The sequence below is a fragment of the Artibeus jamaicensis genome, unplaced genomic scaffold (genome assembly GCF_021234435.1).
Source record: "Artibeus jamaicensis isolate MK-2021 breed Jamaican fruit bat unplaced genomic scaffold, CSHL_Jam_final contig_548, whole genome shotgun sequence".
Classification (NCBI taxonomy): Eukaryota; Metazoa; Chordata; class Mammalia; order Chiroptera; family Phyllostomidae; genus Artibeus; species Artibeus jamaicensis.
The window spans coordinates 1,943,425-2,015,287 of NW_026521883.1; the positions used below are offsets into that span (position 1 = coordinate 1,943,425).

Genomic DNA, 71,863 nt, shown 5'->3' on the forward strand with positions numbered 1-71,863 from the left:
TCATAACTACCAGATGAGTTTACCCTCTGTTTGAAAAGCACCGAGTCAGCAGCTCCGTGGGAGGAGGGGCTGTTTTGGGCGCAGAGCAGCATCATACGTTCGTGTGGAGTGAACAGCCCCATAGCTAAATCTCATGTGCATCCATGCTGACTGCGTGCGCAGCGTCTTTGTCAGGGCTCTGCAGAGAAACGGAACTGATAAGAGATTATATTAGAGTGTAATATAGTATGTTGTATTTTATACAGTATGTATAGTATGTAATAGTTTGTAATATGTGTAACATAATCTCTTATTGGCATTATGTATATACAAGGGGAGACACCCCCCAAAATGGGCTTTATTTGTTAAAAATTTGTGTGTCCTTACATGTTTAAACTTCAGTCACCTCCCAAGTACTCTTGATTCGATACAATATACTTTTCGGGACTTTTTTTCCACTGCTCAAAAGTTTTTGAAAGTGTCCATTTTGATACCTTTTAGTGCTTCTGCCATTTTTGTTTCACCTCTTCCACTTTGGCAAAATGTTTTTCTTTCAGGACTTTTTTCATCTGGGGGAAACAAAAACCAAAGTTGTTCTGGACAAGATCAGGTGACTAGGAAGGGTTGGACATGAGGGTCATGCTGTTTTTGGTCAAAACCTGCTGAACACTCAGCACAGTATATATATATACATTTATATACATAAATGTATATATATATATGCACACATATATATATATAGAGAGAGAGAGAAAGAGAGAGAGAGATTTAGTATGAGGAAGTGGCTCACACAACTATGGAGGCTGAGAAGTTCCACAGTCTACCATCGGCAAGCTGGAGACTCAGGAAAGCCAGTGGTCTCTGAAGACTGGAGAACCAGGGGAGCTGATGGCATAAGTCTCATTTCAAGGGCAACAGAAGATGAGAAGTGATGTTCCAACTTAATTAGTGAGACAGAAGAAACATGGGGTGGGCGTGCGGGTAGAGGGGACAGAGTTCTTCCTCCGCCTTTTGTTCCATTCTGGCCCTCAGCAGACTGGATGACGCCCACCCACACTGAGGAGGACCCACTACTTTACTGAGACCACCACTTCAAATGCTAATGTCGTCCAGAAACACCCTCATGGACACACCCAAAAGCTGTTTAATCTGGGCACCTCATGACCAGTCAAGTTGGCACATAAAATTAACCATCAGAGGCAGTACAGTGTATAGTTAACTCCAAGGACGCTAGAGTCAGACAGTGTGATATGAAATGCTGGCTATGCTACAGGCAAGTTACTTAATCTCTCTGTGTCTCATTTTTCTCACCTGTAAAGTAATAGTGCCTCTTTCATGAGATTGTTACGAAAATTAAAATTTTAAGCAGTTAGAACATTGCCCGCTATATAGTAAACAATGTATGGTTTGATTAAATCAATAAATAAGAAGTTCCTGGGAATTGCATGGTAGGATCAAAGGTCGTATAAAAATCCAAGACTTTGAAACAGGTTGGTAAATAGCCACCCGACCCTGTGTGCCCAACCCCTGCAAACTCTCAGCCAACATTAATTCCCACAGCCGTATCGGACTTGTAGAAGTGATTTACCAAGGTGGTGTTCCCTGCTCTTTGCTTCTCTGAGGACGTGTTGAGCTGGGTACAAGTTAGAGGGGTGGTAGCTCTTTCAAGTGGTAACAGAAGGAAGGCAGCAGTCAGTTGCTTAGGGCAAGGGGACTTCTAGGGACACACACTTGGCAGAGCTCTGGCAGAACCGGGGTTGGCAAAACCCGAAGGATACTTTACAGGGTGGGCAGGAGGGGCTAGCAGATGTTTGGGCAGTGAGTAGAAGGTAGGACTCCCAAGCAAACATCACTCCCTGGCACACTTATTTTCCATCACTGCCCTTGCCACTCTGCCACTTCTAGCTCTAAAACCCTGTCTCAAATCTACAGGCACCTAAATCCTCTTGAGTCTGTGTCGGGTGTGTTTTCCCAACAGATGGATTGTTTTGTGAAAACTAGCCCCCACCACACACACAGAGCCTGTATCTTTCTGTTTTAGAATGTGGGGAAATCCATATCCAACTCAAGCCCCAACTTATCTATAAAGTGTCCCCTAACAATTGCAGGCCAGTGTCTTTCCTTTGAGCAACCACAGCAATTCTAGGCAGTGTCTTGGTATTTGGTGCTTAATTATATGCTGCCTGGTTGTAGAACTGTCTTAGGGTGTTTGTTTCCCCCAACTATAGGGTCACTTCTTTGAAATCAACCACCTTGTCTTACATTTCTTTTGGGTCCTCATTGCCTTGGCTCATAGTAGGTATTTAATAGTCAGTTATTAATTGGTGTGAACTGCACAGAATTTGCATTGAAACAAAATTACATTAAGAAAGATAAGTTTTCCAACTTTACAAACTAAATTAAAAATGGGTGAAATATTTAAAAGTTAAACAATATAATCAAATATTTATAAAAATTATTTATAATCATGGAATAAATGAAATAAACCCAACCTCTCTAAACAGGACATAGCCTGGAAGCCATAAAGGAAGAAAAGATGGATACATTTGATAACGTGAAAAATATTTAAAGTTCTCTAAGGCCAAGACTATTTTAATTTATGAGGAACATGTGCAAGTCAAGAAGATGATGAGCAACCCTCCCCCACTCTCTCCTCCAAGTTATAAGAGGGTAGAATATGGCCAAATTTTCCCCTTCGGACCTTTGTTCCTCACTTACCTACAAAAGCTTTTACCTCAACTGAGGATTTTAATTTTGCTCCTTCTTTGAATTCTGTGTTTCTAGGTAGGTATGTCTCCCTTCTTTCTTCTCCTCCCTCTATTTCCTTTTATACTGTGATTCTTGATTATGCAAGAAGTGAGGGGCTTTGTGGTGGTGCTACAGAAAAAGGAGAGCTTTCTTTGAACTTGCTGCAGTTGGTGGAACTATTGGACCCACGAGTCTCAGTGGGAACAGCAGTTATGGCTTGGATGTATCCGAGCAGCAAACACTGCATAGTTGTCAGTGGTTAATATCATTGGCTGAGACATGGTGACTAGCATCTCCCGAGTGGCCTACTTTACCCCAACGTCAGCTTATTAGGTGCCCCATTGAGAAAGAATCTGATTAAAACATCATAGAATGCAATTTTGGAAAATTTGGAACATCAGAAATTTCATGCAACACCTCATTTTAGGGTGAGAACTGAAACATGTGCAGGAAGGGAAAAAATCATGCATCGGTTTTTAAATGTTTGTTTGCTTTCTAGTTCTGATTTTATTCAGAGCAACAGGATAAAGCAGTAATGTATTTTTTTCCTATTGTGAAGAGAAAACTCAAGTCTCACTAATGTTGCCAAGTAATTGAAAAGGGGCTGCTGTTCAGAGAGAAGATGCTCAAGACAGAAGAGGAGGTGGAGGTGAACAGATGAGCTCTGTTGGGTGGTGTTTTGGGGGATATCGTTAATGAGGATGCCATGTAAATAAGGGAGTCACTGAACTTGATCTGAGTTCATTTTAGCTTCTGTGGGAACACGTTAAAAACTATCCTTGTTTATCAGGCGGAAAAGAAAAATTGATAGTGGAAAGGGAAGCTTATCTTTTATAGAGTATAAACTATTACAAAGAATAAAGTGGAATTAAAACGACCTGGTTAGAGTACCTGAGAATGTTCCCTTGGAAAAGCCAAAGTCCTGACATTCTGTTCTTTTTTCAAAGAGCACTGAAAAAGACACAATAGGATGAAAGGAAATGCTTTTTTCCCCTTTGGGGTTCCTTTAACATATTCTAGGAAATGAAGTTTTCTCAAAACATTTTTGTTTAGGAAATTTGGAAAAGAGGTGTTTTTTTTCTCATCATGAACATCACTTGTTTGGTTTCCATGCACCTGTATGAAAGATTAAAGGTAGTATTTATATGGTACATTTTGTCCAAGGATGCGGAAGCTTTAGAAATCATAGAATTCCAATTTGCTAAGAGACACAAGCATGAATAGTCCCATGATGAGTATCAGGTAGAATCTGGACTCTGCTGAATGCAAGGCAGTTTCTCAGGCACCAGAGTGGACTTCCGGGCCACACATCAACCAGCCCCTAAATGATTCTTTCCACAGCGTTCCATTCAATCTAGTTAATGTAAACATCTCGTTATTTTCCCTAATGGGGAAGTCAACAGATTAATAAATATTTTAAAATATGATTCATCACCTTTTAATTGAAAGCATTTAAAAAGACTTCTTTATGACATTATGTCAATGAGGAGGACAATGGGATTCCTTTGCCAATGACATAAATATCTTGAAGATATATGGGTTTTACTGAGACAAATACACAAAAGGAAAAAGTGAAATACAAGACAATGGGAAGTGCATTTCTAAAGAAACGAGTAAAGTCGATGGTGTTACCTGTTTATAGAAGTATTATTATGGACAGGAGTCAAATAACTGGGCTCCGATTGATTCAGGAGGGTACTGCAATTGGAAGGAGATTTCAGAACCTGGCCAAAGAATAAGAGAGGTGTCATTGGTCAATTTGGAGGGATTTATTGTCATTGATTGCTGTGTGAGTACCTGACTTTTTGAAATATAAATTGGAGACTTAAAAAATATGTATATAAACAAGTATTGTTTGAAACTTATCTCTCTTTGTCCAAAGATAGTTTTTTATTTTAGAGTGAAAATTCACTCATAAATAAGGTTGTCTTGGTGTTGGTAGGCACAATTTTACCCTTTAGCATAAAAGGAGACAAACACATTCTAGGCAACGCCGGCCATTGAGAATAGCCAGCTGGTTCTCACTGAGCTTCCTTTGCCATTGTAAGGGCTGCATTGCTGTCACACTAAGGTGCAGAACTGAGCAGATGACAAAACTAAGAGCTAGACCTAGGTTTGACCTGGACATAGTGCTATTTAAACAATAAGCGGAGGACAAGAGTTTCCATTGCCCTGCTCATGGAACTCAAGTCAAACCTGATACTTCTGCTATTTGGCCTACATACCAAGATATATGGTTACATCAGCATACTTGTTGACAGTGTTCACTACTTATTCTAGGGCAGGTGTTCCTAAAAAGGATGTCAAGATTCTTAAGGAGTCAGTGAATTACTGAAATTATATGCAAAATTTGGTGTGTAGATGAGTGTGTGTGTTTTCCTGGAATATGGTTCTTCAGCTTCTCAGAGGGGCTGTGGTTCTACAACAAAAACATGAACGGCTTTTTTAAGAGACAAAAAATTCTCTAGGATTTTCTTAGTGAGTAAAATTTAGTAATTTCTGGCTACATTTTTTTTCAGAAGAGTTAAGCGGAACAATTTAAAGCTTCACTACATTTTTCTGTTTGCACAATTTTTATTGCATAAAAATAAAGAATAGTATATTTGTTCATCTAGATTTAATCTTCCTATGTTAAAAAAATGTGTATGAGTTCATCGGTAACAAATGAAATGCATATTGAAAAATTTTATTCAAATGCAAATGCTATTCTATACTTCAACATTCTGTTTATATTCAAGCTATTTTACCCAAAATATCTCAAAGTTTATCTCAGAAGAGAATAAAACTATAGCCCTCTGCCAGCCCATCCCTGGGAAATACAAAATTATCAAAGTTTTTATCACTGAAATGTACATTAGAACTCTAGTCAGTCACTGAACACATCTTTAAAAAAGAATTATAAATAATTAGCTAATAAAAGAGATAAAATTAAATTATAAAATGCTCAATTAAACCCAGAGAAGGCAAAAAGGAGGGCAGAGGGACCAAAAACTTGTACATTGGAGAGAAAACATCTAGTAAGCTGGTAGAATTCAATCCAGCGATACCAACAAAAACTCAAAATGTGATGATCTAAACATACCAGTTGAAAGACAGAGGTTGTTAGATCGAATACATGCTGTGTATAGCCAACCCACTTTAAATAGAAGATATAACATGAAAATGCTAACTAAAGGAAAGCTTGATTAACTTCACTAATTTCAAAGAAAGCAGACTTCAGAATAAGAAATGATCAGAGATAAAGAGGAACATTACATAATGATAAAGGAGTCGATTTTCCGAGAAGTCATAATAATACATATATAAGCATGCATCTAATAGAGTTTCAAAATGCAGGAGGCAAAAACCGACGAAAGTAAATAAACAGATAAGTACACAACAATAATTTGAGACTTCAACACTCCTCTCTCAATAAATTACAAATCAAATAAGTAGAAAATAAGTGAGAATTTATATGATCTAAACAGCATATTCAGCAACTTGATCTCTCTGACTTTTATAGTCCACCGCATTCAACAGCAGTGGAATACTTATTCTTCTCAAGTGCACAAGGAACATTCAACAACATATACTATATCCTAAGCCATAAAGCAAACCTTAACAAAGTTAAAAGAATAGAAATCACACGAAATATGTTCTTAGACCATAATGGGTTGGACTAGCAATCTACAACAAAAAGATATCTGGAAAATTCCCAGATGTTTGGAAATTGCACTGCACACTTCTAAATAACCCCTGGGGCAAAGATAAGATCTCAAGGGTAATCGGAAGCACATTTGTGTGAAGCTGGCACTGAGTGTGGGGTAGGGAAAGTTGGCCTGGCCCACCAGTGAAATGCAAGTAGAAGCCAGGCTCTTGGGCCCCTCAGAGAAGGACAGACACGCCATGAGATGTGGGGATGAAGGTGTAGGGGTTGGTTGGGCACTGGGGTGAGAACGCCGCATGTGGAGTACATTAGGGTCCCTTTAGTATTGTTCGCAGCACTACTAAATGTTCCACTTTAATAAATGCAGTCATTACTAGAAATTACTGATGTGGAAACCCAGGCAAAGGGGATGGCAGTCTGCAGTAGAGCTCTTGGTTCTGAACGCTTCCCTCCAGCCTTCGGAACATCCCGTACTGTGCTTTCCCCATCACAATCAAACTGTAAAAATTATAACTAGGGTTTCCTTACAATGTGGCAGGCACTGCATATACTAAGTATTTTATGAACATGACTTTATTCAATCTTCACAAAACAAAACCCTGTCAATGAATTCTTATCTCCATTCACAGCAGTGTAAATAGAGGGGCAGAGAGACTGAACAGGCACACGGCTGGCAAGGGGCAAAGCCAGATTTGACTCCTATTTTGTTGGATTCCTAAGCCTCTCAATGCCCATGATGACCTGCTTCCCACTGTAGGTGCTTACTACCTGGTTGTTAACTCTGTACTTTTTTCAAAAAAAAAATTTATTTATTCATTAATGGGGGGGAGGGAGGGGAAGAAACATTGATGTGAGAGAGAAACATTGACTGGTTGCTTCCCATATACGCCCTGACTGGGAACTGAACCCACAACCCAGGCATGTGCTCTGATCGGGAATCCAACAGTGACCTTTCGCTGCACAGAATGACACCCAACCAACCGAGGCACACTGACAACTTTGTATTTCTGAGTGTGTAACACAAAGGTGTGAGAGGATCTGACTGAGAAAATTTGCTTTCCTTGGGCAGAAATTGATACCGTGAAGAGCGCCCAAGGAGAGTGTAGGAGGAGTTGGGGCAGCAATCATATTTACACAGAATCATGCAGGCACACACACAGCATTTTCACTAACGTAGGTCTAGATTTCCAAATTCATAGCATGCCGTCTTCAGTGGGCCTTATCATTGGACTCTTCCTCAGTGGGTCTCTGGGACAATCATGTAGAAGCAGAGAGAAAAAACTCATTTAGGACATGCATACTTCAAGTTGGGCCTTCTGTGATTATTCATAAAATATTGAGATTAAAAGCAAAATGGGACATTTAAAAATTCATAGTCATTCTTCTCACCCAGCAATAGAAATGTTGCAGAAAAATGAGAAGGATGCTAAGCTGAACAGAAAAATATTTATGTGGCAGCAAAAGTAAAATATAAAGCAGGTTGTTGGTAGCGTAAAACGCAAAACGTGTGCTCGTGCAGTGCGGTGTTTAAGCTGTCCAGCTCTGGAGTGAGACCGCACGGGACCAAAAACTGGTTCTGCTTGGTTACTGGCTGTGTGACCTTGGGGGTCTGTTACTTTATCTCTCTTTGCCTCAATTTCCTCATCTCAGAAATGGGGATAATGATAGTGTTTTTTATTACTCAAGGCTCTCGTGAAGGCTGAATGGATATACATGTAATAGTCAGTGTTCAGTTCCCTTTTAGTTATTCTAAGTCCAGCACTATCACAGAATTAAAGACATGTATGGCATAGTTCAGGACCCAAGGAAATGAGGCTCAAATGTTTACCCTCTTGATCAAGTGTACTTCTCTGGACTTCTTAAGACAATAATCCGCCCCCCTTTCTAAACTTTGGATAAACTACTGGTTCAGCACTCCTTACATTTTGAGTAGAGTGTAGTTATTTGTGTGGCTTCCTGTGGACTGTCTGTGGCTGGAACTCTGAAGGCAGGAGTAGGTGTTTGCCCATCTGTCTCCCTGAACACCAGCCCCCCTGCCCAACCCCACAAACATGAATAGCCCCTAGGCTGTGCCTGCAGCTTAGCTGGTACTGAATAAACTTTGTTAAATTGGACTGAACTCAGGTGAAATGCAAAGACTGGGCCTACCCAGGAAAAGGAGACTGGGGGCTAGCACAGAGTTTGCTACCATTTGTCAGGCAGTCTCAGAACTATTTCTTTCATATGTATTTGAATGAAGGACATTCAACACCATAAGCAAGCATGTTATTGTGGTTGAAAGGAGCCTGCTGAGGTCCAATCGGGGCGAATAATCCTTTACAAAACATGGACTGGGCAGCCTGCTGCCTTGTAGAAATTCTGGCCACCAATTTTAGTATGTACTGAGCTCAGAGGTCCCTGAGAAGCCAGTGCAGCTTACCTGGGTAAATGAGTGTGAGCTAAAGGAAGCTTCAACAGACTACTGTGGGTCCTCAGTCCAAAGTTCATTAAAGTCACGAGGGTCAAATTTGGCAAAAGTGTGCCTAGTTTTGTCTATGGAGGTCTGAGCAAAGTCGTGGAGACCAGCTGCAGTTAGTGGTATTGCCAAGAATCCAGAAGGATTGGCCCAAGGGTCATGCTTCTCCTGCAGTGTAAACACACCCATGCTTGCACACACACTCCCAAACACCCAGACACACACAGAGTTTTCTCACTCACATGTGCTCTTACACATGTACACACATACAATCTCTCTCTGACACACATGCTCTCAGACACGCAACTCATATACACATGTGCACACATACGCTTTTCTAGTAATTACTTCAGAAACTGCATCGATCACTTCTGTTTTGTTTACAACATCATGGGCACTGAGTGGTTTTCAGAGTTTGGTCCCTAAATTAGTGAGTGGTTTTTACCTTTACAGTGGTCTATCAGAACTGTCTGTGGAGTTTTTATGTGGCCTCTGCACCTTTAGATATTCTGACTCAGAACATCTGGGGCAAAGTCAAAGAATCTGCATTTAGAGGACAAATCAGTAAGAGGCCGCCCATAATGAATCCCACTTCGAGTAATGATTTTCTGAAGACTTGTGGATATTTTTTAAGGCTGGATAGGTTGGCCCAATATCTTAGCATTGAATCAATGAGACCAGTGAGACAATGAGACCTCCGTGGCTTTGGGGACTCAAACATGGAAGTAGTTGCAGCCTGGCTGTCCTCATCTGGGTTGCTCACGTCATAAGAAGGGCTGTGTTTTAGAATGGGTCCTCTTACCTAGTTACACCTGAAATGAGCAGGCAGCTTATTCTTTGGCTCTTTGGCCTACACATCTAGCATCTCATTTTACCGCAGCAGAGCTGCCCCTTGAATCCATATCTTTTGATGATGCCAAACCCAATGCATTTCACGGAACCACAGCTGTCTTCCCTGGGAGGCTAGGAGTCTCAAAATAAAGTCTTTGTATCAGGTGATATAAAAAATACTTTGCAACCAGGAAAACAGTTGCAGGCTCCCACAGACAAGTGGCCCCCACTGCACTGGCCCCACCCACTGATAATGGTAAAGCACCCTTCCAGATGTTATCACAGGGGACTCGGGCCCTTGATTAGGGGTGGGCGAGAGAAACAGGTAATCACCTGCTTTCATCCACTTTCCAGGAAAATGACAGGAAACAAACTGATGGCTAAAAAACACAAGTTCACTTTTTCCTGGAGATAGAGAAGTGCTAGCTCAGAAGGCTGGTTCCCACAGGGATGGTGACACCTTTTTTCCAACATCTCTGACTCAGGGTCTCACAAGTGTTCCTGTGTTTAGGAAGATTAGGGCTCAGAGTATTTTAAATCACGACTTTCTTACAGATTTGTGACAAGTGCTTGCCAACTCTCGGGCATCTTTCGGTGGTCACTGTAATGCTTCACCCCCAAATCTGTCCCATGGAAGTTAAAAAGTCACCAGAAGGGGTTTGTTTCCTTACGGTGAAGAATTACCTTCCTTCTGGCCTCAGATGCAAACACCTGGGATGAAATTGCTGGGAGGTCTAACAAGGTGACTCATTAAGTCCCAGCTAACCTCACAGTTTTGCCTGGACCCAGTCCAGGTCAGCTGTCCCTGACCCTCTGTCAAGGCCTGTAAGGGGCCCCTCGGGAGTACAGGCTGATTTTCTTTGCAGACTGCAGTTTAGAAAGGGCTCTGGTCCACTGGAGGCTTCCTTCTCTTTGTTTTTTCCTTCCATCCTCACAGTTCCCCAGGGGTGGTCATCTCACCTATTCTATACTCAGTTTCATACTCAATATTAATCCTTTTAAATGTCACAACTTAGAATTCTCTCTTTTTTTATTAAGTTGAACTTTAAAAAAAATCCTAACTGAGGATATTTTCGATTTTAGAGAGAGAGAGGAAGAAGGGCTGGAGAGAGAGCGAGAGAGAGAAGGAGGGAGAAACATGGACCGGTTGCCTCCTGTGTGTGTGCCCCGACCATCCGGGAATTGAACCCACAAGATTTTGGTGTACGGGACCACCCTCCAACCACCTGAGCCGCCTGGCCAGGGCGAGTTGAAGCTTCATTTTTGATAGCAGTTTCTAGTCTTCCTCTTTTTTCTTTGGTACAACCATTTAAATGTGGAGCACTGTTGTCCTATGTGTTCTGTTTGTGACTTAACATGATTTCTAATGTAAAATTATGGCGTTCTCATGGAAAGTCCAACACAATACAGTGCTGCCTAATAACCAGCCCACAAGGTGTTTAACTTAATTGGAAAATATTTTATTCTGGCTTCATTTCCCTAAAAGCATTCCAACACCACCCATTCAAGGAGCTAAAATAGAAGCTTAGCCTTGGAATTAATTGGAGATTAACACGGAATCTTAATTTTAAAAGTATCAAAGGGGAAAAAAATTTAGACCCCAAGGTACATCAAAGGCTAAGTCTATCTGGCAAGGTACAATGGCTTTGCGGCAGCCTAATCTCTCACCACACCCTAATGCTTCCATAGCTACCGCACCACAGTAGCCACAACAACTGCTGTAGTGCTGTTCCATCATGCAAGGCACTCTCCCCGAGCACCATGGTTGGGAATTTAATTAATTACAGCTATTTACAAACTCACAGAAGCTAGTTACATACCAACAGAAAATCTCCACCAGCTCAGCAAGTGACCTCTTTGGAAGTCATTGATGAACTGCCTTCTGATGGCTGCCATTGAACACTGATTGATCCCTGGCAAGGATGCCAGCTCGGTCTCTGCCTTGCTTTTAATCTCCCCCTTGGGAGCTGCCCTTAAGGCACTGAGGCTGTTGGCCAGAGGGATGAGTGAGAAGCCAAGAACAAGGTGGGAGAGAATTCAGTCCAACACCAGCTGCACGCAGGGTTCAAAGTTTGTGTTAAATGTCAGCACTTTGCAGCCGGGAGATTCCTATGCACATGCATTCTCTTAGGCAAGGTCTCATGTGCATTTTTCTTTTTTTCACTTATTTGAAAATCTTGCACTGCAGAGGAAGAGATTATGCACTGGGAGTGTTTCATTTTCAAATGTTTTTGCACGGAGCTTTTTGCTGTCCACCAACATTCCAATCACCAGTAGTGAAGTTCACTAGAAAAAAAAAGTTCTTCATTTAAAAATTTGAGTAAACACCACAAAATCAAAAAGAAGTCAGAATTCTTAATTAGGAAAGAGAGAGAATTCTGGGTAAAGTAACCATCTTTCATTTAGAGAACAAGTTCTACCAAAACTCCCTCGTTTGAACCTTGACTCAGCCACTTTCTAATTGCAGACTTTGGTGGGGAGAGGAATTTAGGACTTTCAAGAGCTAACTTCTATTTCATTAGGATGTAAGTATTTTAACTGTACCTTACTTTGTGGCCACACTTACTAGAAAGGGTATTTCTTCTTCTACCTCCTCTCCCCTGGCCCCTCTTTTCCATCCGTTTCTAAGAAGTGTAACTAGAACAATATTTTTAAATGATGATCAGAACGTCAGCGGGATCACCTTTCTCCAGTGCTCTTTGAGCGTCCGAATCCTCAAGAGGCTTCCTCTGACGTACAGATTGGGATTCCTCCTGGCAGCAGAGCGGATATTGTGGAAATCTTTTTGCTTTTATTTTAAAACACCTATCTGGGGCAATTTTCCCCCTGCCCCTTGTAGGAACAGTGACTAGGAATGCAAATGAGGCTAAAGCTTCCAGACAGCCAGTTCCATGGGATTCCCCTCACTCTGCAAATGGTTTTTAATCTCAAAGAGGAGTTTTTTTTTAGGCTTGAACTGATAAAGAAAAATATGTTAGTGACCGTTTTCCTGGGTATAGTGTATCCCTCAAAACATTTTTCCGAAGAGGGAAATGTTAAGCTCTTGATAAATGAAAAATAAACTCTTGTTCTCGAAGATAAATGATTACAATGAGAACTTTCTCCAGCCTCAAAAACTTAATACTAATCTTTGGCTTTGCACAGTAGAGTTTCCCTGAACTGTTGAACGCATTCCATGTTTCTCAGACCTTGTTTTGGTAAAGGACAAGGGGAGCATCCCCAGTGGGTGATTTCTTATCATCCTTTTACCGCAGCCACGGAGATCTTTAACTCTCTAAACAGTGGCATTTAAGTCTTGAGAACACCCAGAAGCTTGCCGCAGGCTTTAACCATTCTCAGTTAAAAAAAAAAAAGAGGCCAGCTTGGGTATCAACAAAGGAGAAATAGAATAAGCCAGGTAGTTCAACTCTGATAAGATTGGAGACCTGCAAATCAGGTAAGCTGACCTGCAAACAAACGCCCTGGCTTCGGCCAAAGCAGCCTCTCCTCTCCCGGGCTTTGTATCTGGGGCATTCATTCTCTGAGGATACTTAATGGCAAGAAAATTTAGAGATAGGCTCTTTCCCAGCTTCTCTCAGCAATAAGGTCATTCTTTCACTTTTACAAACATTTTAAATCACATCTTCTTACCTTTCTTTGTGCATCAGAAAGAGGTTATCTAAAACCTAATTGTAACCGTCTCTAGTCTAGGTCTCAAAAACTGGTAGAATCATCAGTTTTAAGAGGATTTTATCACCAACTGTGTATAGCTCTTGACTGAAATGAAATAATAGACATAAGGAATGCTTGACCTCTGAAACGACACTCCAACCCCTGCCAAAGAAAAACCCACTTAAAAAAAAAAGAAAAAAAGATCATAGGAAAATGCTCTTAAGACCTAAAAGTCAGAATGCAGAAAGTTACTCCTTTATTAAGAATCTGCAACTTAGTCTTATTTTAAACTCTTTCATAATAAAGCCCATATGTCACAGTAAATGATGTCAAAACCCTTAAATTGCACTGGGAAATTGAAGAGGTAATGGAAAATGAAAGGCTTTATTCAACTTTTTATTTTGTTTGGTTTTGCATTTTGCTGGAAGTGCTGCCTATGGAAATAAACAAATAAATAAATCAAACAAAAATATGCCAGTATATCTAGTTCTAACTTAATTAGACAGTTCTGTATATTTTACCAGATCAGGGTTTTTTATGTTGTTGTTTTCAAATTTGCCACGAGGTTTTTATATAATATCAACTATAAAAAGAATGCAAAAAAAAAATTAGTAAGACTGTATGCCTAGCGTTAGGCAGTCCTTGACGTTAAGTGGTACAATTACAGTTGATTTTTTTCTTTTTAGTTTTCAGAATTTTTCAATTTTCTATAATTGATATTTACGACTTCTAAGCTTTATTTAAAGGACAAAAGAATTCCAATTGTGTGATTTCATTCTTGGGTGTTTTAAATGAGAAATTTTTTGCCCTGGTCAGGTAGTCAGTCGGTTAGTTAGAATGTCGTCCCACTGTGCCAAGGTTGCAGGTTTAATCCCCAGCTAGGGCACATACAAGAATCAACCAGTGAATGCATATATAAATGGAACAGCAAATTAGTGCTTCACTGCCTCTCTCTCCTTTCCTCTCTCTCTCTCTCTCTCTAAAAATCAATAAAAAAAATTTAACTGAGAAATTTTGGACCCTCCTTTACATTCCCATCTTTCTAACTCCTCTCTGGGTTGAGTTCTTCCATGAATTGCTTTTTTTCTTCTTATTTCCCATTCTTCTCCTGTTTTCTCCTTCTTCAGCCAGAGTCATCTGCTTGAAACTGAATTTCCTATCCCCAGGAGGCTTCTATGAAAAAGAGGCAGAAGGGAGAATGGTTCCACTTGGACCACCAAGCTCATTAGAGGTCCTAGAATTTCCGAGCTGAAGGATTGAGAAAAGCAACTTCACTTTACAAAGAAGGGATCTAAGGTCGACTGTGGAAGGACTTGCTCAAGGTCACAGCACCAGTTTGGGGCAGAGTGGAAATTAGAAGCCAGAACTTGTCTTACCACTGGAACCCAAGGAGGGGATGGAGGCTGGTGAAAGCAGCAACCACAGAAACAAACAAGGAACCTTGCAGGCACCTAATGCCTGAAGCTGGCTGGATTTTTCTAGAGAAATACTGTTTACTGTAGGCAATGCAGTTGTGCTAAAGCGAGGAGGAAACAGGAACTAACCTATGGCCTCCATGTTACTGGGGACAGAGGAGAGCTATGGCCATGTCTCAAGGGAGCTGCCACTCCAGTTGGTTTTTGCCATGTAAAAATTCACCCCCTATACTGCCAGATCTTCTGATGTGATCAGATAAATATTAAAAAAAAAAAAGATTTCTGTGTAAAATTTCCCAGTTTTAAAATGTTGGTGCAACATTTAAAAATATTCCTGTGAAGCCAGGCAAAACATCTAGTAGTTTTCAGTACTTGATGTAGAATGTCAGAAGAGGGCAGTTGCCTCAGAACATTAGAGTGAAGGTAAATGTCCTGAGGTCCTCTATGAAGGAGGGGAGGGTGACTGTCTCCCATTGCTGGTGCTGATCCCAGAATTAAATAGCATCGGTATATATGATCAGCGCAGGGGTGTCCTGGGGCACGGGGCATTCTGGACAGCCTCTCTTGTTGTGCTTTTCATATCTTGCCTGGCTTCCCCCGCCCCCCTCCGCCTTTTATGTTGAAACAAGATGAAAATTGCTTGCATCCTTGGCTTCTAACTAAGACATAAACTCTAACCACAGCTAGAAAGCTGTGGCGGTGGATTGAGATCTGTTTGTGGAAAATAAAATGTAACCCCCAAGGGTCCCTAGAGTATGTTCTATTTTCTGTTCTCTTTTATCAGGGGCATCCTGTCTTCTCCACCTCTTGAGCTCATTTAGGGAAAGACAAGAAAAGGAAGAAAAAAAGAAAAAACAAAAATGTCTCCCCACCACAGCATTTATTTATTCCTTCTATAAACCCCCAAAACTGGCAGACAAAGAGCATATCATCACCTTTCCCTTTTAATCAACTTGTAACAAAAGATACTGCTTTTTAAAGGAGGGCAGTGAAGTTTCAGTTTGGCGACTAACCTAGAAATGATTACCATAATTATAGATAAAACACTTCCTTATTTGTTTCTATTTTCTTAAGTTTTCTGCAATAAGTTTGTTATTTTTATAATTCAGAAGAGAGAAGGTTAAGAAAAATATTTCAGAAGGAAAAGCAAACTATATGTATTTGAAGAAGCCAGATCAGCTAACAGGTAGGGTGAGAAGCTACCAGTGAAATGGAAAGAGCTTCGGAAACTCAGGAGCCAACACACCTGAGCTTGAATCCCAGTTCTGCTGCTCAATCTTAATCTCTGACACTCAAATCCTTTCTTCTGTTAAATGGAAATAATAATGCCACTATTTCAAGGTAATTGTAAAGACTAACGATAGGTTATGTGAGACATGGTAGGTTCTGAATAAGAGGGGATCGTGGTTTATATGCTCATTTTGTTTAAGGTACCACTCAATATCACATTAAGTGAATTTTGGAAAGCCCTCATGACATTTGAGTTGACAACCATCCTGAAGTGAACAGACAGCTCCATAGTTTGTCTTTGTTTATCCTGCCAGAACATCTCGGCTGGGCCCCACAGAACCATATTGGATGGTTTGGGGCCCTGTAAGATAATTTGAGTTGTTTCTTTGTTTTGGGTACTGTACCATTTTTAAAGAATCAGTTTAATATACAAATTCGGCTGGTTTTACATCTTCAAATAAAAATATATGTACCTCATTTTGGTCTTTTCCAGGGTGCTTTAGAACAAGAACAATTTGTTTGAATAAACTTGGATCTCGTACTAAACGTTATGACACTTTTAATAATGCTTCCCACATAGTAAATACTTGACAAATACTTGTTACGTGTGATTAAATGCCCAGATTCCTTGAAAAATGGCCACAATATGATAGAATCCAATGAGAAAATTGCACCCAGTGAAACTTCCCCATCCTCCAGAATTAAGGGAGACCCCCAAACACCTTCAGGGCTAATTCCATAAACTAGTCAAGCCTTTTCACAGCCTACTGTTTGCTACCGTCATTTTATAGCATTTAATTTACAGGTTACTGTGCCAGCCTAACAGGAGAGTTTATCTTCTTTGTTGGAGAAGCACTATTTAGACTGACTGAAGATTTAGGTACCATCTCCCTCCAGCCCACCGCCACGATCTGCCCTAGGCTTCACTGCCTCTGGCCCAGACAATTGCCATTGGCTCCCACCTGGACTCCCTGTCTCATACAATCTACTTGTGCACACTACCACAGTGTTTGTGGAACTCCAATCCTGACCTTCGAGCTACCAGATAACAAGAGCTATTTGGATGCTTCCTGTGCCAGGCATTGTTTAAGCACTTTACACTCATTATCTCATTTAATCCTCCTAACAATCCCATGAGATAATCTTCATTTTACGGAGAAGCCTAGGGAGGTTCAGAGAGGTTAAGTAAATGGTGCAAGTAAATGGTATCTTACATTTTGGATTTCATTCATCCACTTACTTATACTCACACTCCTGTCTGATTGCAGCCACAGCAGCATGTTGGCCCAATGCATACGTGTGGTGACACCTCTGTCACACCTTTGTCTCTCTATTCTGCAACTCTCTCCCTGACCTGACACCCCGGTGGGGGTCCTGTCCACTGTGAAGCCTTCCCAGATAGCCCTCCAACCCCCACCTAGTAGTCCTGACATTCCCTCAACACACTTCTGTCACCCATTGCTTTGCCATTGTTAGTTTATCTGTCTTTCTCTTTTATCAAACTTAATTAGGGCTGGAACTTATTGTATTGTATTTAGTTACACAAAGCCTGGGTAGAAGTAGACAGTAAATGTTTGCAAAATGGATGAACTCTGAGACCCTTAAGAGTGTTTTACTGATATTTGTGTCCTCCAGACCAAGCTGCAATACCAGGAGCTGAGCCTGGAAAGAACAGATTAACTGAGAGGCAGTGTGGGTGGACTACATAAGTGTCATAAGTCAGGAGGCAGAGAGTCAGTAAACAGAGGTGCCAAAGCTGGAGACAGAGGAACCCACCTGGGAGCCAGCTGGACAAAGAGGGTTTGGATGTGGGCCAAGTAGAGACGGGGTGGTGTATTAGTCAGGTTTTTCCAGAGAAAGAGAACCAAATACAAAAAGGAATGTATGTAAGAGATTATGGCCCACACGATTATGGTAGCTACAAGTTGCAACATCTGCAGGCAGCAGGCTGGAGACTTGAGAGAGCCCATGATGTAGTTTAGTCCGAATGTCAGCAGGCTTGAGACCCAGAAAGAGCTAATGTTTCAGTTCAAGCTCAAAGGCCAGGAAAAAGCCAATGTCCCAACTCAAAGACATTCAATTAGAAGGAATTCTCTCTTACTAGTGGGAGGGTCAGCTTTTTTGCTGTACTTAGACCTTCAACTGATTGGGTGGGACCCACCCAGGTGGAGAGGGCAATGTCTTTCCTAGGTCTACCGATTCAAATGTTAATCTCATTTGAAATATCTGGAAATACCCTCACGGACACCCAGAATAATGTTTGACCAAATGTCTGGACACCCAACCACCATAGGTAGGGGATAGGATGGAATAGAGTTGATCCAGGAAGACCTTCAGGAGCACTAGGTTTTAGTTAGAGCCCTTTGACTCGCAGGTTGGTGTGGTCCCATCTGATGTGGACAGCTCTTCAAGTGCCTGTTCCTGGTGGTCAATGGTCTGAGGAACCCACTCTGTCTTATCACAGTCCTCACACCTGCTCCTGCTGCACACTTCTCTCCTTCCAGCATCGTGGACCTTATCCTGGAGCCACCCCTCATTCATTTGGCTCCTTGGTCCCAACATCTAAACAGTTGCCACACCCTGACCAGTGTGGCTCGGTTGGTTGGGTATTGTCCCAAAAAACAAAAGGTCAACAGTTTGATTCCCTGGTCAGGGTGAGCATGAGAGACAACTGATTGATGTTTCTCTTTCACATCAATGTTACTCTCCCTCTATTCTTCCCTTCCTTCCCCTCTCTCTAAAAATAAAGAAATAAAATCTTGAACTGTTGCCAAGACTTGTCAATTCTTCCTGTAAAATGCTTCTCATATTGTGCACCCTGCTTCACTGTCTACTCCTACTCTCCTTCTATAGAGTAGTAGGCTCTTTAATTTTTAAATGGAAAGAACTGAGTGGTGGGGTGGGTCACAATCTGGTTGCAAAGGAGGTTTAGGGAGCCAGTTTTGAAGCTGCCTTCATAGAGCAAAATGAAATTTTCTTCAGACTCTATGTTATAAATTAATAATAGAGCAAAGTTTCACATAAATACATAAATTTTGGAAAGTGTCCTTGCATACATCAAATTATACATACATATTTTTTAAGTTTGTGATAGACATTATGATAGGGAGATCCTACTTGGTCTGGCAATCAATAGAATTGTTCCTTAAACAGTTTCTTTGATTATAAGCACTTTCTCTTTTGCCACTGTATAAGTCTTCCTAAAGCACAGCTTCAATACTATTACTACTCACCAACCTTCACTGGTTCTTCAGTGCCCACAAATAAGAAACAAGCAGTTGGTAAGTGGACTCCGTGGCCCTTCAAAATGTGGATCTCACTTTTCTGAAAAAATTTTTTTTTGGCTTTACATTCCATGAATCACTAGTGCCCCCTGTATCAATCAGGAATGCCTTTGGCTGCAAGTAACAGAACATTCACTGTGTGCAACTTAAATAAATAGAGGATTATTTTTCTCACATGATAAGGAATTCATAGGTGGGCAGTTCAGGGCTGATGCAATTACTCAGTGATGGATGCACGCTCCTTTCTTCTCCCCATAATCCCATCATATGGCTTGCAAGCTTTTGCTTACTACCTCATGACCACAAGATGCACTTCCAGACATCTACCCACATTCCCAGTAGGAGAAAGAAGAGACAGCAAAGGGCAAAAGTTGAGAGAAAGTGCATGCTCATTGAGCCTGTCCGTTTTTTATGTGGAAAGTGAGTACTCACCCAGAATCCTAACCCAGCTTAAGGGTATTGTCATGTGGTGGAAGGTAACTGGGGGAAGTGGGCTTGTGGATGGAGGTGGTCCAGCCAATTAGGATTATTTGCCGCACACACACCCACTCTAATTAAGGGGCTCACTCACCTTCTCCCACATCTGCCTTCACATCATTTCCTTCACTTTGAGTTTTCTTTGCCTTGCCCCATCTCTGTTTATCAAAGGACTTTTATTTTGTTTAAGTCCTGTTAAAATACTACTGCTTCCAAAAAGTCTTCCTGGTCTCCCTCCAAACATCTCTGATAAAATTTCTACTGAGATCAACCACTGTTTGTATTTTTGCTAAACCTAGAACCTCACACTGTGCTATGGTGAATTGTATGTGTCCCATCTCCCCATCTATATATTTTTTAATTCTTAAAAATATGTTTATTGACTTTTAGAAAGAGAGGAAGTGAGAGAGAGGGGGAGAAACAATGATGTGAAAGAGAAATGTCAATTGGTTGCCTCCCATACATTCCCTAACCAGGGATTGAACCCACGACCTAGGCATGTGACCCAACTGGAAATTGAACCTGCAAACTTTTGGTGCATGTGATGAAGCTTCAACCAACTGAGCCACCCAACCAGTGTTCCTCTTTTATATTTTGAGGTCAAGAGGATAGGGAGCATGTCCCATTCATCTTTCTATTTTCAAGGCAACTCAGGACAGAATAAGTATTTAATAAGTGTCGGATGAATCAGGCATATTCTGCAATATTCTGTGCTGAACAGAAAAGTCTTCAATCCTCACACTGTGTCTATAATGGCCCCTCTGATATGAATGGAAGGAGAGCATCTGCAGTCCTCTTTGAATATTGGCTGCTGTCCTCTGTCCTCAGCCAAAGCAGGGACATCTGTGGTGGCAACGTGACTGTCTACCAATGCTTTTCATGTCCCTCTGCCCAAATATGCAGCTGTTTCCTGGGTGGAAAAATAAGAGAACAGTAAAAATCCAACAAAATAATAGCACTTTCAGCAGGAGACTTATGAGGGTGTTAGGCTCAAGTTAAGAACCTTGAAGTTGTGCTACAATATAAGCAATAATATTTATATCGATTAATACCATTTGTGAAACCCCTTATGCCAGACAGTGCACTACCCCATGGACTTTTTATAAGGACATGCTCGTTTATTAAACAAGGAAACCAAGACTCAGAAAGATGAGGCAATTTCCCCAGGGTCACATAGCTTGTAAGTGGCAAAGTTGGGCCAACACTCATTTCTCAGTGCAAGCCTGTGAAGGAAAGGACGTTAGTTCTATTTTATGTGGGAAAACACTGCAATGCAGAGAAGTCAAGTGACTTGCTCATGGCAGGCGGTAAGGCAGTCAAGAGACTGGGCTCAGGAGTTGGACTTCTTGGGTCTGAATGCCTGTGTGACCTGGGGCAAACTGTTGAAGTTTCTGTGCCTCAGTTTCCTCATCTGCAGAACAGGGGCAGCAGTTGCTTCATAGGATCTAAGGAAAACAAAATGAGTAAGTACGCTGTCAAGACTGGCCTAGCACCTGGTCCCACCAAGTATTTGGTAGCACTTAGCCAGGACTGCCACTAGCCTATATGAGAGAGTAGCCAAGACAACACGCCTGGTGTACTGAGCAAAGGAAACTTGGGCATCTGACTGTGCTTTAGGCCTTCTGGAGAAAAGTCATGTACTAGATGTCATTTCAGTCAATGATGGACCTCATATACGATGGTAATCCCACAAGATTATAATGGAGCTGAAAAATTCCCATCACCAAGTGACATTGTAGTGCAATGCATTACTCATGGTGTGTTTGTGGTGAAGCTGGTATAAACAAACCTACTGCGCTCCCAGTCATATAAAAGTATAGCATGTATAATTATGTATAGTACCTACTTACCATTGCGTTGTTTACAACTGCCTACAGTATTCAGTACAGTAACATGCTGTATAGGCCTGTAGCCTAGGAGCAACAGGAGCAGCATACAGCCTAGGTGTGTAGCAGGCTGTACCATCTGGGGTTGTGTAAGTGCACTCTGTGATGATCACACAATGATGAAATTGCCTAATGACACATTTCTCAGAAAGTATCCCCATCATTAAGTGGTGCCTGATTGTAGTCCTTTCTGGCTCCCAGTAGGGGTCCTGTTCCCCCCCGGAAAGGGGCCCCCAGGCGTATCAACCTCATGCATCAGAGGACCACACCTGTTGAACAAAAATGGCTCTGCCTTTCTGTTCACCGCCAGTATTGATCATCCCAGAGAATTAGCAGCCTTGGGTTTTCGGATTGTTTGGGGGAAGGAGCTTCATTTGGTGTGTTTTGAGCTTTGTGGAGTAATCTTTGGTATTTTCATCGTACTATGTAATTTTGTTTTCTTGAAGCTACTTTCCTCATCTTGGTAGCTAGTCTCCAAAATGCTCCCACAATGAGCCGTGCCTTTTGGTATTCACACCCTAATGTAGACCTCTCCTCATAGAATCTAGGTGGGCTTTCTGGAACCAATGGAATATGGTAGAAGTGGCATTGTGTGATTTCTGGGACTAGGTCATATAAGCCTAGTAATGTCTCCTTTCATTCTTTGAAATTTCGATCTGGGGGAAGCCAGCTGCCATATAAGTTCGACTACTATGACAGCACCACACTGTGATAAAGCCCAAGCTATCTGTGTTGAAAGGCTGCATGAAGACCAAGTGACACCTGAGTACCCCCAGCAATTCCAGTCACATAGGTGAGGTGCCAAACACGGAGGGAAGACGCCATCTTGGACAGCCAGTCCAGCTGAGGCTTCAGATGTCTGTAGCTCCAGCTGCCATCTGGCTGCAGCTGCTGAAGACCCTGAGAAGTGCCCAGCTGAGTCCAGTCAACCTACAGAACCATAAGAAATGACAGTAAAATATTTTAAGCCCCTCTGTTGTGGGTTGTTTACTAAGAAGCACTAGGTAACTGAAACGCTCATGATTCCCCAAAACTGCTGATGCAGTTACAACACACTCAAATCTAAACCGTAGATGAAGATTGCAAGCTGTTTCTTTTTATTAAATTAGATTTTTGTGGTAAATATATAAAACAGAACCAATTGAAGTCTGTACGCTAAAGCTTATAACTTTCCCCATTTTTTATAAACGAGAGGAGAAATACTATTCCAATGCTTTTGTTTGTTTCATTCTCTTTTTATCCCCAGTGCTGGCAACAGTACTTGACATACAGTAGGTCTGCAATAAATATTTGATGAATGGTATTAGAGACGAAGTTACTCTGTTATAAAATGTTCATGTAGTAAATATAGTCACCCTGGAGAAAACTCACATTGGCTTCCAGAACAAAATCTGACATATGAAAGTATTCATGGTCCCTGGCTGGTGTGGCTCAGTAGATTGAGTGCCAGCCTGTGAATCAAAGGGTCACCAGTTCAAATCCCACTTGGGGCACATGCCTGGGTTGTGGGCCAGGTCCCCAGTAAAGGGTGTGTGAGAGGCAACCACACATTGATGTTTCTCTCACTCTCTTTCTCCTTCCTTTCCCCTTTCTCTAAGAACAAATAAATAAAATCTTAACAATATATGTCCATGGTATATTAAGTAAAAAGGCTAGTATTAAAGAAATCAGTTTGCAAATCAGTAAGTGTACCATAATTCCATTTTTAAAAAGTCTTTGAAATTATGTTTACAATAAAAGAGTCCAAAAACATTTTCATCAAACTACTTAACAATAGTTTTTCTGGGTGAAAAGTTCACAGGAAATTTTGGGTTGTTTTTTTTTTAGTGCCTTTCACACACTTTCCAAATGTTTAAATAAAATTATATTAGTTTTTTTAATCAAGGAGAATATCATTTAATAAAACCAAATTTGAGCATTGATATACCCATTTCTTATGTATGTGCCATCTGAGGCCACAAAAATTAGTCTTTCAATTTCTTCTCATCCAACTTAATATGCTTCATGTGTATTTGTTCCCTGAGAAGTCAAAACTTCCAGTAGAGTCATAGCACGGCACATCTGCGCACACAAAGAACAAAGTGAAAAGAAGTAATTTGTTGCTGGTTCAAGTCAATTCCTCAAGCAGTTTCTGCAGGTCAGCCTGTGAGGGATGGGCTGTAGAGCCCTGGACATTGATGAAAATGGAGCATTGCTTGGCTATCGTCTAAGCTACTATGTTTATTAACTTTCTTGCCCTTTGTGAAAGTGACCCACTGTAGAAATAACATGCTCATGGTAGCAGTTTCTCATTTGCTTGTATCTCTGAGGTCCGCATGAAGTTATGCTGCAACTCAGCAAAGAAAGGACGACAGCTGCTTGCCTCTTCCCTGGGACAAGGGAGACTGTGAGAGAGGAAGCACACACGGGAAGGAAGGAGCAGGCCTCTGCCACTGCCCAATCCTGAATGTTCACTTAGCAAAATGATGGCAAGTCCACATGTTCTGCCTGCCCTGCTAGGATTTACTGTGATGAACGGATGCAACAAGTCTATCCAAAACTGCACCATGTATTACAATTGGTACTGAAGACCAGATTTGCTTATGGTACTGGTGGTAGAAATTCTGGTTCCTTGCATAGATAGAAGTACCTCTTAAGGTGACCCCTGCTAGTTCTCTAAATGCTCCATCATTTGGAATTGAGCATTATTTAATGGTGAAAACGCTTTCAAAAACACAGATTAGCCTCAGTGATGACCAGACACTGAATTTATGTGCCATGAAGGCACCCCAAACCTGGCTTTCCTCCTGATTTCATATCTGCCTTAGTGGCTAAAAACAGCAGAATCCTCCTTACCTCCTCTTTTTGCATATCCCTCACCTGGACATTCTTGTCAACTGATCCTCAGAAAAGTCCTCAGAGTCTAGTTTCTCTCCTATTCCAATGTCATGCCCAGGGTGCAGGATCTCACCATCTCTCACCGTGACTGGTACAACCAGCCTCCTAACTCCACTCCTGATGGATGCTTTCTGAATATCTTTCCCACCAGGTTAGGGAGTGTCCTCTGAATATAAAGAGTCAGTTTTATAGACCTTTAAATTCCGCAAAGGGCATTGCTCCTAATAGATGCTCAATAAATAATTCTTGCTCACTTGTTTACTTGCTTGACTGAGCAGTAATATAAGGGTGGAAAAACCACGGGGGTTGAGAAAATGAAGACCTGGGTTATGGCCCTTTGTATCAATTATCAGTGGCTGCAGAGCAAATCATCCCAACTTAGTGGCCTATAACAACAACCACAATTTTATTCTTCCTCACATTTTCTGTGGATCAGGGCCATGAACAGGACATGATAGGGTACTTAAGTTTCCTCTGTATTGTTTGGAGTCTCAGCTGGGAAGACTTGAAGGGTAGAGGTCATGCAACAGTTAGGGACTAGAGTCATCTGGAAGCATATTCATTCACATGCATGGTGGCTGTCAGCAAAGGCCACAGCTGGCTGCCAGCCAGAACACCTACACATGGCCTCTCCATGTAGCCCCTCTGCTTGGGTTAGTTTGGACCCCTCAGAGCATGACAGTGGCAATCAGGGTCTAAAATGAAGCGATCCAAGGCAACCAGTTGGAAGCAGTGTTGCCTCCACGGACTTGTCTAGGAAGCTACATAGTCATGAACCTACCCAGTGTGGCAGACAGACTAATAACCCCCTAAATATGTCTATGTCCTAATCCCCAAACCTGTGACTATGTTACCTTACCTGGCCAAAGGGACTCTGCGGATGTGATTAAGTTAAGAGCCTTGAGATGGGAGATTATCCTGGATGATGTGGGTGGGCCTAGTGTAATCACAAGTGTCTTTATAAGAAGAAGGCAGAAGGGCCAGAGTCAGGGAAGGAGATGTGATGCAGAAGCACAGGACGGAGTGCTGCTGGCCAGGAACCAAGGAATGTGGGCAGCCTCTCGAAGCTGGAAAAGGCAAGGAGACTGACGCTCCCAAGAGCCTCCAGAAGGCACACAGCCCCACCAACACCTTGCTTTTAGTCTAGAAAGACCCATTTTGGAATTCTTCAGAACAGCTTCAGACCTGTAAGAGAGTGTATTTGTGCTGCTTTAAGGCGTTGAGTTTATTTGTGATCATTAGTTACAGCAGTAATAGAAAACAGATATGTCCAGATTTGAGGGGAGAAAACACAGACCCCCATTTTTCAATGGCAAGAGTGTCAACATCACATTGAAGAGCATGTGGATTGGAAGACATTGTGCAGCCAGCTTTAAAAAATATAATCTACCATACTCTACCATTAAGTAGATGTGTAATTGTAGTTTGCTCTCTCTGGGTCTCAGTCTCCTCATTTATAAAATGAGGTGGTTGAATGGGAGGATCTCACACTTTCTGGACCTAAAAGTTCATGGTCCTATGATTGGAGGAGAGATATAGTATTACACGAGAAATCAAAATAAATCATGGCCGATTTCCTAAGTCCTTCCTTGATGCTCACTCCCACTTATATTGTACTCTGAACGGAATGCAAATGTAGTGCCCAGATCAGAAAACCTCAGTAAAGTATGTGTGATGAATTCCCTGCAAGATAAACTTTGAGGTAGGGCTTTTATTTTTATATTAAATTTCAAAATATTTAAAGAAGGAAGGATGGAGGGAAGGAAAGTAGAAGGAAGGAAGGAACGAAGGAAGGAAATAACTATTGATTCTTTGAGGCAGTGACCATTTCTTGCTCATTGTTGGAATCTCAGCACCTAACATACAATCTAGTGTGTAGGTGACCCCTAAAGAATTTTGAGTGAGAACAAAAAGAAAAGACAATCCAACACCCACTAGTTACATGCCTGATAACTGCCTGGGGGTGCTGAAACTTGACAGGTTACCAGCTAAAAACCTTTTCACCATTTTACCCTGCAAGTTATTTCAATAGTCTTCTAATTGGTATTTTGTCATTCTATCCTTTCCCTAAACACAGTAACCAAACTGATCATGATAAAACATAAGGTTGATCATGCCACTCTTCTGCTCAGAACCCTCAGGAAGTAGAGTGAGGCAAGGGAGGTACGTAGAGCACACAATTTAAGGAGGCACTCACTTTCAGGGGCCCACCCTGTACTTGCATGACCCTGAGAGTGAGTGTTTCTTTAAATCATGCTCCCCAGGTGCCTCACTGACCTCACTCCAGTACAGACATTGGCTCTTACAATGGTGCACAAGATCATACACCGTCTAACCTCTCACCTGCCCCACCTCTCTGACCTCATCTCCAAATATTCTCCCCAGCTTGGCTCACTGCACTCAAGCACGCTTGTCTCCTTGCTGTTTCTGAACACATCAGGCCCACTGCCACTTCAGAAGTCACACTCCTCTTCCTTTTGACAAAACCACAATTTCTCTAGATACCCATGTGACTGGCTCCCTCCATCGCCTTCAGGTCTCCACTCAAACGTCACCTTTTCTGTGAAGCATTCTGTGACCAGCCTATTAAAATTCAACCCCATTGCCATCTCTCTTTCCCACTTTATTTTTAGTACCTATTGCCATACTATAGATTGTTTATACTTATTTTGTTGGTAGTTTGCCTTTCCTACTAAACTATAAGACCCAGGAAGACAATAATGATTTCTATCAGTTTTTCGCTCCTGTGTTTTAGATTCTTAAACAGTGCCTAGCATATGTAGATGCTCAGTAGACATTTATTAAATGAATGAAGATCTTATGAGAGAATTTGCTACATAGTCATGGATAATAGAGAATTTTAGAACAAACAGGGGCTTTACTAAAAAAAATCAGCAAACGATGGACCACAGTCTATTTCTGTGTGGTCTACAAGCTAAGAATGATCCGATGAATTGAATTGTGTCTCCCACAAAGTTTATACGTTGGAGTCCTAATCCCTGGCATCTCAGAATGTGACCTCATTTGGAAATAGGGTCATTGCAGATGTAATTAAGAGGAGGTCATACTGGCAAAGGGTGGGCCACTGGTTAACCCAACATGGCTGGTGTCTGTACAAAAGAAGTTTGGACACAGACACACAGGGAGAGCACCCTGTGAACACGGATGCAGAGATCAGGGGAAAGCTTCCCAAAGCCAAACATTGCCAACAAACCACCCTAAGCTGGGAGAGAAAAAGAAAACAGTTTCTTCTTCATAGTCCTCAGAAGGAACCAGCACTGCAACAGACCCCTTGCTCTTTGACTTCTAGCCTCCGGGACAGCAAGACAGTCAATTTCTGTTGTTTAAGCCACACAGTGTGTGGTACTTACAGAAGCCCTAACAAACTAGTGCAAATGATTTGCACATCTATAAACAATTGAAAGAGGAGGAGTAGGAGAAAGGGAGAAGGAAGAAGAAGGTATTAAGGCAAGAGAAGTGGCAAAGGGAGAAAACAAGAAAGAGAAAATAGCAGAAACCGTATATGGCCTAAGAAGCCTAAAGTATTTGCTGTCTGGTACTTTACATTAAAATCTTATTCACCCTAATTTTCAGAGATCTTACAGCCCATATAACTTATGAATAAATGGCAGCCTCCAGACATAAAATATCCAAGTTCATACATCGAGTATGAATTGGTTTGAGCTATACCTGTAACAAAACCATCTGATTTCAAGTCTGTTTTAAAAAATCCACACCATTCTGACTACTGAACTTTTAAAAATAATTTCACCAATCCCCTTTTGTTTAAGTTCAAGTACCAAAATATTACTAAGAAGATGTTTTCATTTATTATCACAGTCTAGTAACCTGAGTCCTGTTGAAAAACATAATTCACAATTTTTTGGAGTGAAGTGCCTACTATGATCCATAATTTGTTTTTGTTTTTGCTTTCGGGCCTTGCTCTCCAGCAGCTCATTTTCTGTGATACTGGTTCTTAAGCCATAATTAAAATATAATTAAAGATCAAGAACAGATGTCTGCCTGCTCTCCAGAGCCCCACAAACCATGGAGCATACACTTTGGTATTATGGATTTTATGTTAAAGAGAAACAAAACAGGAGAACTGTGTGCTGAACAAACCCTCAAGCCAATGCTAAAGGCGTAAAAAAGTATTTAAGAGAAAGTGGACCAGAGTTGTGGTAATTCTTTTAATGGACCCATAACCTAGGAACAGAAAAATATCTGTTTTGTGTTCATCTGCACTGTTATTTGACAGTACAGACAAAAAATTAAAAAATATTTAAAAAGCTATGTTCTTGCTAACTCCCCTTGGGTGAGACATTTAACCATTTTGTTGGCTGGAGCTCAGTTTGGCCAACTGTTGGCTGCTGAAGATGATCGTTCTTACTGCAGGGGTTACCGGAAGGGCCTGCAGGAGTGTGGGGCAAGCTGTTCTTTCCTGTCTAAGGCTGCCTAATAGTTGAAGCATAGACGTTGCTAATACAACACTATATGCATAAACTTCTATTAAGATTCTGGTGAACCTGAAGTGTGGAAGAAATGGAAGGGAGGTGAATGGGTTAAAGACAGTTTTCCAGCCAAGAGTATATGAGAAGACCAATTATCCCAAGTGTGGCTGCTCTGTTTCAAGCTCTTATGCTTTTGCACAGAATGCCCAAATACCATAGGAGTTCAATTTATCTAACTCTGAACAAAATTTGTTCTTTTTCTAATACCTGCTCTCTAAAGTAGGGACCTCATCTGGAATTGAAATTTGGTGTTTGTTAGCCTGGGACAATTTACTTAACCTCTCTATGCTTTTCTTTCTCCAAGTGTTAAAAGAAAAGTGGGGTATAGGGTGAGATAACTGTAGTGTATATAAGCCATAAATTGTTTCAAGGATTAAATGAGATAATGAACAGGAGTGTGCCTCACAATGGTTAGGAATCCTAAGTATGTTGATTTTTTTCTATACTATACAGGTGAAGAAAATACGCAAATATTCACATAATTTAAATTATTTACATAGTTGTTCATCTAATTATAACTAGTATGTGAAAACCCATCAGCATTTATATTCATAAATGACACTAGCCATGTGTTTTGTCATCCGTAAATCAGTTTCACATACACTGCAGGACCTGATCTACAAATTAAGAACCTCAAGGGTCTAAGGTGGGTAGGCAGTGGTAAGCAGGGACCTGGGTCCCCAGTCACTCTTCTCCTTTCCTGCCCTTCTGCCAGAGTCCTTTCCCCTGTGTGGGCTGGACTAAAGACATGTCTGTTGTCTTTGTGAAAAGTTAAGAACATTTTGCTTTTGGGTGTCTGAAAGCTGTGTGCCACTGATTCAAGGTTTGTGCGTGGGCAACTTGGAGATGTTACCCCAATAAGGAGATTTAACCCACGTACCATATTTGAGAGGTTTTCAACCTTTCCTGGGTCCCCAATTTTCTCGAAAATTTGATAAAATTATGTCCCACTCCATGCACTTTTATACTCATCCCAAAAGAATATGTATAAATTTTGCAGTTTTCACGGGTCCCCCGAAATCCATGTAAGGATCCTGAATGAGGCCACATAGAAAGTTTAAGAATCTCTAATTTAAAGAGATTAGCGTTCAATTTAAATACAACGAAGAAAGCCAGCACTCACTTTTATATTCCCTTTAAGACGTTTAGTTTTTACTGCTCTAGTTTCTAGCCCCATTTTTTTTTCCTGGACTTTATCTACAGGTGAGAAAATAAACTCAGTGTATCCAAACTCCTTGGGTTCTAGCTAAAGAACTATTAGACACAGGAGAGGCACAAAACATTTTGATGTAAACTGAAGGCAAATTTATCCATTACCAGGAGTTGGAACCCTAAGTGAAGAAAGTGAAGAAGGAACAAAAGGTTTTCAGAATGAAAATCAGAATTCCAGGACAAAGACTTGGAAGTCCAATCCGCCATCTCTTTGTACTGAGGAAAGGGATCTCCTAGTTGTTTCCTTTTTAACCTGCTTGAGGGAAGGCTAAGGCCCCAACGGGTTTGCCATGACCCCCTGTCCCACCAGCGTCTGTCTGAGGCCCCTCCAGCAACCCCACGTGGACTGCCGGCCTTCTCCACCCACTCCCTGCTCCTCCTCTTCCTGCCCCCAGAAATCTCACTTCCCCAGTGTTCTATAACCCTGCAGGTACCACTGCTGGGCTTGGCAAGTGGAAATAGCAGATCCCATGAGCCCAGACATCTGGGGAGGCAAACTCTTCTCCTTCGTTGATGGGAGAAATCGGACTCTGCCGCCCGGACAATCTGTCATAAGACGGAACCAACAGTGGAGAGGATGGTGAACTCGGGAGGAGACCTTAACAAACGCTATCCAAATTTAATTTTCTGCGAGTACAACCGGGACGTCCCTGTGCTCCATCGCATCACAGGGCGGGGGATGAGAGCGGGGAAGCTGCAGGGATCAGGAGCAAATTGTCCCAGAAACTACTTTAGGACCCCTCCCCATCTGTCCCTTATCTTCCCTTTCCCTTCCCTTCCTTCTCCCTTCCCTCCCTCCTCCAAGAATGGTCCCGAGTTTCCCAGGTGAGGTGAACGAAAAACGAGGTGGGACCTCTAGGCATCTGAGGAGCCTCTCCTGCAGCTAGTTGGAAATTCTGCGCGAGTGGCTCGCCCTGGTTGCCTGGGCGCTCGCTGTTTATTCAAGTGTGGGTCAGATTAGCCACCTGGGGCACAAATCCTGCAAAACGAGTCTGAGAGCGGGGCGAGCTCTTGCAGGTAGGAAGGTGCAGCGCTGAGCTAAAAATAACAAGGGCCAGCAGCCAGCTACTGCGGAGGCGGCGCAGACTGCGCGGATGCGGGAAACGCGCGGGTCCAGCTGTGCTGGGTGGGCTGGGTGACCTACACCCACTCTGCGCCGACACTCTTGGCCATTTACTAGAGCGTCACTGCGGGGGAGCGCAAGGAGAGGGTGCACCAGCTTCCCAAGCCTCCCCTGGTGGCCCTGGGCATCAGGGACGCAAAATGTGACGCACAGCACTGCGCCCGACTGGAGAGGGCACGGGGATTGGAAGCTGGCAGAAGCATCAAGGCATTGGGCCTGGCGAGGCTCGTGTCCCCGGCCTGCTAGGTATCAGCAGTTGCCAAGGGACAACGTGGCTCGCAATTTCCAGGTGTCCACACCTCCTTCTCCATCTGCTTGTAGGAGGTGAGCACCGTGCCTGTCGCTGCTCGGCCAATGGAGGTCCGCGCGTTCCAGCAACCTGTCACCCACCTCGCACTTCCTTTCCTCGCAGCTCAGCCTTTCAACACCCTCCGTGGGTTTCTCTGACTCCTTCTGAATTTGAGTTTGCGTGACCTCTGAGTCTGGCCGTGGGGATGCAAGTCCTAGAAAATGGCCAAACTTCGGCCACGGGCGCTGAAGACTTCTATCTGCGTTGGAGCTGGGACTGAGCTTCGGCGAGGCATCAAGAGAGGCCCTCCCCGCGAGCTCAGGGCTCCCAGAATCTGGGGATGGAGCCCCTTTCTTTTTATGAAGCTGTTACTTCTTTGTTGGGCTTAGTGCATTTCTGTCTTAAGAAATACGTGTCTAGTGTCTCTGCCCCCCCCCCCCCCCCGCAGGCTGACGCTTCGCAGTGCCCATTCCTAGCATCTCAGGCAGTGAAGCCAAGGAGGGGAAGAGCTGAGTACAAAGCCCAAGTGCCTCTAGGCGCTCCTGCGACCCAGCGTCCTGCCCTCCCAGGGCTTCATAGAAGTGTCAAGCAGGCCTGGCAGGCCTGTCGGCCTCCACCTTGGGCTACTGCGGCCCGAATGGTCCCCAGTGGCCAGGCCTTAGTTGGTGCCACTGCTCTTTGGGAGGTCCGGAAGTGGGTTCCCTGAAGCGCCGGGCCTGTTTTATGTGTGCTGTGGCCACCTCCAGACTACAGTGTTCTTCCAGTTCTACTCTGGGCAACCCTCTGGTTACCTGAGGTGACTGGAAACATTATCTCTAGCTAGAGATAGAGATAGTCAAATGCTAGTCAAAGAACATAACTTTAAAAAATGATGTCAAAAGCATATTTTAGCAAACCTTTATTGAAACATAACACAAAGAAAAAGATACACAAATTGCATGTATACAACTTGATGAATTTTCAGAAAGTGAACATCCACAAGCATTTTTGAGTGTTAATTACAACTCTACATGATCTCTGAGGGGATTACAAATAATATACATTCATTCCTGAAGAGGACATTGGTGAAAATAACTCTTTGCCCCACTCAAGGACATGAAATACTTAGACTATATGTAAAAACATCCAAGTTCTACTTATACAATGAACATGTCTTGGATCGCATACCCTTTTCAGACAAAACTTTCCTCGCAGAAGTTTAGAAAGCTGTTATTATGAATTAAGGGGAGAATATTAGATCATGGAGTCCAACTGACATCTGGCTGGGAAACCGACTCATTTGGTGCAGCAGGATGTCCGTGCAGGAGCCTGCTGCTGCTTCCAAACCTCATCCCCACAGTGGGACGCAGTGTTATCCAGGCTCACACACAACAGGGAGAGTGAGAGAGCATGGAGGGTGTGTGTGCTGGGAACGAAGATACTCCACACTTTTAACCGTCTTGATCAATTCTGTAATAATCTATTTCCGAATGGCATCCCTTCTGTAGACTCAGGTGGGTGCAGTTGACCATTTTTAGCAGAGGAAACTTAAAACAGGGAGAAGCCAAATCTCCATTACTGGGTGCCTGTCCCATCCTTTGTGATAACCCTTCTTTGGAAAGAGAGGAATTTCAATAGCTGTGCCCTGTCTGCCATCCACATGTTAAACATGTTAAGACATAAAAGCAGTCTTTTCATCTGTCTGATCTCTCTGAGGTTTTGATTGGAGTTCTCATTTTTGATGGTCTGTTTTGAAGGATTAAAAAAAAAAAAAAAAGAAGAACCGTATTCCAGAAAGTAGTGAGGCAATAATTTAAGGCACAGGGAACTGAAATAGTGTTGCGTTTTGTTGTATGCAATGAGACGATATTAGAATCCAGTATTATTTAGCTTCGAGTGAGGTATGTCAAGGGTTGACAACAGTCTCAAATGTGGAGAACTTTGCATTCACACATAATTCTTCCTTAGACAAGGGGAAAGGACATAGGTTTACATTTTAGCAAGAAGTACAGAGAAAAACTGTTTATAGTTTTGAGGTATCAGGGATCAGGAAAATCAGAGATGGAACATGCTTGGGGTACGTCATCTGTAGTTCCCTTATTCTCAGCAGTTGTGAGTGTGCACTTTGTCAGTTGTTACTTATCTTGGCAGAGCTTTATCTAGACACATCATATGAATGTTAACTCAGCGAATGCTGCTTCGCAGAGACAGCCTTTATTTAATCAATGTCTAAGAAGTGTGCGGCACCGACGATTACAAACGTAAATGTGAGATGTAACCCCTTCCTTTACAAAAGTTTATTACTAAGTGCAATTCAATATCAGAGTGTCTCTTCACCTACTTTGTTCATGTAATCTTTGCAAAGGATAATAACAACAGCTAATATCTATTGAGCACTTATGTGCCACCATTTTATTATATTAACTTAGTTAATGCCCATAAGACCATTATGAAATAGAAATTGTCATTCTCCATTTATAAATGAGGAAACCAGTTGCTCTGAAGCTTAAGCTATTTGATCATGATTTTAACTAGTAGACAGATTATTTCTCAATCTCAGGGCCTCAGAAAGACCCGTGAGGAACCTGGTCAGTCTTTACATTTTACAGTAAGGAAGCTGAAACCAAGGAAAGGTAAACTGCTTCTTTCTCAAGATGACAACATTTTCCCGGGGAAAGTCACATAAAGTCTTGCCTTAAGGTGATCTTCGTGATTAGATTTGTTCTGTCTTCTAAGAACTAGGTAGATTTCCTGGAATTCTCTATAATAGTAGGCTGCAACAACAGAGCAGCGTGGCCTTGGGAAAAGCCTTGTTTAGCCAGAACCTGTTGCCATGGGGATCCATCCCCCTGGGTGCCCCCACTTACAGCATGTGGAGGAGGAGACAAACTGACCTGGTCTGAATTTTTGGTCCACCACCTATTAGCTCTGTAACTCTGAGCAACCCATATGACCTCTCTAAGTTTCAGATTCTCATCTATAGAACAGTGATTTTAGGAGGATTATTGTGAGGGCTAGATAGCAAATATGCAACTAATGGTAAATGTTAATAAGAGAAACATTAATGGCCCTGGGAAGTTCCACAGATCTCTTATAATTCCAATTCCAATTTATCTTCCTACTTCTCAAAAGCCAGCAATGGGCCTGGAGTTCCTTCAAAGTACCCTTACACAGCTTCAACAGACACTTAATTGGCAAGGAAGGTTTGAAGATCTGATGTGGTTCTTAATCAAAGACCTAGAAGCACAGGCTACTATATCTATAGGATTAGAAATCTTTTCATTTGCAAAGACCTATTTCATACGTTCTGGGCACAGTAATTCTACAATTACTACAACAGTTTATAAAATATAAGCCAAGCATACTCCTTGCTTGTTTAATGATATCTAGTTATTAGCCTTTTAATGGTATCTATCAGCCCTGGAAATATAAGTGAAATAACTTTTACAATAGTAGTTCTCAAGCTTTAGTGTGCTCAGAATCAATAGGAAACTGTGTAAAATGTGTAAATTTCTGGAGCCAGATTTTAAGCGGGGCCAGGAAATCTTTATTTTATCAGATCATTCAACCTTGTTCTGAAGCTTCTGTCCCTCAGAACTTACCTGAAGAAAGGCGGTCCCACAGGCTTGCTGTCCAGCTACTCTCTCTTAATGCTCTCCAGGAAAAACCCAACAAATGAATGCTCTTCATTCAAAATAGCACTAGAGGAGCCACAGTTGCTCTTGAAATATGATAGATTTCTCCTCCCAATCTATTATTTAAGGGAACAGTTTCATTTGGTTCATCTATATTATGTTCTATAAAAACATCAAGATGCACAGGTAGGCTTGAGGTGGGAAAAAGACTAGATGATTCCCCTCACCGACTCTGATTATTAAGGTGTGATTGATTTAGCTCTCCAACCAACAAATAATTTGTTCTTTGGCATAAGAGAAAGGAAGAAAAAAAGAAAAGAAGAGTGAGTGAAGGGCGTTGATACTAGAGAGTTTGCAGCCATCTCAAACATGGGCTAGAAATAAACCTGTTCCAAGAGACCTGGAACTGAGTTATCCCACCACAGGCGTAAAGATTCATATTAGGGTCCAAATAGGTATGTCATGTGACTTAACTAGACACTCCTGGACTATACATTCCACAGACTTGTGGGTGGCTACTTTATTATCTGGGTTTCAACAAATTGAGAAAATAGCTCTCATTCAAAATCATTCAGTTTTTAAAAAAGAAACAAACTATATTATCTGGCGTCTTAAAATAAAGCCCCGCTTTTAATCACAGCATATCACTGTTGTTTTTGAGTTTAAATATTCAAGAACACATTTTGTTAATGATTAAAACAATAGTTATTGATTGGGGGGCTCAGTGAACGTTTAATCTGCCCTCTCCAGTCAGTGTGTTGAAGGAACACTCTGCCTAATGCCCCAGAGTAAACATTAGGTAACTATTTAATGGGGTTTTAATTTTGTGTTGTTATTAATAATAATTAATGTAATTTTGATTATGTTGGAAGCTGGAGGTATACTGTCAGACATCCTTTCAGGGTGGTGGTATTGCCCTGCCCTATTTAATCAGAGGTTCTTTGAAGAGGCAGGCTCATAGTGATTTAAAATGAAAGAAGGTGGATGTTTAATAAAATTTAAATTAAGAAATTGAATCATGTTCAAATTGAAAGAGGGCATGAAATTACCCGGCCTAATCATATCATTCTGCAAATGAGAAAACAGAGGCCCACGGGAATTCAAGGACTTCCCAAAGATATACAGCTCATTTCTGTAGTTTAATGCATTATTGGGCTGAATGACCTCACAGGTCTAACTTGGAAAAGATGGCAGGTCGCTGTGGCCCTGGTCTCACAGTTGTTTCTCCGAACTCATGTACTTCCCACCCTTTGTAATTCTTGTTTTCTAAATATCGAAGGTGTGCAACTGTAAAGTTCATACACATGAGCTATTCTGGACCAAAATCTGTTTAAGTAAAGACCTAAAAGCTTTGCTGGCACCGTGACAGGTAATGTCTGTCTCAGAGAAAGAAATCCAGGACAGGAAATGCTCAACCTTCCAGCACTGGCCTGACCACCTGGAGCTCAGGGCAGTGACCCTTCGCCCCACCCTGCAGCACCAAATCAAGGCTCCAGAGAGCAGAGGTTGTGATTACTTCAGGGCTCTGGGCAAGTCCCTTTCACCTGGCTTCCCCTTCGGTGTTTGTAAAACAGAGAGATGATGCTGATATCTCCCTCACTGCTCCATCAGAGGCACTGTGTGAAATTAGCTTCTGTTTGGGAAGGTTTTAAAGCCTCACATTCCACCTCCCTGCTAATATGATTACTAGTACTTCCTTGTAGGAAAGGGCCAACTCCTCAGCCTTTTCTTCCTAAAAAACAAACCAAAGGGTATCTTTTCTCTCCCGATGGTCAGAACGGTGGTTGCTTCCCTGGTTGTTCCTCCTCAGAAGGTCCGTTTGCCGAGGTTAAGGATTCCTAGTCGTAAGACAACCAACCAAACAAACAAACAAATCAACAACAATAGTAGCAACAACAAAAATAATTTCTGTGAAGGTTCTCAGAGGGTTTCTGGCTTATAAACAGACTTTTCCAACTGTAAAAAATACGGCCCCAGTCAGTCTCCAAGCCATCTCTTCTCACAAGGATTAGGCCTGGTGGGGGAGGAGGGCAACTCGACTGTTTATTGGGGCTGTCTTTCTGAGGGTCATCGCTAAGGCTTTCCACAACAGGCATTTAAAAGAATATTTTGGAAGGAAAGTCACATTTTTAACAGGCAAAGAGGTACCTCTCTGGGGCACACAGCTCTGTGTGCAGCCTGTTTCTCAGCCTTTGGAAACCTTTAACAGTTTATGGAAGGCCACCCTTAAAACCAACCCAACAGCTCCTTTCTCCATAACCTGATTTTAGAGGTGTTTCATTATCTCTAATTACTCAGGGTAAATGGTGATTACTCAATGTTTTAATCATCAGTTTGGGCAGCAGTTACTCTAAACTCAGGGAAGCCCAGACTCCCATGGGTATTTTTGGAAGGTACAGCGACTAGTTGGTGCATGCTTTCTAGTACCTCTGCACGTGGTCCCCAGGTGAGTCCCGGACGCTTCCCAGAGCTGCAGGCAGCGGCGACCCAGCCCAGGCGGCAGCTGCGGACTCGGGCGCTGCCCGGGCTTCCGGGACCCGGCCTGCGAGGCGAGGCCCGGCGGCTGGATGGGGAGGATGTGGGCGGGGCTCCCATCCCAGAGAGGGAGGCGAACGAGGGAGGAGGGAAGAAGGGAGGGGCTGCCAGGGAAGAGGAGGAGGAAGGAAAGAAAGAAAGAGAGAGGGAAAGAGAAGGGAGGAGAAGATGCAGGAGGGCCGAGCGGGAGGGAGGGAGGGAGGGCCGGAGTGCGGAGCGGGGCGCGGAAGCTAGGTGAGTGCGGCATCCGAGCGGAGGGGCGGTGGTAGCCCGGGACGCCGCTGCGGCTCCGGGCTGAGTGTCTCGCCTCCCTCCTCGATGGGATTCCCGTCCGCGCCGTCTCGAGCCTGCAGCGCTTCAGCCCTCGGCCCTCGCCTAGGTTCACAGCAGCTGGTCAGAGGTCCCCAGGAGCTGCTGCTGGCGAGCCCGCTACTGCAGGGACCTATGGTGAGCAAAGCTGCCTGGCGCGGGGCGCCGGGCAGAAGTGGTCGAGGCGCATCCTTGGGGGCAGGGAAGAGAAACGGGTGGGGGGTTCAAGTTGTGGTCGCGGTAAAAGGTGGCCCCACTTTGTGTGTGTGTGTGTGTTTTTCTTTTACCCAACGGTGGCGTTAGAGGTAGGGATGCTGGCGCTGAAAGACACTTCCATATCGACTACTGCCTCCACCCAGGCCACTTTCTCCGCCCCGTGGCCATTTGCACCTTTAGTAGGTATGGGGCAGGCAGGAGAGGAGGGAAGCAGAGAAACCTTTGGCTGGGGGTCGTTGGGGAGTCTGCGAGGTCTTGAGCAGAACACGTTGCGGGTAACCTGGCGTTTGCGATCTCCGGACGGGAAGGGCCAGGAGAGAAAGGAATGTCGGTCGGCCAGAGGTCGGAAGAGAGTGAGGGGACGGCAAGGTGGAGGGAGAACACCTAACTAGGGCTGGTCGGAGGTGCGGAGCGCTGTTTCCCTGCCTCTGGACCGTGCGCACCGAGCGCAGGGCTGCCTGGAGGGGAGTGTCACCCGACTCGGCCCCCAGCCGACAGAAGCCTCTGAGAGCTTGCCAAGTGCCATGTCAAGACGCACCTCCTCTACGAACTGTTTTCGTGGACTTGCAGCATCCCAGGAGCCTTTCCTCTATCATTTAGTGGTGTGGGGTCTCGATGGCCGGGATGCCAGCGCTCTGCGGACCAGTCCTATGAAAACTCGCGGAGTCGTATGAAAATTCTGCAGAGCCCTGTCCTATGAAAACTCGCGGGCGAGCGGCGCGGCGGACGCGCGGCTCGGCTGGTCTTGGCTCTCCCTTCCCGGAGCCGACCGGAGTGGGTCCCGGAATCCCAGGTCCCTGCAGACCCCTCCCGGTGGGAGTTGGGCCTGCGGCCTTAGACGCCTCCTGTGCACTTCTTACGTGGATGGTTTGTAAGGACTGTGGTTTGTAGCCTCAAGTTTTTTGTGAGAGGTGAAAACCGCCCAAGACAGGGACTTGGTAAACCGAGGTGACCTCGGAGCAAACCGGCGACAGGAGAAAACTCAGGCAGGGAAGTGAGGGGCAGTCGCCAGGAGTTGCATCCCGGCCCCATCCCCCAAGAAAAAGTTCAGTTCGAAGTACTTTTCAGCTTTTATCTTTTTTAATAAAAAAAAAAAACTGAGGGAGAAAAACGTGATTAGAGATGAATCCCACTTATGAAATTCGAAATTGAAACACAACAGGCTCTTCCCTAGCCTCTGAATTTGAGCGCGGCGTGCGCCACCGAAGCCACCTTTGGTTGGTCTGGAGATTCCAGACGCCGACCCTTTCTACTGTCCCTTCGCCCGCGGGGACCGGCCCCTTCTCCGTCTGCTTTCTCCATTTTTAAAGCTCCTCCCAGAGGGTTTTTTTTTTTTAAGGGTTTCTGGAGTCTCCAAAAGAAAAGAAAACCCCCTTTGCCCTCCCCAACCCTTTCACAGTCGGTCCCAGCCGCGGCGGGGCAGCGGGAAAACCTAAAGCCGCTCAGAAAACGGCGCGGCTCTGTCCTGGCCGGACCGTAGCGCAGTGGCGCCGGTGGCCTCCGCACTCTGGCCCGCGGTGTTGGGCGGCGCCGGGCAACCGCGGCTCGGAGCCGAAAGCTAAATGCTTGATTTTTTTTTACTCCTCTTCCTCAAAGCCTTCGCTGGATTGCTCCCAAGAAGAAACTCCTGTTCGTGGGTGAGAGTAAGGCGGGCAACCTGAGCCCTCGATCTCTGTCTGCAGTGACCCACGGCAGAAACTGAGAACAGCCTCAGGAAAGGGAGGCGGGTGCAGCGGGGTTTTGAGCAGGAGTCGTGGGGTTCGGGACCCCGGGGCGGGCCTCGCTGACGAAGACTTGCGCGGGTCAGGTTTTAGAAAAGGCCCCTGTGCTGACCTACCCACGCGCGCAGCATCTTCGGCTAGTCAGGATATCCCAGTAATTCCTTGAGCTGTGGTAATATTCCTGAGGAAGTATGTGCTACGATTCTGCAGCTGGTGCAAAGGAGGAAGGGGGTGGGGGAAAGAAGTGGAAGGGGGGGTTGGGTGGAGGAGTGGTGGTTTAAAAAATAAGACAAGGTGGAGACAGGCAGAGAGAGAGAGAGAGAGAGAGAGACGCAGACGCATAGGTCGAGCGCAGGCCGAAAGCTATTCATGGTTTTCACGACTCCTGGGAACGTGGTGGGGTTTCCTTTCTGCGCCGGCTAGTGCGTTGCAAAGCCTCGGCCACTGTAAGACCTGAAAGTTGTGATGTGCCCCCTCCGCGGCGACGCCTCTTTTGAGTCTGCCTCCGCCCAGAGTGGCCCTACCGACGGCTTTCTTTTGGGATTCATGTTTTGCTCTGGAGGACGCGAGATTCTCCCCATCACGGAACAAGGAAAAAGCAGCCCAGCGGCTGCTCCCTCCCCACTTTCCCACGTCGATCGCGCCAACCACCTCCACCCTCCCGCCCGGTGCGGGACTTGGTCAGCCGCTCTCAGGCTGCGCGCTCGCTAGCGCTCGTCAGGGGGTGACTGTAGCTGGGAGCCGTCTTTGGCCTCGCGCAGACCCTGGGGAGGAAGTAGTGGGCGCGCGCGCGCGCACGGGTGGCTCTAGGCGCCGTGGTTCTTAAGTGCCCCTGGATGGTGCGGTTTTAAGAGGCTGTTACTCCGCCGCCCCCGCGCCCGGCCCTCTGCAGCCGGGCGTGCGCCGAAAGACGCAGCCCCTCGGGTGAGCCCCAGATCCTCGGGCTTCAGGCTGCTTGGGGCTAGTGCCTCGCCGGACGTCCCGAACGCGCAGGTAGAGGCGGGGGCGCGTCCTCCGCTTGCTGTGCCCGGGGACCAGCGCAGGGTGCCGCGGCTCGAAGCGCGGAGCTCCCCGCGGAAAGCTGCGCGCTCCGGCCGCAGGCTGGGAGGTGGGGCTCCCGGGAGGGGGCGGGGCCGCGCTGGGGCGTGAGGGCTCCTTCGCCGCCGGGCGCGGGGAGGGCGGGCTCCTCCGTGCGCGGGGCGGGGCCTCTGCCGTCACGTGACCCAGAGGGGCTGGAAGAAAAACAGCCCGTCTGCGCCAGTCTCATTATATTCAAATATTCATTTTAGGAGCCATTCCGTAGTGCCATCCAGAGCTACGCACTGCTGCCGCTCCTCTGAGCCTTTCCAGCAAGTTTGTTCCAGATTGGCTGTCAAGAATCATGGACTGTTATTATATGCCTTGTTTTCTGTCAGTGAGTAGACACCTCTTCCTCCCCCTCCCGGGAGTTCACTCTGCCCTCCCCACCTCCGCGCGTCTCGGGTCCCCCCGTCGGACCTTCCCTCCAGAGCCCACACTCCGCTTTCTGGCAGCGCTGTCGCTTTCTCCTTGGCGGGGCAGCCGTGGTGCTCTAGGAGGACCGGTTCTGTTTCAAGTGCTGCTTGCTCCCCCCACTCGCGCTCTCAGATTGGGTGCGTTGTAAGAAAGCGGAGCGAGACGGGGCTAAAGAAAAGAAAGGTCGCGCAGCCCCGGGTTGTACCTTATGGGCTAGTCACCCGCTCTTCCCACCTGACTAGGGGTATTCCCGATGCCCCCTTGTCGCGTGCCCAGCTGCTTGTCAAAATTCAGAGGTCACTCCCGGAATCCCCCCCACCCTTCCCTGGGAGGGAGTGAGCGAGCGGGCACGATCAGATGCTTTTTGCTGGGCATTTCAGACTCATCGGCCACAGTAAAGTAAACCGTCCAGCCACTCGGTCAGCTTCCAGACCACGTTCTTGATCTCGGCTTCTGGACCTGCCGCGCTGTGTCTTTGCCCTGCTCCTGCTTCCCTGCTTTTCCTCCCTCCTACTCCCAACCAGCTGGAAGTTGTGGAAATTGGGCTGGGAGGGCGGAGGGAGAGAAGATGGGGGTGGAGGAAGAGGGGGAGAGGCTGAAGTTCTGAAGTGGAGAGCGATGGCATTTTAATTCTCCCTCCCCCACCCTTTTTACCCCCTCGATGTTAACTGTTTATCCTTGAAGAAGCCAAGCTGAGATCATGGCTCAGATAGCAGTTGGGACAAAAAAAGATTAACAGGATGGAGGCTATCTGATTTGGGGTTATTTGACTGTAAACAAGTTAGACCAAGTAATTACAGGGCAATTCCTACTTTCAGGCCTTGCATGGCTGCAGCTGGTGCTGGAGGGGGGTGTGTGAGGGAGAAGACACAAACTTGATCTTTCTGACCTGTTTTACATCTTGACCCTCTATCTCTCGCCCTATATGCATATGTGGAGACATCTCCATTTCTCTCTAGTTATTGGTGTTTATTTATTCTTTAACCTTTCACCTCCTCCCCCTCCCCAGAGACACCATGATTCCTGGTAACCGAATGCTGATGGTCGTTTTATTATGCCAAGTCCTGCTAGGAGGCGCGAGCCATGCTAGTTTGATACCTGAGACGGGGAAGAAAAAAGTCGCCGAGATTCAGGGCCACGCGGGAGGACGCCGCTCAGGGCAGAGCCATGAGCTCCTGCGGGACTTTGAGGCTACACTTCTGCAGATGTTCGGGCTGCGCCGCCGCCCGCAGCCTAGCAAGAGCGCTGTCATCCCAGATTATATGCGGGATCTTTACCGGCTCCAATCTGGGGAGGAGGAGGAGGAAGAGCAGATCCACGGCATCGCTCTGGAGTACCCCGAGCGCCCGGCCAGTCGGGCCAACACCGTGAGGAGCTTCCACCACGAAGGTCAGTCCCTGCCCCGAGTTTGGGCGGGGGGAGGGCCAATGGGGTTGGCTGGTGGGGCAGTGGAAGCCCTGGGGGAGAAGGGTTCAGGTTACATCAAAGCCCCAAATCCAGCAGGCTGGGGAACAGAGCTGCCTACCTCCAAGAATTTCCAGAGCTGTGGCTAAATTTATTTTTCTGAGACAGAGGGGAGGGGCCGAGGGAAGGGGAATGACACCACTCAGACGTGGGCTAGCCCCAGCGGTGTGTTTTTGCTATATCAAAGCCTTTTCTGCCAGGTTTTCTGCCCGGTTTTTTTTTTCAAAGCACCTACTGAATTTAATGTTACAGCTGTGTGTTTGTCAGGTTTATTCAATAGGGGCCTTGTAATCTGATCTGAATGTTTCCTAGCGGATGTTTCTTTTCCAAAGTAAATCTGAGTTATTAATCCACCAGCATCATTACTGTGTTGGAATTTATTTTCCCCTCTGTAACATGATCAACAAGGCATGCTCTGTGTTTCCAAGATCGCTGGGGAAATGTTTAGTAACATACTCGAAAATGGAGGAAGAGGGAGAGGGTGGTTGTGTGCATGTTTCCTCCTGCCTCTGCTCTGTTGGCCCCTCTTTTTCTTTACAACCACTTGTAAAGAAAACTGTGTACACAAAGCCAAGAGGACTTTAAAAGGGGAGTCTTGATGGTGGTGGAATAAGGAGTTGACACATGGAAATTATTAGACATATAAAGGAGGTTGGGAGATACTTTGTGTCTTTGGTGCTTGTAGAATGCTAGCTAAGTCCCTTTGAGTTTGCTAGCTGCCCCACTTATCTGCTTCTTCAAATAAAAAAGATACGCTTGCTTCCCCCAAATAGGCTTCCACTATATAAACAGAATTTACCACTCATCACCCAACTCTTAGCTATTTCTTGACTTTTCAGTCTCTCAGAAAAGTTCATGTGCTTTTTCCACCCCCCCCTTCCCTTTTTCTTTTTCTCCCTAACTGTGCCCAGAACATCTGGAGAACATCCCAGGGACCAGCGAAAGCTCTGCTTTTCGTTTCCTCTTTAACCTCAGCAGCATCCCAGAGAACGAGGTGATCTCCTCTGCAGAGCTTCGACTTTTCCGGGAGCAGGTGGACCAGGGCCCTGATTGGGAGCAGGGCTTCCACCGAATAAATATTTATGAGGTTATGAAGCCCCCAGCAGAATTGGTGCCTGGGCACCTCATCACACGACTACTGGACACGAGACTGGTCCACCACAATGTGACAAGGTGGGAAACTTTTGATGTGAGCCCTGCAGTCCTTCGCTGGACCCGGGAGAAGCAGCCAAACTATGGGCTGGCCATTGAGGTGACTCACCTCCATCAGACACGGACCCACCAGGGCCAGCATGTCAGGATTAGCCGATCGTTACCTCAAGGGAGTGGGGATTGGGCCCAGCTCCGGCCCCTCCTGGTCACCTTTGGCCATGATGGCCGGGGACATGCCTTGACCCGACGGCGAAGGGCCAAGCGTAGCCCCAAGCATCACCCACAGCGGGCCCGGAAGAAGAATAAGAACTGCCGTCGCCACTCGCTCTACGTGGACTTCAGCGATGTGGGCTGGAATGACTGGATTGTGGCCCCACCCGGCTACCAGGCCTTCTACTGCCACGGGGACTGCCCCTTTCCACTGGCTGACCACCTCAACTCAACCAACCACGCCATCGTGCAGACCCTGGTCAACTCCGTCAACTCCAGTATCCCCAAAGCCTGTTGTGTTCCCACTGAACTGAGTGCCATCTCCATGCTCTATCTGGACGAGTATGACAAGGTGGTACTGAAAAACTATCAGGAGATGGTAGTAGAGGGATGTGGGTGCCGCTGAGGTCCGCGGTCCTTGGGGACACACTCACACACACGTACATTCCCATCCACTCACCCACAGACTACACAGACTGCTTCCTTATAGCTGGACTTTTATCTTTAAAAAAAAAAAAAAAAGGAAAGAATCCTAAACATTCACCTTGACCTTATTTATGACTTTACGTGCAAATGTTTTGACCATATTGATCATATATTTTGACAAAATATATTTATAACTACGTATTAAAAGAAAAAAATAAAATGAGTCATTATTTTAAAGGTTAACTATATTATTTTCTCATGAATCCTTTTTCTTTTCCTTCCGCCCCATCTCTTGTGAATGAGACCTTTTTTTCCTGTTCAGGTAGGGCTGGGGGCAGAGTGAGAGTCAGAGGGTGGTGACCGGAGGTGGTTAAGTTCTAGGGACAGGAAGTAAACTGATGGTAAAGGAGAGCTAATGGCCAGGATGAATTGTTTTCCATTTCTATTTAATGTTAACGAGGATGCAGCATCCTCTCCCATCTGGATGACACATGCCTTGGAGAAACAGTGGGATAAAAGGAGTAAACCAGATTAAAGACTGAGTTCTGGGCTCCTTGTACATCTTCTGGATTTGCTCACCTGTGAGAGGTGCATTCCCAGCTAAGTGTGATGGGCAAGAACTTCAACTCCCAGGAAATGATTCCCACCTCTGCTTTTATACTGCCCTAGGATGTCTCCAGTTATGATAGGCCTCCATGTTGTATATTGCAATTCAAAACTAATTTGCACACTCACATATTAACATGTATATATGTGTGTGTTTTTAAGGGTTGTTTTTTTTTTGAGAAGTGGGTTTTAGCCAATAAAATAAGTAATGCGCCTTGCCTTCAAAAAGTTTGGTGACCACTATTTTAATATACCATGTGGTAGAATTCTATAGTATTTTTGACTTCTTTTTTTTGTCTTCTATTCCCACATGAATGCCTTTTTCGGGTTCAGATTGGACTGGTGGGGGTCGTAATGGGGTCAGATGCTGAAGGGTCAGAATTTCTAAGTAGGCCTTGTGAAAGTGTTTCGCTCTATAGATTCTCTTGTGTCAAGTGCCAACTTTCCTCATCTCTGTACTGCCTGGCCCTGCTTCCCTGGAGCTGGGCAGAAAGTGATACACTTGGAGGTGATGTTCTGAGCCAGGATTTCTTCAAGGAGAAAGCTCAAATTTTGGCCAAAGTAAAAAAGGAAAATGCTAATGTGCTTAAGCAGTCTCTCTCAATGAAGGGCTGCAAGCAAGGCACAGAAATGACTTTCTGAAAGGACAGGCATATAGTGACTGAGAGGACCAGATGAGGGACCTTTGCTTCTTCTTACTTGCCATCAGCAACTAAATTAAGCCCTGGAATTTCAGCCTGCTTAGGCTCATTTCTTATGTGTGCATTTTTTTTTCCACCAAGGCTTGGATGTGTTTGGGAGAAAGCAGTGTGGAGTGGGGCTGACAGAAGTGCGTTTCTCCATGGCCAGGGTGGCCTGGGGTGGTGGTGGTGGTGGTGTGTGCACCCCCTGCAGGTGTACACACTCTTCCATGTACTCTTACATGTACATGTACTCTTGGGAATAGGGTGGGTGAAGCAGGATTCATTTTTGTTTTTAATTACTGAAGCCCTACAATCCTCCAAAATGAGCAGCTTAGTGGAAACCAATAAAAATAGAAGTGGAACGGTTGCCAAAGCCCCAGCTCCCTGGAGAGCGCAGGTGGAGAGAGGAGATCAGAGCCCCAGGCAAGGCAGCAAGACTCCACAGTTCCTCCAAAACTCCCTGCAAAGAGATATTTCCCCCTCCTCTAGTCTCCCAGGTCGCTGCCCCTTTGATTAATGGTATGGAGGTCGAATAAATCATTTAGGGGAAGCCCATTATGGGTTCCCCTCAGGCGGCCTCGTTTTGTTTTGCCCGATTTCCAGCAACTTTCTGAAATGTCCGTGTCATTGAAAAGGAACCCGCAGATCTCTAGCACTTGGACAAATGATCCGAGGGCGAGTCCTGAGCCCGGTGGCTGCCTGGCTCAGGTCACTTTCTAGCAACCGCTCTCCCCCTACTTCTACTGGCTTATTTTCAGGAATGGATAATGTTGTTTATTTGTTCAGCCAAATATTTGGTCTGGGGAATTTACCGTGAAATTCTGTGAATTGCATATACCTAGTTAACAAAATAGTCCTAATGCCACAATGTTAGCATGAAAAACAACGCGCTAGGGCCAGCTTTAACTCTTTAAATTCTTTTTGAGAGGAGATAAGGAATTGAATATGCGTAAAGATGATTTGATTTAGCATTCGGTCTTCTTGGCGTTGCTTTTGGATCGCGCCTGCCATTTTCCCCTTCATCCATCTCTCCCCCCCCCCCCCCCCAGAGTAATGTTCCCATTACTTAAAGGAAGGTGGGGAGAAAGAATCACTTCAGGAGTTCAGCAAAGTCATAACCACACCAGAGCTGCCTGGTCGATCCCTGCCCAAGTCTTAACCTAGAACTGGCTTCCTAGGAGCTTGGGGGGGGGGGGGCGGTGGAAGAGAGGAGGGTAGTGGAATGCATCACGTATTCCCCGGCTTTCATTGCATAATTCGCTCAGAACCTGCCAGGTGACCTGCTGACTTTGTTTTCTGTCTGGACTGTGCTTCATTCCACCACCCTCTTGCCGCCCGAAGGGCAGCGCCACACTGTGAGGGCTCCGGGCAGCGGTGGAGGCGCTGGCGGACCCCAATAATCACTTGGCCTTGGACTGACGTCAAAATCCCGGGGACAGGCTCCTCCCCCGCCTGAGCCCGGAGCTCTTGGGCTCCTCAGTGGACAGGGGCACCAGAGGGCGTCCTCCTTACCAGGGACTGGATCGTGCACCTAGTGGCCATGCGGGAGCGGCACCGCGGGCTTGCTCCCTGGAGCCCCATCCCTACCCAAGCTGCAGATTTCTGGTCCCCCTGCTCCTCCCGAGCAGACCACCCGTCCAGCTCCTCCGCCCTTCTGGATCTTGCACAAGTAAACTTTGCAAAGACGAGCAGCGCAGGCAGGTCCTAAGGGCTGGTGCTCCTCACCTTGAAGGTGAAATGGGATCAAGCGGCCCCGCAGAGCCAGGGAGTCTGGGTAGCACGCTCAGTCGGATGGAGGGGTGTAAGAGGCGGCTATATCTTTAGGGGTTTTCTGTTGGGAGGTGGAGAGCAGGAATTTAGGAGTGAGGCTCTTTCTGCATAGCGCCTACGGTGGGATCGCATCTTGTAGTGACTGAATGCAGGAAGGTAGAGAGGGGAAACAGACCATTGCCAGGTCCCAGGAGCCCAGGTCTAAGTCTCCTCAAGGACACAGAGCTGGGGTCTCGGGCTGAACCGCCACCACTACCTCCCTCCAACCTTTGCTGAAGGGAGTGCAGCAGAAGAAATGTGCCTAAGTGGAGTTGGCTGATTTCTTTCAGAAGCGGAATGCCAAACCCATAATTTCTTGGCAGTACCTCAGTAGACCTCCTCTGGGCCTGTGGCCCAAGGACTCACAGTGCCCCGCACCCTCCACCTGCCACCTAAAGCCCAGGACTCTGAAAGGTTGATCCTTAGGGTGAATTGAAGCCAATACAGCGGAGGCCTAAGTTTCCAAACTGCCTTTGTGCTTCCACACAAGCAAGTTGTAGAAAATATACAACCATTCTCCTCTTAAAAGGCCAAGAGCAATGCAAAAGCAACGTTGATGACCTTAGATTACCGGAGAATCAGAAAGTTATTAGTATTCTCTGGAGGAACTTACAATAATTGGTGGACTGCCAAAGTAGAAGTTGATGCAGGATTGTTCAGGTGTACCATTTGAAATAGACTAGCACCATTTGAAAACGTATCCAGAAGTAAACTCGGAGTGGCTGGTGTCACCAGTCGGATTGCAAGGGTCCCACTTCCCTGTGCTTTCAACACTTGGTGGCAGAATAAATAAATGGTTCAAAACTGAGTGGTCTTCAATGAAGCAAAGTGACTGGTTTTACACAAAATTTTGGATTGCTTTAATGTTTTTATTTTTTAGAAAGTCACCAAAACATTTGGAAAACAATTAAAAATTTAAGGTGTGTGACATTTAGTCAGTCCTAGAAAAAGAGGTAGCCATTCCATTCCTAAGTCACTTTAATGGAACCAAGTTCCAGTTGTCTCTGCTTTTTCTTTATTCAAAATATTCTCTAAAAGCTCTAAATGAAAATATAAATGCTCTTATGTTGTTCAGAACAAACTATTAAAAAATATAATGCTATAGGATTCAGAAATGTTTACTTCAAAAAATGTGAAATTTGAGGAAAAGAAGACAAGATGGAACTATAATTTGCTGAGTTATGTTACTAATGAGAATTTCTTAAGTCCAGCTTTCAGTTTTGCCACATTTTCTGAAGAAAAGATCTCATTGATTTCTCTTCACTTTTTATAACTTGATTCCTAACAAAAATATTTAAAAGCAACATGCTCCTCCCCATCTTAAATTCTTGAACCTCTAGCTAAGGGGCTAGTAGGTTCTAGTCTTGCATAGTTTCAATGTCATATATATAATCAGTTTCAGTTTTATTAACCAGAGCCATGCCCAGCACATAATTTTCTAAAAGATCCAAAGCACACTGATTGAGAGTTTAAAGTACTGGATGCTATGGTTTACTCTCCTCAACCTGATTCACTGTTCCTCTAGTACTGTCCTGCACATAAGCTGCCCATGATTCAGATGAGAAAGTATATAACTGTTCATCTCAAGCTTCTTACTGACTGAATTTTTAAATCAGTGCTATTTGGTTTTGAAAGCAGTTTATTCTTAAGGTAGGGTCCAGGGGAAGAATCCAAAGACATGCACATTGTCAGAGAGGGAGAACTTTTGAGTGGAGTTCGACTTACATTAGTCTTCTATTGATTATTATGCAAAAATAACGAAGTGTTCTTTTTCCGGGATAATAGCAGAAATGCTTAAGGCTATACCCACTGTCCCTTGAATTCAAGTAGGATTTATAAGTAGAAAAATGAGCATCTTTTGAAAACGGACTTACATCAACTGGTCAGTAAGAGCTACCAGTTATTAGGTTCATTGTTAGGTTCTGGGTGAGGTTGACCCAAAGTGTTAACCTCACCTTTGGAAAGTTCAGACCCAAGTATTTAAAGTGCAATTGTAATCATTTCATTTCAGTTGCTTAGATGCAACTATGTCTTTCCTCCTTTTATTATTTCTAGTTTTAATTAAAATGCCATTTAATTTTTTGTAAGAAAGCAAATTCCCTTATAGTCACAGCATTCTAAAACAAGTATTTATTTTTTCCATTCTTTTTTAGTCTTTGTACATATTTTTACATATAACTTTTATTTTTTATCATTTTTCTTAATTCCAGATAAATATCATAACATTAACATATTTTAAATACCAAATGTATGGGTTATACATATGTTAATGTGTATGGCCTTCCTTCTTGTGTGAAAGCAGGCAGGATACAAAACTTGGTTACCCTCAGGTAATAAAAAGCAGCCTGGCTATGATATCAGGGTTGTAGGCATCACTTCCAAATTTCACTAAGATTTTTAATGCCTTTTTAAGGCTCTGCTTCAATGTCATGGTCCCTGTATCAAACAGAATGCTCCTTTGTATGTTTCAGGTATCCTAAAAAGTGGGTTACCTGACATCCGAGGCTCAGGAACTTTTATATTGGAGCATTTGTATTTGCCTGATTTAATCACCTTGGGAATGTTTTTTCCTGGAGAAAGTTAACTGTGACCCAGAGAAAGAGATATGCTAAAGGTCTGTCTTGTACTCTCAGAAGCCATTGGTTTAGCAAAATCATTTTCTACTGGATTTAATGTTTGCCTCCTTTTCTTGCCCTGATGACTTGTACCGAATTTTCTTGGGAACTGAGGGTGATGGCAAAGGGAGCTGGAATTGTCTAAATGCAGTAATTACCAAATTGAAACCTATTCAAACATTTAGGTTACCAGGCTCCGAACTGACCTTGATACTTTCAACCTTCAGATTCCAGTAGGTTGGGGTCAAACACAAATGTCGAGTCGCGGAGTGATTTCCACATGCTTCTTTTGTGTACCTTAACTAAGGCAGACAAAAGATGTTTTTCCAAAGGGACTTGCGCTTTATGAGGCCTGACCCTCGAAGGAGCAAACTAATCTCAGGCGATTTTGAGGTTTTAGGGCACTAAGAGAACTTTTAGCGCATGGAGAAGTAATTTGTTCAATGGTACCTTAAAAGAGTTAATTTACCTCCAAAAGGTGAGTTCTTTTACCATCCTGAGTCTTTCACTTCCTTTGAGACCAGACTGGTTATTTGCATAGCAAAGCATTCCATTTAGTTGGAGAGGAGGGGGTGGGCACCCTGAACTAGGAGAGTCACTTTTCCCACAGTCTTTCAAAACTCAGCAGTGTGATAAGTGGGCTTGATCAATCCTTCCTCTCCCGTAAACTCCAGAACTTCAGACTATTTTGCTTATGATCTATCTTGAGGTTGACCAGCTTTTCCGGATGAAGAGTTTTTAGGATGTAGCGTATAGCTGCTGACAGGACAGTTCTGCTAGCATTGTTTTTTTTTTTTTTTGACCAGTTCATATGGACTTGCAAGTAAAAACTCCAGGAAAACAAACTTCGCTAAAATGCCCCACCTCTTTTTTTACAGACGTTGCGTTTTACTTTTAATAACACACACACACACACACACACACACACACACACACACACACACAAATAAATTATGGAGGAGAGTTTTAATATATTGATGACACTTTGCATGGGAATTCTACAAACTTTTCTTGATACTATGTCACTTGGTCATCTCGCTTGTTCTAGCTAAACTTTTTTATGCATTTAAATCATGGTCTCTGAGGGCCTACACTCTGTGTAGGTTATTGTTTATTTAATTGTCACTTCAAGTCTTCCAGAACTAGCTCACAATTTGCGTTAACCAAATATGCCCCACATTAGAGACCCACCACCGTAAGTAAAGGAGACATTTGAGAACATTGAACACTCCAAGGTTCTAATTAGCATGGGATCTATTGTACTTCTTTTAACTTGTCTATTATTTCCTAATTGGGAGATTAGTCACAGGGATCTGAGGGAAGAAACCAGTCCTTTAATAAGGTCTGTCAATAAGAAGGGGCAATTACAAAAATATAAAAGATTTGCTGCTAGAAGCCAACTGTTACAGTGAGCATTTGTGGGAGAATGTAATTCTAGCCACATCTCCTTAAGATCCCTGGTGTTGTATGACAAGTCATGGTGACTTTAAGAACAGTTCATTTAGGGAAATGTGGTAGGAAGAGAATGACAGGCAGAACAAAATGATCCGCAGTCACTTCTGCAGTGTTTTAGCCATTGACACAGTTTATAGAGAAGTGTGGCTCTGGGGAGGGGTATGTGACAACTGGGGAGAGTCAAGACAGGGCCTTTATTTTCTCTAGAATAATAGTTCACAATTAAAATGTGTTCAGGTTGTGCATCCATAATTACATATAAAAACTCAAAATTTTAAACATAGAAGTGAGTGTCTACTAAGATAAGCACACATTTGTAAGGAGTCGATTGCATCCCTGGGGCATTCTTTTTTTTTTTTAAGTTGTGGATATCTGAATGGGTAGAAGCCTCACCATTGGTGAGGAAACTCTATTATGATAAAAATGAAAATGCTCCTTAGGTTAATTTAATGTAACACTAACTAAAATCTCCTTAAACATACTTTATGGAGCTTGAACAATATTCAGATGTGTTAATGAATGAAGAAGAATCTGCTCTCAAATTTTAAGATAATCGTATAGACTAGCCTTAGCAGATCTAAAAATATGCTATCAAATGACAATGATCAGAAACCTTTGTTATTAGGTTATCAACAGAGAGGAGTAACTAGATAGCCTAGACATAGATTTAAAATGTTGTTAGAGCTTGACATGGGACAAACTAGAAGTAATATAGAGGTAGGTACAGGAACTACTGCGAAGTACTACCCGGTTAAGTGGGTGTCCTGCAAAAGTGACTTAATATACATAGGTATATTACACCAATGTTAAAAAATGTCTAAATATATTAGAAAGTTAACCATAACTTATTTTTAAGTATGATAAAACTGAATTGCCTATTATCCAACTTGTCAAAGAAACATATGTTGACTACTTAAGAAATTGAAGGTATTCTTAAAGGTAAAGAACCTAGGTTTGATAAGTAGAAAGTTTTTTAAATTTTTCTAACAAAATGTAATAAAAATAAGTATATAAGGCAAAATACTGAGTATGATACTTGATAAATATTTCCTATGAAATATATAAATTGTAGCTATAATCCAAGGTACATATGAAGATTTATAATCAAAGTAACTGAGTAGATGCCGGCAAACCTTTTCTGTGAAAGAGCCAGATAGTAAGCCTGGTAGGCTTTGTAGACCACAGGTCTCTGTCCCAGCTGCTCACCTCTGTCTTTGCAACACAAGCACAGCCACAGAATAGTAAACAGATGCACTTGGCTGTGTCCCGGTAAAACTTTATTTATGGGCACAGAAATTTGAATGTCATATAATTTTCATATGTTATGAAATCTTTTGATTTTTAAAGACTATGTAAATACCTAAATTATTCCTAATTCCCAGTTGTACAAAAACAGGTGGCAGACAATGAAGTGTGGGAGCTGTAGTGCCAACTCCTGCTTTTGGCCAGTGTTCTCCAATGCATTTTCCTTGAAACAAATTTCAAGACCTCCTTTTATGAAAAAGGATTGCTGTGGCCAAATGTATTTGGGAAACCCTGAGAACTGCATCTCCCTCTTGGAAATTTATAATGGACATTCACATTTAAAGGCTTTGAAAAGTCCCATAGGGAGAAAGCTTAACTTTGGTCAACCCAGTGATGTCTCAACTTATTTGACCGTAGTACCCCCTTTTGTCCCTCAGATCTTCGACCCTGCACTGCCTTTTGCATGGTTTGGCCCTTGCCTATCTCTCTGGGGCACTTCAGACCTCCTTTTCCCTTATTAATTAGCTTCCAGCCACACGGGCCTCTTTTCTGTGCTTTAACCACTGCACTGTTCATTCCTGTCTAGGACATTCTGCTGTGCCTTCTGCCTGGAAGAAGGCACAGGTCTGCCAGGTCTCCACAAGGCTGCCCTTCTTATGATTCAGTTCCCAACTCAGATATCTCCTTCTCAGTGAGGCCTTCTCCCATGAGCTCCTCCAAAACAGCTCCCCTCTTCCCAGCATGCTCAGCCATGGGGTTCAGTCTGCGTTCTTTACTGGCTGTTACATGCAATTTTCTGTCTGTCTGTGTGTATGTATGTACATGTATCATCTCCTCACTGCAATGGCAGCTCTATGAGGGTGGGAACCTTGCCCCTCTTGTCTTTTTTAGGTCATGCTCTCTCTGGAAGTGCCTCCCACATAAAATACATGAAATATACTTCTTTTTTCAGAGACTTTGAGGAAGGGAGAGAAGTAGAGATAAAGATCCAGGTGTAGAAGTAGATGGACATGAAGAGGGAGAGGAAGAATTATTTCACATATCGCACTTCACATTTTTGGAAATCTTATCTCATGCAAAAGAAAACACAAATGACAAATTATCACTTGAAAAATGCACAATGTCACTAGCAGTTACAATACAAATTACATATTTTGTTGTGTATAATGCACACCCACATTTTGGTCCCAACTTTCAGAGAAAAAAATCTTTTAATTTTTCAACTCAATTATCTATCTATCTATTTATTTATTTATATAGATACTTTTTTGTATTATAAAGAAATATAAAGGGACATTAGCATTTATTTTTGAACATATTATGGTACAAGAAATTTTATGTAACAAATAATTACAAAACACAAGAACAAATATAATGTATTTCAGATACTACTTATGAATAATATGCATCCTTATTTTTCCCTCAAAAATTTGCCTCAAAGATTTTCCCTCAAAGAAATGTGCATTATACATGGCAAAATCCAGTAATACAGTTTAAAATTTATGTTGCTACTCAAAGTTTATTCTAAGCAGGGCATGTAATTACACCCATCAATTGCTGATGTTTCTGAAAATGGAGCTATTAATTTTTTTCCCTGGGACATATTGGTAACCTGCAATAAGAACTATAAAACTGTTTATACTCTTTGACACTTTGGGAACATACCTCATAGAAATAATCTGAAGAGGAAGCTGGTATTTCTGCCCCGCCTCCACCCAAATAAATTGCTATCAATACTGGTTATACTAGCAGAAGATTGGAAACAATCTTTCTACAGTTGTGAAAAATGACAATAGGGTAAATCAGTACCTGGACTTGGGCTTATTGATGGGTATTAAATGAAAAGAGGAGAACACAAAGTATACACCCTCTAATACAGCGACTGAAATGTGTACATGCCCACTAAACATAGCTAGACAAGAAATTTCAATAAGGCAAATTAAATCTGGTGTTTGTTGCAGTGCCCTCTGTGGAAAGTTAGAAAGCTGACAAAGAGACGAGATTCGAGTTGGTCTGCACTGAGGAGAGAAAACTGGCTCTATATGTGCTTTAATTTGAGGTCAGAGCGAAGACTTACATGTCCTGAATTAGAGGTGGCAAAACTCGTCCTGGTCAGCTTTTCAAGGTAAGTCGGAGCTCAGTTAACTCACTGGGCTGTCTTCTGAGTCCTATGTAAAGCAGAAGGTTACTGAGTACTGCAAAGAATTTGCATTAAATAGGGTACTTTGGCATAAATTACATGGAAGACACTGATTCTTACACTTTCAATTTATTAGCCTTGTTCTGTTGGTTTAAATGGTTAACACACATCTGTTGTTGAAAACTTTCAAAAGCAAAGCCTTTTCCATGCCTGGCTATGCTCAATTTAGCTCAAGGCAAGAGCCTGGCCTGGATTTAGAGGGTGCTCTGTGGACCCAGTCCAGTAAGGAGGGAAAGCCAAGTGCCCATCTGCGTCTTTTGCAGGCTAAGGTGTTTGACCTGCAGTGCAGAGATGCACTGACGTGTACGTGAGCTCCGTGTGTGAGCACTGGTCAGAGAACTGTTATGTAATTATAGCGTCCGTAGCGTCAGACGCGCCACCCAGCCTAGCCTAGTAGTTTGTACTGGAAAGTGGGCGTCATAAGGATAGTGAGAATTAATTAATGTTTATGAAGACCTGTCCGGATTCATGGGAGAAAAGCACTGTGTAAAAGCCATGTGTTAATGTCTTTGGGAAAATGATGTCTGCCTTCTCCCCCACCCCCTTTTTTAAACTGAAAGAGCTGCTTGGGGAGAAATGCCATTTCAAAGTAAAATGCATTTTAATTCTTTTGAAAGGCCTATTTGGAGTATGGTAGGTATTTTACCAGCATACAAACTAAAAGAATTGTTTAACAGACATTTGACTAGACTTAATGTACATAATGTATCATCATTATTCCCTTCAATGAATAAATAGACTAAATTGTCCAGTTCATATTATCATTATACCGCTCTTTTATGTGTGCAGAGTAAGGAAATATAGTCTCTATAAAATATAAGTAGTTTACAGTCCAGAAATAATTTTTTTACCAAAGCGTAAAGACACAGTAGCTAGAAATGTATATTTAAATTATTCACACATAATTTCCATCTTGGTTTAAAAATTAAAGCATGATATAAAAATATGTTTTAAGTGCTATCAATTGAAATTTATTTATCATTTTAATGCACTAGCTAGCTAACCCTTTGTGCGATTTCTTTTAAAGAGATTTTAAATATTGAAGTTAGAAAATATAGTTAATGTGAAGTTGCAAAATAAATTGCATACAGTCCTTAGCATTGGCTAATCTATAAGGCATAGAGTATAGAAAGTATTTTATGTAGTAGATGACCTGTAATTTTAAATATAAATATAACATATAACATAACTTAAAAAGATAATACATTACTAAGTGATATGAACTTAACCTGCGTCTAGCTGTGGTATGGAACACGGGTTAACACAAGTGCTAGCCATTGAGCAGCATTTCCAGGGCTCTAATGAACATTATTAGGCAGACCAGATGGCATCATCATATCTAATTTAGAATAATTGTTTTTTTAATATTTGGGAATGATCCTTCTTTGTAATTAAAGGAGATGCTTAGAATACCCTTAATATTACACTGTAATTTTCTTGTAACAGATGCTTAACTCAGCAGTTCATTCACTCATAAGTGTTTCATTAAAAGGGAACACATTTAGTAGTAGACCTGCAAAATAAGGAAACTCACTCAGGTCCTAGAAAACACAGATACCTTAAATTTTAGTGCTGACTTAAACTCTGTTTATATTCGATTAGTACTACTTGATAACTCTTCACACTTTTTCTTGGGTGCGCAAATTTTTCTCTTCTTCAAGTTTCATTTTCAGTAGAAAAATTCTACCTTATCCGTTACCTTAGGGAAATAAAAAGACATTACAAAGAATCTTGGGTATCATCCAGTTATAAAGTGATTGATTTGAAAAGAGGCAAAGAGTACTTTATTTAAAAGCTCATTTTATTACCTGATTTCATGTTGAATAGAATATTAATGTACAATACTCACAATTTTCCCAAATGAAATGATGCTTTTGAGGACTATCACTGGAATGTCTCCAAATGCAGAATCAGGCCGGGTTACCAAGGGGGCCTTTGGAGGCAGTTTGGGTATGTCAGGGGAGAAATTGTAGGCTAAGAAAGGAAAAGATCAAACCAAGAAGAAAAACTGAAATGGAATTTGATTTGATGAGGAAAGAGACTTGGTAGGAGAAAACAAAGCTGTTTGGTTATTGACCTTAGATTTTACATTTGGTCAACTGTATGTTGGACACCAAAAAAGATAATATGTATAATGTGAGGGCAGAAAACCAAATTGGCATGAAGAATTTTTGAAGGCTTAGGTAAACAATCCGATGGTATTGAAATCTACAGGGTCTGGTCAAGAAAGAATTGGGGCAAGTCACCACATTGTGTGAAACAAAACATTCTGAAGAATTCAGAGTTGATTGACAAGAAGCCTGAATAAAATAATAAATGTATTTTTAAAAAGAGAATTACCCAGCCTGACAACTTAGTTTTACTATGAGAGAACACTCAAGTTTATCGCACAGTCTTAGTAGAAGCTTTCACAAAGCAAGTGAAATTTGAACTGGTCCTTAAAGGTTGAGAATTGCATCCTTTCAAAATTCCCACCCCTGCCATACCCCACATAGATTCTGAGGCAGTTTTCCACCAGCGCTCTTTGCTTGCATTGCTTTTCCACATAGATTTTGACTCTGGATTCCTCATGAGACCAAAATAATACTGAATTATTAGGGCAGTCATCTGTGACTGTGCCACAGAGGGAAAGTAACCCATTTTGTAAATTGATACCTTGACCTTGCCCCTGAGCGGACAATGATATAACCAACTTAGCTAACTAGTCACAGACCTAAGTAGATGAGTTTTGTTGACTGAGGGGAAGCAATAAATTATGTTTGTATTGACCTTAGTAAACCTTTTAATTCTTTCCCACATGATATAGTTCTCAACAAATTGGGAAAATATGGCCTAGAGTCTAGGTAATTGCACAACTGCAGGTCCATGGCCAAGACCCGGAGCATCAGTTTTTTTGCCCTGGTGTACTCAGTTTCATCGTCTGTAGGGAATGGTAGGGTGTAGTGCCCTTAAACTCCAGGCCATTCCTGCCCATGGCCCCAGAGAGGATGCTGACCTTGTGTTGCCTACGATGGTGGGAGGGAGAGGCTGTGGTCTCCTGCCCCATTAGGGAGGAAGTACTGCTCCAGGTGTGTTGAGGATCAGGGCTAACATGAGGAGGCCTGAAGGTTATTGTTGCATTTATTCTAGCACCTGGTCTTTCAAAACAAAGAACCCAATTTGCTGCTGGTTGCTGTTGACTTGAGTGTAAATCTTCCTGAAGTGTCCTGGGCTCCTTCATCTCTGAGCATTAACTAGTGCGTAAGTTGCTTCTCTAGCTCCCCCTTGTTTACAGAGGGAATCTACTAAAAACTTGGCTTCGAAGTTGGAAAGTCTATATAATTTGTAGAAAATTCACTCATTCACGCGATACATAATTGTTGAGTAACTGCTACCATGTGTCATCACTGTACTTGGCAGTGAGCATCTGAATAAGATTCAGCCTTTGCTCTGGAGCAAGACACTGACATGTGTATGTATGATGGCTATGTTACTATGCAAGGGCTACCATTACAAAATACCACAGACTGGGTGGCTTAACAACAGAAACTTATTTTCTCACAGTTCTAGGCTAGAAGTCCAAGATCAAGGTGCCAGCAGGTTTGGTTTCTTCTGAAGCCCTGCTCCTGGGTGTACAGTGGCCATCTTCTTCCTGTGTTCATGTGTGGTCTTTCCTCTGTGCAAATGCCTTCCTGGTGTCTCTCTGTGTGTGTCCCAATTTCCTCTTCCTGTGAGGACACCAATAAAATTGGATTAGGGCCTACCCTAATGGTCTCGTTTCAACTGAATCACCTCTTTAAAGACTCTGTCTCCAAATACAGTCACGTTCTGAAGTATTGGGGATTAAGGCTTCAGCATACAAATTTGGGTGGACACAATTCAGCTCGTAACAGTGACATGATAGTAAGATAAGTGTTAACAAGTATGGAAAGTTTTATATGAGCTCAGGTGGCATCTTGGTATTAGGATCAACATTAACTGGAGTCTAGAGCAAGTGTCACTATGGTAATTTATAGACTAATTGAGTCTGTGGTCATGATTGGCTAGCATCCTGTTTAAAGAATTCTAAATTTGACTGTCATCACTATGGGACAGACATTTGCCTCTTTTCCACTTTTACAATATCTGTTTAGTCCTTATGGGTATTCAAGTCTGTAATCTCAGTCAAAATTCATCAGGGAGAAGAGAAGCATTTTTATAACCATCCCATAGTTTGCCAGGCCCTCTAATTCACATGGAATCAGTAATGTATATTCTTATTTTTAATATATTTTATTGATTATGCTATTACAGTTGTCCCAATTTTTACCCTTTGCCACCCTCTACCTGGTACCCCCATTCCCCGCAGCAATCTGCTCCCCTGCCTTACTTAGTTCATGTCCATGGGTCATGTATATAAGTTCTTTGGCTCCTCCATTTCCTTTACTCTTTTTACCGCCCCCAACCCTGTCTGTTCTGTAGTTACTAATTTGTACTTCTTAATCCTTGTACCTTTCTCTCCATTCTCCCCCTTTCCCCTCCCAACTGATAACTCCAAATGACATCCACATCTATGATTCTGTTCCTGTTCTGCTTGCTTGCTTAGTTTTTTTTAGGTTTGGTTTTTGGTTTTTGATAGTTATGAATTTATTGCCACTTTATGTTCATAGTTTTGATCTTCTTCTTTTTCTTATATAATTCCCTTTAACATATCACGTAATATTGGCTTGGTGATGATGAACTCCTTTAGGTTTACCTTGTCTGGGAAGCACTTTATCTGCCCTTCCATTCTAAATGATAGCTTTGCTGGGTAGAGTAATCTAGGTTGTAGGTCCTTGCTTTTCATCACTTTGAATACTTCTTGCCAGTCCTTGCTAGCCTGAAAAGTTTCTTTTAAGAAATTGGCTGACAGTCTTATGGGAACTCCTTTGTGGGTAACTCTGCTTTTCCCTTGCTGCTTTTAAGATTTTTTTAATCTTTAACCATTGACATTTTAATTATGATGTGTCTTGGTGTGATCCTCTTTGGGTCCATCTTGTTTGGGACTCTTCGAGCTTCCTGGACTTACATGTGTATGTCCTTTGCCAAATTAGGGAAGTTTTCTTTCATTATTTTTTCAAATAAGTCTTCATTTTCTTGCTCTTCCTCTTCCTCTTCTCTTCGGGCACCCCCATGATTTACATGTTGGTACGTTTGAAGATATCCCAGAGGTTCCTTAGCCTATCCTGTGATATGGTGCTGCCAGGCCTCTGGAGTTTTGCCCTGGAGGAAACTGTCCCCCAGCACTTGCCCCATTGCCAGCCACTTTAATTTCTCCTCGTATGACAGTGGTGTGCCCTTTCAACTGTTGTCCTGGTGCTGAATCCCAAAGGGAGTGAGTCTGTGTGAGTCCTAAATCTGTTTCAGGCCCTTTAAGAGGAGTCTCCAGAGAATCTCACAGTTTCTTTTGCCGCCCCAAACCCTACTATTTTTAACAGCCATAAGTTATGGGGACTTATCTTCCTGGCATTGTAACCTTGGGCTGGATGGTCTTGTCTGAGGCTTGGATCCCTCACTCCTGAGGTATTCCTCTCAATTTTTATCTACTACACTTGGATGTGGGACCTCTCATCCCATGTTTCTGTGCCTCCCCGACCTTCCACTTCTCTTCACTTAGCTCCACCCCCATCTCCGCCCTTCCTACCCATCTGAATAAATGTGTCTTCTCTAAATACTTGGTTGCTGGACTTCCATACAGCTTGATTTTTCTTATAATTCTGGGGGATATTTGTTTTGTAATCTAGTTGTAATTTTTGTTGTAGCTGTGCAAGGAGATGAGGCATGTTTACCTACTCCTTCATCTTGACTGGAAGTTAATAAACTATATAACTATTATTATTTTTATAGCTAACCAGTATTATTTATTTTATCCATTCCTTTGTCTCCATCCATTTCATTCTGTTCTTCCCAAGCCAACCAAGAATCAGGGATGGGCTGATTATTGAGCCACATAGCTCATCACAGCTGTTCCTTTGGCTATTTGACGATTTAGCTGAAATTTTGAAATTACTCCTTAAGGTCCTGTTAGTTTCTTAAACAAGACTTCCCCCTGAGACTATAAAACTGAGTCTTTTTCATTCTCTTACACTTTAAAATTGCACATGATTGTGACTGATGATAACCTCATGCAATCCTACCTCATGTGATCCTTTAATACTCAGCCCTGCTGCCAACTGGCAGTGCTCCTTGGAATATCCTGGTTAAAACAGCAGCGAGTGAGAATCTGATTGGTTGATTGACGTCCCAGGATCAGGTGGTAGGTTACCACCATGTATGGTATGGACAGAGTTGGGGAGTTTCACTGGAAAGGAAGAGTATCACTGGGCAGAATATGTCTAGATGCCTGAAACACTTTATAATCTTGGTATTTCCTATTTTCCTCCACTGGTTTAAAAATAACATGTTTTTTTTAAACTAATACAATGAAAATAAAAGTATTTTATGTAAAATGTAAAAAACATGGAGCATTCTAGTAGCAATCAAAGAAATACAAATAAAGCAACTGTGAGTATTATCACATATGATCTTTTCTGGCAAAGATCTAAAGATTGGTGATAGTCTTCATTTGTAAGAATATGGGAAAATGAGCACTTAAACATTATCAAGTGAAGTATAATTTGTATAATTTCTGGAGAGCCATTTGAGGCTAGATATTAAAATTTAAAATTTTACTTCTAGGAATTCATCCCAAGTGTACCAAGTATATAAATCACAGCATTGGCAATAATTGGAGAAAAAATAGCAAGAGATCTACATGTACAACACTGAAGAATGAATCAAAATAATTATTTTGTATTCATATCATGGAATTCTATGTTGCCATTAAAAAGAATAAGCCAGCAATATTCACTGGCATGAACAGATATTGCAATAATATGTTTAATAATTTAACAAAAGCAATCCTGAAAACAACTATGTAGGGCAGTTACATCAACATCAGATTGGGTGTGTGTACATCAGAGATGATATGACAATGTCCAGTAGTACAGATATAGTGACAACTGGGAAGTGGGATTGGGGAGATTTTTTATTGATTTTTAAGGATTTAGGAAAATTTTACTTTCTTTAGCCTTTTATAAAGATGAAATTTTTTGTATTATTTTTATGATTTTAAAAAGTAAATTAAAAAATTTGGATAGAAATATGCTCCCTAGGGTCAAGATATTAACCAAGAGTTCCTTTTAAATACTTGACTGTATAAACAGTTAGCTTGCTGAGATATCTTAGTTTTATTTATCGGTGTAATTCTTGATTAGCAGAATATTATTTAAAGAGTTTGTAGTTTATCTTGAATTTTCTTTTTAATAAATAGGAGGTATTCCAAAAGTGGCCAATTAAATTAAGAATATGAACTTATTCCCTGAAGACACGTGTTATGGGATATTTTGTGTCTGCTCTTCCCACTTCCGGTTGAGATGTTGAAGTCCTAAGAACCCCCAGTACCTCAGAATATGACCGTATTTGGAAAAAGGGTCTTCAAAGAGGTAATTTAATTACAATAAGGTCATTAGGGTAGGCTAACCCAATATGACCAATGTCCTTACAATAACGAGACATTTGGACAAAGCCATGTTGAGAGGAAGACCATGTGAAGACAGGGAGAAGACAGACATGCACAAGCCAAGGAGCAAAGCCTCTGAAGCAACCAACTCTGCCAAGCGCCTTCATCTCCCACTTCTAGCCTCCAGATTCATGAGAAAACAAATTTCTCTGTTTAAGCCACCCAGACTGTGGTATTACTTTTGAATGGAACCCTAGAAAATGAATGCAACAAGTAATGGTACTTCATGCGTAATCCCTACACAAAGTCTTGTTTTTCTATACTATTATTTTGAAGCCATTTAAACATATTTTACTTGAATGGTCTTAAGCAAATTTTATTAAGCTGCCCAAATTAGTAAAAAAAAGAATGTATACAGTGAGAACTAATTTCAAAATCTTACACCTAAAAAAAATCATCTACAGTAGAAACTTAAATATAACACCACAGAAATAGAATTACACCAGCCCTAGAATGGACTAGATTTGGCAAAAAAATATATATATACATACAAGTGTGGAGCTGTTCTGCAATGTCAATTAGACGAAAGTGTTTGGGATAGAAATATGATTTCCATCAGGGCTATTTATGGTAAAATGGAAGAACCTACTGTTTTGTTCCATTTATTGTTTTTGTGTATATAGTTTTTCACAGACTTTTCATAGGATGAGAAAAACCCCATAATCCCGAGAACTTGAAAAGTGGAAGAAAGTAATCTCTTCACTTAAAATATTTTAAAGTTAGTACACCTTTAAAAACTTGTGGTGACAAATGAAGTCCATATAGTAATTTCTGCTTAGCAATATCTAAAGATTTTAGATAAAGCTTAACATTTGGGGGATATAAAGATATATTTGTATATGAAGCATTTAATTTTACCAAAGGTATGGTAGCTACTTGATGGTTATAGAGTATGAAATCCTCTGGAAAAAAAGTTACTTTTAGTTAACATGTGTTGGATCTTGTGTATTTACAGGAAATGTTTCCATTTAAGACCATTGATACATTAATAGTTTCCAGGCACATTTTATGACAGGGCCTAAGTTTGTTCTCTTTTGAACAACTAGGAAAGGATGTTTTTAAAGTAAGCACTTAGATTTGCCTGGATCTCATTTATTAAGAAAGGGTCTTAACTCTAAATGTCTCTGAAATCAAACTATGCCCTGAAGTAGTGAATTTCCCAGAGATGACTGAAACATCTTCCTTCTATCCATTTTCCCTTTCCTGTCATTCAAACGTCCGAAGTCCCCTACACTCCTGTGTTTTCTTTCTTGAAAAAGTGAGAATGAACGTAGCTCCTGGTTGTCCCCCCATATTGTCTGATTTTATTCATGGTGAGCCTGTGATTTTATTTTCACAGTTCCTTTGAAAAATTGCTAATCACACATCATTCAATGCAGTACTGTTTTAGAGTTCTGCTCATTTGGAGCAGAACACTGGGGTTTGACTGGGATTGTTTAGTGGTGTTATGAGACCCCTAAGGATTGAGGGGATCTGGTTAGGTGGAGAAAATATAAATGTTATGTATTCTCAAGAGCAGGTAAACTCCTATTGACCTAATCCCTTTGTCTTCCAGTGTGTAACTGAAGCCCCCTAGTGGCCAGGTGACCCCAATCAGGTGCTGCATGTCCCTCTTTTGGGGAGAGGATCTTCAGAGCCTAGCTCTTCCTCTCTCCAAATCTCTCTGAACTGTGGGAGAAGATTATTGGGTCCCCAGTACAAGCCGATTCCTTGGTTTCAGAACTTCTCAGAAGTCCTGGCCTTGGCCCCAGCAGGTTTCACAAGGAATGAAGATGTCAGCAAGTTCTCCAGCTGAGAAGGCCTTGGACTAGCTCTGCTGAGTGGTAAGGGATATTCCTACTATCACTGCAGACTGAAAAACTCATTGAGGCTCCGAGAGCTGTGAGTTGGGGTTCCCCAAAATAGCTTCCTGGTTTTAGATGTCACCCTGACTGCACAACTTGAGAAGGAGGGAATGGAGTCCAGCTTTCCCCTAGATTCTCTCAGAGGAAAGTTTAGGCCGCACGGAAATGTAGTCTGGGGTGGCTTCAATCTGACAATCAGGGATTTGCCTGAGTAAGATCAAATGACTCCCCAACTTGGCCACTGCAGTGTCAACCCTTGAGAAGTCCTGTAAGAGCCTATTTTTCCATGCCCATATGGCCTCGTTGGGCACACACCCATTTATAAACGTGTGACAGGTGACCATGTCTTCCCAGTGTCCTCAGCAACAATCAGAGGTGTTTGGCACATAAAGAGAGGTACACTTAGTTTTTGGAATAAATGAACATGATTCAATTATGTCCATTTTAAGTGTATATAGTCCTGATGAGACCCTCTAAGTTACAAAATGCATTTTACCAAGATTTTAAATTCAGATGCTCATTGTTGTGTGTGAGCAGTGTACCCAGCACTGTGGGGACGCAGAGGAGTCTTAGATCAAATTAATTCCCAACAAAGAACCAATAGTCAAGTGAAAACCACAGGCCCCCCTTCACCTCTCCCCCATGCCCTAGTTCTGTACTGCCTGTCAAGCTGCTTCTGGCTCCTTCCCCACCTCGCTTGACCCCTCAGCCCTCCTCTCTGGGCATTCCGCCCCCACCACTCCAAGGGATCTGCTCCTGCTCAGGGCACCATGTAGTTTTGCTGATAGTCACTTTTTAGTGCTCTCAACCTTCATGTCACCTCTAGGAGCATTTCCACATATGAGCACATCCTCATTTTCACTCTCCTCTCTGGGTTTCTTTTCTACTGTTCCTTTTCAGGCTCCTTTGCCAGTTCTCTGGTCTCTTCTCAAATCTGAATATTGGCTTTTCTTAGACTTCTATCTTGGAGTCTCTTTTCTCATCTCCCTTTTTTGGTTATTTTAATCATGGATGAACATCAGAAGCACTGGGGAGATTTTTTTTTCCTTTAAGCTACACAAATGCAGACTCCAGAAATACTGATTTATTGGGCCACTGGTGTGTGCATTTTGAGAAAAGGAAATTCCACGGGTAATTTTTAATAAGATCCCCTTGTTAAGAAACATGGCTGAGCTTCTCTCTCTGTGTGTCTCTCTTTCTCCCTCTCTAGCTGATCTCATTCTCTCCTATGGCTTCCATATGTTGATGACTTTCCAATCGAAATCTCTACCCCCGAGCTTGCCTCCGAGTCCAGATCACTGCACGACAAATGCATTCTTGGGTGGCTCAGAGACTTCTCATGAAACTTGTCCTGAAAGGAAATCATGATTTCTCTAAATTGCCTCCTTCTGCCTTTTCCATTTCTGTGAGCAACTTGTTATTTATACAATCCAGAAATCTGAACCTTCTCTTCAACAACTTCTCCTTCATCCCCCCTCACCCAGTAAAGCACCAAGTCTTGCCACACTGCCTCCTAACTATGAAGTTGTTGATAAGCAACCACTTTTTAGCTACAAAAACAAATGATTCAACCAATACTTATCAGCTATGTTCAGTTTTTTCCTGTTTCAGTGACATAACATCTTGGTCAAAGTGCTGGCTCCTCAGAGGCTGAAATACCTTTCTGACTGGCCTCTCTGCCTCTGTTCTGGTCCCCTCTTCCCATTGTTTACACTGTCTCCAGAGTGAGGCAGATCTAACTATGTCATATCTTCATTTGTAACCTAACCCTCAGTAAGCTCTCAGTGCACTTGGAATAGGTCTAAAATGCTTAAATGGCTTGGATGACCCAAGAGCCCCTGGTCCCTTTTCTGCTTCTCTTTCTTTCTAGGCATTTTTCCCCTTCCACTTTCTTCTATGGTCAAATCTCACTGGACTCCTTCGGGTACCTTCTGGTGTAGGGATTTTGCACATGAATTTCCTAGTCCTTTTATCTTCTGCACTAATTTTGTTTGTTTGCTTGCTTGTTTGGTAGCTCCTGCAAATTCTTCATATCTCAGCCTAAACATCACTTCTGCTGAGAAGCTGTGCCTAATGCTCTCCAATGGATTAAGAGTCCCAATTATGTAGCCTGCAACCCAATTATACTACTAATCACCATTGTTATTCATTCTGTAAATTGTGCAATTATTTGTCCAGTAATTGTCTCCCAGTGCTAGACCAGTGTCTACGAAAGCAGGGTCTCATGTGCATCTCCTTTTCCACAGCACTCTCAACTTTTAACATGATGCCTGAAATTTGGCTAAATCTCAATGTGTATGCATGAAATGCATGAATAAGATGGGAGTGGAAACAAACGTAAAAAACAAAAACTGGAAGCTTTTTTAAAGGTGTCAGTAGAGGCATGAACACAGCAGAGTGTTGGAAGGGGAAAGAGAAATTATCCTGTTTTTTCATGGAAAACTTCACTCAACGAGTGGTATTGATCTTGGCCCTTTGTAGATGGTGAAGTTTTTCTGGGCTAAAGAATGGCATTGTAGGCAGAGGGCAAAACAGAAGTAAAGGCATAAAGGTAGAAAAAGACTAAGCTTGAGCAATACCAAGTGATCCAATTGACTTGAGGATAAGGGATGTGCTGGGCTAGGTAGTGAGTGAGAAGACTGAGAGACAGACGGGAGGGGGCAAATGACGGATGGCCTAAGGAGTTCAGGCTTTTCATTTTCAGCCATGACCAGTGTTCTGACAGGGCTGGTCTGGCCTCTGTGTGCAAGGGGAACGTTGGGCACCCAAAACCAGTTAGAAAGATTGCGGTAAAATTTTCAAGAGATAATGAGAGCCAGAACTCAGGCTGTTGCAGTGGGAATGAAAGGAAAGATGGGCTTGAGGCTAAGACTGCAGAAGTTGATTTGCTAGGAATTCGATGCCTGGTTCCAGGCACCGGTAACAGAGAGACAAGGCCATGAAGTTTGGACCTTGGGTCCAAACACAACAGTTTGGCCAAGTATTTCAGAATGGCCACTAGTTAGAATTTAAGGGGGAACTGATGATTACATCAAGTGTCCATTCCACAGAAATGTTTAAGAGTTCATTCATTAGACAAACACACTCACCATGATTTTCTGCTTTCTATCCAGTGTCTACTCTGCTGAAACATTTCTGCTCATGACTAGTTGTTGAGATGATTTGTAAGCTGATTTTTTGACTGCTGGTTTAAATTTTTTTTTTTGCATTTAAAAAATTCTTTTCCCAGACAGTTGTTATGGTTCAGTCCACTTCACAGGTATGCAGAGGCTTGCAAATGACTATTTCACATTTACTGTGTAAACTAGTGACTCAGTATGTTGCTTTAGAACCAGATATGTGTGGTTTTGCTTCACTTGAGGAATTCAGTAAAGAACATACTTCATGTCAGCAGAAACCCTCGTAAATCTGTATAGAGAAGGACATAAGTAAAACTTCCTTTTATAATCGCATGGCTGCATGGAATTTGTTTCCTTTCCTTTATGGGGAAGCTCTAGATTTTTCTCTCATACCTAAAAAAAAAAAACCCAAACCAAAATGCTTATTTGTACCTATGAGCTGATTGTGAGAAGAAACACCATTGTCAACTTTGTCTTGAGTTTACTCTTCAATGTTAAAAAGAATTGAAGGAGAAAACAAAATTCTAGGGATTGCTATTTAAATTTGTATGTAAGAAGTATGCATTTTCCCTCTAGACCTGTGCTCCTGGGGAAGTTTGCCAGGAAAAACAAACAAGGCCGCTGGGCCCTGGAGGGCCCCTCCTGTACAGTGGCGGAGCCGCTGGTCTGGCCCTGTGTACAAGGGTGGGCAAAAGGAGGTTTACTGATGTGACTATGCCAAACACAGTTTGTTCTTGTGTTTGCTAATTATTGTATTATTTTCCATAGGAACAACTGTAAACCTACTTTTGCCCCACCCTGTATATAAATTACGTGTCCTGGGAGAGAAAGTCTTTCAGAAGGATAAAAACACGAACACAAGAAGTCAGGAGAAGACATCAATTTTTTTTTTAGCTGTAAAAGGACATGATACCATTAGTATTTCACTTGGATATGAAGATTTAAATTTTTAAGCTTTAAAGATTTTTCATAAATAGCACCTTCTGACTGTGTGGACTTTGGTTGGAGAAACTGCGACAAGCAAGATTAAGTGCAAGAGAGAAATATTAAGGGAGTCCCCAGATAGAAGGATTTCTGCAGGAGACGCTGCCCAGCCTGGCAAAATGGACTCGGTGGGCTGCAAGAACCTCTACATGAAGACTTCAGTTGGATTTGATGACCTTTGGTGGCATAGAAAAAAACACATTTTTTTCTGAATAGAAAGAACACTATATGTTCCTCTGAAAACCCCCTGGCATCCTGTTGTCTCGTGGGCTTTATTAGTGAACTTGTGGAGATTCTTAGACATGTATGATGTTAGAACAAATTTAGGACTTTTTTTTTTAAGATTTTATTTATTTATTTATTTATTTATTTATTTAGTTAGTTAGTTAGTTAGTTAGTTAGAGAGAAAAGGGTCCTGGCTGGTGTAGTTCAGTGAACTGAGTGCAGGCCTGTGAACCAAAGGGTAACAGGTTCAATTCCCAGCCAGGGCACATGCCTGGCTTGCGGGCCAGGTTCCTGGCTGGGGGTGTGTGAGAGGCAACCACACAATGATGTTTCTCTCCCTCTCTTTCTGTCTCCCTTCTCTAAAAATAAATAAATAAAAATCTTTAAAAAAAAGAGAGAGAGGGGAAAAAGGAAGAAGAAAGAAAGGGAGAGAAACATAGATCAGTTGCCCCTCGCACACCCCCAACCGGGGACCTGGTCTGTACCCCAGGCATGTGCCCTGACCGGAAATCAAACCAGCCACCTTTCAGTCTACAGGCTGGAGCTCAGTCCACTGTGTCACACCAGCCAGAGCACAAGACTCTTAATTTTTGTTTTCTGTATGCCACATTATAAAGTTTCCCTAAGATCTTGATATATTATTTATCTACATTTATACTCGAAATGCTAAGCATTTCATCTTGTCACAGGGACATTTACTCAGCATTAGCCTTTTAAAACATATTTTTGATTTTATTTTTGCTCACACCATTTCTTGTGTGTGTGTGTGTGTGTGTGTGTGTGTGTGTGTGTGTGTGTGTGCATGTGCTCTAACCTCTGAGATCTCTGAAATTTGTCATACTTTTTTTTGGCTTTAGAAGACTTCTGAAGCTACTTGTCATGCCTAAGTGACCCGTGCTCAGAGACTGCATGTCCCAGAACACAGGTTTTGGAATTGAGGTTGCCACCCTTGGTTTAAAAGCAGCCTCAGCACTCCCCACCGCCAGGTATTTTCCTGTTTCCCTTAGTGAGTAGGACTGGAAAGATTGCCCTTTTAATTTACAGGGGACGCTTCCTTAGAAGGGAAAACCAAAAGTGTGCATTTGAGATCAGAATTAGACTTCAGAGTAAGTTGGTTATTTTAGAAACTGAAGTATTAGTAGAGCGAAGCTTTGGTCTATGGCAGACACATTCCCTGGCTCACAGAGCATTCCCCCTGTTTCCACTTTAACTCAAACGCTACTGCTCCCCAGGATTCCTTCTCTGGGGTGTCCCCAGGGCAGGCTGCTTGCCCTGCCGCACTCCTCCCACGTCTCCCAACAGCCTCTCCAGTGCCCCATTCTTCTGAGATCATCTGGATGCCTTGCTGTCTTCTGCTAGCCTCCAGCTTCTGACCACCTTTCTCTCATCTTCCACTGACTGTCACTGATGTTTTTGGCATGTTCCTCCTTCATTCTTTTAACATGTTTGTTAACATGCTGGTAGGTTCTGGATCCCATCCCTTCTGGCCTCTATGGTTCTCCAGTTTTCTCTACTTAGCAGCTCTTGGATGTTTTCAAATCTCCACCATCATTGCCTCTGCCTTCATCAAGGCCAATGCAATCTCACAACCTCTCAGCTCCCCTAATTGTTGTTCTGCACATAATATTGCCTTTTCCGGACCATCCTTTTTCATGAAACCAGACTGAGTTTTCCAAGATGTACACCTGAGAGTTTCCCATAACTGTGTCCTTCCCTGCCAACCTGGCTTTGCCTGCGTCCTTCGAATAAGGTTTAAAGTCCCCAGCATTCAGGGTGCTGGCTTTTGCTTAGCTTTGGAAGAAGGTAACAAATCGCCTCTTAGCAAACTGAATGGTGCTATGAATTTATGAAGTCTTCTATATTAAAAAAAATATTTTTGAAGAGGCAATTTCCAGTACATAGCCTAATTTCAAAGGGCTGAGAGGGAACTCTGGAGCTCCTAGAACTGTTTCTGAAGTTTGCAGAATCTCTATAAACCATACACCCTTTTCTTGGATGCCTATGATGCCTGTTTGGACAGTTTCTTTTGTAGAGAAGATGTGATTCATAGGAGTCATTGATTGGTGATTTAGAAACTGTGAGTTCTAATTACAGGAAGTGGCTTGTGCAAGGCAGATGTGCAATCTTTTCCTGTTTTCTAGGCTGTACGACGGTGACAGAACTACTATTCCACCTCTGTGAGTGTTTGTGAAGCATGACTAATAAAAATAGCAGGAGATGTTATAGGATATTAAGGTGCCTTGCAAGTAATAATCTTTTTCCTTAATAACGCATGATGATTTACGAGTCCTGTGGAATTGTTTTTAATCCCTGAGGTTAGCCCTTATGTAACTTAAGGAAGAATAATCAGATACAAGGTGGTGATATTTCCTGCTTCTCAGTGTGTGTAATATGATATGATGCCAAACTCAAACCATGAAATTGAAAAGAAAATCAGGTAATATTTAACATTTATGAGTATCATTTTGCTTTCACAACTCTTTCCAAACCTCAACTAATTAATTTATACACATCTCAAAAGAAGGTGATGATTATCTGTTTTACAGGTGGGAAGAAACTGAAGTTAGTTGTTAAAAGCTTTGCCCAAGGCTACAGAGGAGGGGGATGTTTTGGCCTGGCCTTGAACCAGGCCACTCCTGAGGTCCAATTCGGATGCATCACCAGCTCTTTGGATAATGCCCCTGCATCTCTTCCACGGTGGCCTTGATTATTCATCTAATGGATCTTTGACATTTGGTCTTTAATGGCTAGGAAGTTGAATCCAA

General features: G+C 42.8%; 1 protein-coding gene and 1 long non-coding RNA gene across 4 annotated transcripts; one reads left to right on the top strand and one right to left on the bottom strand.

The window, feature by feature from the left end:
- Positions 1-32,594: 32,594 nt before the first annotated feature.
- LOC128628141 (uncharacterized) lies at positions 32,595-37,773 on the bottom strand. Of its 2 annotated transcripts, none has more exons than XR_008392471.1 (4): positions 37,656-37,773; positions 36,974-37,066; positions 35,196-35,344; positions 32,595-33,552 (listed from the first exon to the last, which is right to left on the bottom strand). It is a non-coding gene; the product is annotated as an uncharacterized LOC128628141 (long non-coding RNA). The 2 variants fall into 2 exon arrangements; XR_008392472.1 differs by having other exon boundaries at positions 32,595-33,556.
- Positions 37,774-37,991: 218 nt separating this feature from the next.
- Positions 37,992-44,973, top strand: BMP4 (bone morphogenetic protein 4). Of its 2 annotated transcripts, none has more exons than XM_037155792.2 (4): positions 37,992-38,210; positions 41,299-41,423; positions 42,513-42,892; positions 43,879-44,973. In XM_037155792.2, the coding sequence occupies exons 3-4, from the start codon at positions 42,520-42,522 to the stop codon at positions 44,733-44,735; spliced, it is 1,230 nt and encodes a 409-aa protein (XP_037011687.1). In that variant the 5' UTR covers positions 37,992-38,210; positions 41,299-41,423; positions 42,513-42,519; the 3' UTR covers positions 44,736-44,973. The 2 variants fall into 2 exon arrangements, with proteins under 2 accessions (XP_037011687.1, XP_037011685.1); XM_037155790.2 differs by having other exon boundaries at positions 41,299-41,419.
- Positions 44,974-71,863: the final 26,890 nt, after the last annotated feature.

Coding starts and splice junctions, on each gene's coding strand:
- BMP4 (XM_037155790.2), top strand. CDS start 41,391: ATGGACTGTTATTATATGCCTTGTTTTCT. Junction 41,420..42,512: donor TATTATATGCCTTGTTTTCT/GTCAGTGAGTAG, acceptor CCCCCTCCCCAG/AGACACCATGATTCCTGGTA. Junction 42,893..43,878: donor GAGGAGCTTCCACCACGAAG/GTCAGTCCCTGC, acceptor AACTGTGCCCAG/AACATCTGGAGAACATCCCA.